Consider the following 72,089-nt stretch of genomic DNA (forward strand, 5'->3'; position numbering starts at 1 on the left):
GAGCACTGCACACCAGAACAACTAGACACATGAACAGTTTTTTCCCAAATGTCATCACTCTACTAAACAAATAATTCCCTCAACACTGTCAAACTATTTACTAAATCTGCACTACTATTAATCTTTTCATCATTCCCATCACCCATCTCCTCCACTTATGACTGTAACTTTGTTGCTTGAATCCTTACAATTTATAGTGATATTGTTTCCTGATTGCTTAATTGTACCCTATGACTATCATTAAGTGTTGTATCATTAAGTGTTAAATTTGTACCCTATGACTATCATTAATTGTTGTAAGTGTTGTACCTTGATGAAAGTATCTTCTCTTTTATGTACACTGAGAGCATATGCACCAAGACAAATTCCTTGTGTGTCCAATCACACTTGGCTAATAAAAAAAATTTCTATTCTATTAATTGCTGTACTTGTCTTCCATTCTGATATGGAGAAAATACACAAGAATGCAATTCTAATTCCTTTCTCAGAGCTTTACTATAATGGAGGCAGACTAGCCTCCATTATAGACTGAGGACTGAGGGAAGATTGTATTTCCAGCATGCTACTTTTCTATTAAAAAAAAGTGTCCCATGAAGAAATACAAACTAGATTCACATGGTCTCTCTATTTATATCTCAAGCCCATGCTCTCCACCCAAGCCATGTCATTCCTCCTGACCATCATTCAAACTTTTCCCCCCCTTCAACCTTAAGAGTTGCAAAAAATTTAGAAAACTGCTTTTACAAGCTTGTGAAAAAATAAGGGGCAAATTCTTAATTTTCCAGCATTAAATAGGGAATTCTGGATTCTCTTCAAAGACTTTTTTCATTTGCTTCCTGCTTTTTTTTTTCAGTATTAAGAAGAGATAAAAGAATATTTTTCATACCTAACAAGATTATCCTGTGTTTAGGGGGGTGGGGACTGTTAACATTTCTTAAATGAATAGCTGTATTGGCCTGGTACAGCAAAACCAAAAGAAATATATAGGAGAATTCATCCCTCAATGGAATCATTGAATCTTTAGAGTCTCTCAAGATAATCTAGCCATTTTAACATATGTAGCCTAGAAAAACATTGGATACTCTTAACAGTAACAGGTTTCATAAATTTGATATCCAATATCAAATTGTACATACTGTATGGAGAAGAAAATATACTGTATGTCTTCTATGCTCGGAATGAAGAAGAAACACGTTATGGTCCAAGATACAGGACGTGTTCATGAAAGAGTACAATATCCTTCAACCAAGACACAGCATATTTAAGGATTGAGAGAATAAGCTAAACTGAAGTCATATGATATTTCAATGCTGCTCCTTTAAATTGCTTCTATCTTATTCTGATATCTGGTCTATAGGCCTTATATATATTCTTTGTTTGCTATCAGGTGTGTTTTTGTCAAAAACTGGAAGTAAATACCGTTTTAGCAAATCATTATAAATTGTGGTCATGTGATTGTGGGATGCTACAAGTGGTCTTAAATGCAGGCTAGTTGTCAAGTGTCTGAAATGCGATTATTTGATGTCAGAACAGCCATCACAACTTGTAACATTGGAAGTTCAAATGGTCACTAAGTGATGTGTTGTAAGTTGAGAACTACCGTATTTTTCAGAGTATAAGATGCACATCCCCCAAGGCTGTGTGCTCTCCCCACTTCTCTTCTCTCTGTATACCAATGACTGCATCTCCAACAATCCATCTGTTAAGCTACTGAAGTTCGCAGATGACACAACAGTGATTGGTCTCATTCGAGACAATGATGAATCCGCATATAGACGAGAGGTCGAACGACTAGCCTTGTGGTGCAACCAAAACAATCTGGAACTGAACACACTCAAAACCATAGAAATGGTGGTAGACTTTAGGAGAAACCCTTCCATACTTCCATCTCTCACAATACTAGACAACACAGTATCAACAGTAGAAACCTTTAAACTTCTAGGTTCTATCATATTGCAAGATCTAAAATGAACAGCTAACATCAAAAACATCATTAAAAAAGGACAACAAAGAATGTTCTTTCTGCACCAACTCAGTAAGTTCAAACTGCCCAAGGAGCTGCTGATTCAGTTCTACAGAGGAATTATTGAGTCTGTCATTTGCAACTCTATAACTGTCTGGTTCGGTTCTGCAACCCAATAAGAAAGACTCAGACTTCAGAGGATAATTAGAACTGCAGAAAAAATAATTGCTACCAACCTGCCTTCCATTGAGGACCTGTATACTGCACGAATCAAGAAGAGGGCCCTAAAAATATTTACAGATCCCTCACATCCAGGACATAAACTGTTTCAACTCCTACCCTCAAAACGACGCTATAGAGCACTGCACACCAGAACAACTAGACACAAGAACAGTTTTTTCCCGAAGGCCATCACTCTGCTAAACAAATAATTCCCTCAACACTGTCAAACTATTTACTAAATCTGCACTACTATTAATCTTCTCATAGTTCCCATCACCAATCTCTTTCCACTTATGACTGTATGACTGTAACTTTGTTGCTGGCAATCCTTATGATTTATATTGATATATTGACCATCAATTGTGTTGTAAATGTTGTACCTTGATGAACGTATCTTTTCTTTTATGTACACTGAGAGCATATGCACCAAGACAAATTCCTTGTGTGTCCAATCACACTTGGCCAATAAAAATTCTATTCTATTCTATTCTATTCTATTCTATTCTATTCTATTTTATTCTATTCTATTCTATTCTATTTTCCCCCCAAAAAAGAGGGTGAAAATCTAGGTGTGACTTATACTCTGAATGTAGCTTCTCAAACAGAGGTTTCAGAGGATGAAAAAAGCATCAGAAATGAAGCTTCAGAAAAGAAGCCCCCAAACAGAGCTTCAGAGGCTTTTTTTTCCTGAAACTGTTTCGGAGACTTTCAGAGGCAGATTTTTTGTTTTTTTGAAACAGAGTTTCAGAAGTTTCAGAGGCAGAAAAAAAAGCAAAAAAAAAAAAGCAAGGCACAGAACTCACAACCAAGGGACCTGTTGCTAAAATTCACCTCTGGGATCAGCTGATTGGGGGTATTCCGGGAGGCCAATCCACCTGCTAATCAGCTTTTTTCTTATTTTCCTCCCCAAATACTAAGGTGCGTCTTATATTCCAAAAAAATACGGTACCTATATATTTGTGATAGACTGTAGGCAAAAAGAGGACAAATCATTCACTTCTACCATCCAGAAATAATGAGTGTCCTTTATTTATAATAGTTAACTTGGCAATAGTTAAGAGCTCTTTCACAGCCATACGAAAACAGATTAGTAAATAAATCCAGTTCTCTTATGCCTCAAATTCTGCTAAATAAAAAACAAAATGGGAGAGTAAGTGGCTATGTGAATTCAAACCAAATGAAAATGTTCAGAGAGTAATATCATTATTTCCATGGCAGATGATTATAGAGACAGTTATCCAACTGTATTCATTTATAAACTGTCAGATGTACCCTATAGTAAAATATAGAAGTATCACTTTTGCATTAATGAAGTGGCATGATAATAATCCAAAATTACTTTGAGTTTATCAACAGCCATTTAATTTGATAGTTTGAGGAATGTATTAAACAATGTAATTTAGAATAAACTTAATTTATCTAGTTTTCTACATTTCTTCTTTAAAGCCTTCCTAATCAAACTTTCTCAATCCACACTTGTGCAAATATTCATAGTTAATGTATTAAGGTGGCAAATTTGCAGTGCCCCAGTTTCTTAATATTTTAAAGACATCAATATCACAATATTAGCTAGACTGTTGACTACATTCGTGATTTTTGAGGAATGCAAAACTGCAAAGCAATGCGACTTAACAACGCCCGACAACTGACAAATAAATTCCTTCTGCTTTTCCAATGTAAGGATTATGGGAAAATTTCTTTACCTATCACTCATGCCAGGAAAGCTTTCTATAAACTTTAGCACCAAGCAATGGTAGTTGAAGTTCTTCACTAACCTACATTAGTATTTGGTAACTTTTTTCTTTTCAAATGAACAAATTATGTTAATGAAAGATATAGTCAGAATAATCACCAATATTACTATCAGTAAAATGAACTTAAGTTTAGGGTCATTAGTATTAAACTTCCAAAATATTTTTTATAGCTGAAAATATATATATTGTGCATGTGCATGCATGTGTGTGTGTGTGTGTGTGTGTGTGTGTGTGTGTGTATTCCAAAGACAAATTCCTTGTGTGTTCAATCACATTGGCCAATAAAGAATTCTATCTATCTATCTATCATATAGATATAGATTTATATAATCAAATTATCATTATGTACATCACTGTACAACTGCTATTTTTAAGTTACATTTAGTTTAATATATCATAATTAGTACATACCATCATGGCTTCAAAATCTAAGGGACTGGTTTGGATAAAACTCAGCAGCAGTTTCTCGTGTGGCTGTTGATAAAAATAGGATCGCCAACATGGTCGCCAACGTCCAATGATGGATATGGCCCAACAAGAAGATTCAGTTTAATATATCGTAATTAGTACATATCATAATAGTATAAGTCATGGTGGATTTAAGAAATTCTACATCTCAAAGGTAGGGATGGACGAATCTTCTCTGCTTTTTATAATTTATATATTTCTTCATCTCATTTCTGCATAAATGTATAATATTCTTTTAAAAAATTCTGCATAACATCTGAATGCAATTGGTCCGAATTTTTCCATGGAGCAGTCCCTAATATATGCAATTACATTAGAGTACATATTTGTATAAAAACTACACTGCAATGTTATGAAAAATGGAGATAATTTAATTTACGATAATCCAGTTAAATCCAGTTCACACATTAGTTCATAGTGTACGAATCAGAATACAAATTCATCACGTTAAAAGTTGCATTAAAAATATCTTTCCATTCTTTCCTATTGTTTGAGAGTTTGTAATGTGAAAAATGGTTGAAATAAAATAAGGAAATAAGGTGTTTATTTGTTTATAAAATGAACCACAGACAGAATAATACAATTCTGTTAATAGCAAAACTATCAGTGTTCTTGACAGTCAAACTACTGACAGGTCTATTTTATATGTTAACATTTATTCATTAAATGGAGAGCAAAAACATCTTCTTACAGTTCTGATTATCTGGTCCATACATTTACAAATGACATACGTGACATGCCAACCTCCTAAATGCTTTTGAAATGCTGCACAGCTTTGAAATCCTGGGCATTTTCTAAGGGCAGATGGTGAGAGCATAACTTGCAGAGCATTTCCAGTATAGACGCCATGGTGCTCATGATCTCTTCTGGATCGCAGCCAATGGAGCTAATTGTTTTAGAATTATGTAAAACTTCTAATCCATTCACCTGCTTCAGATTTATTCTGCAACAACACAGATAATCCTCAATGTTCTTTTTATGGCTTGAAGGGATCTCAGATTTAATAGCTAAATTACTCTATATTGAATAATCTGCAAAACAACAGGCCTCAAAGAAGCTGCACCTTTTATTTGAGAAAGGTTTTCAGATCTAATATAAAGGAGGTTTAGAATTAATTGAAGGCAGTATTGAAACATGAGTTAAAATTCAGGAATCCCCGAACAATCTGCGTGGAAGTCTTGAAAACTGTACATACGTATGTAAGTAGACATCTCAATTTAGCAACCAGACATACATTAAACAGCATTAATAGCCAGGCTCTTAATGGATCAATTCCCACTGTTTGTGTAATGTGGAAATAAAAAAGCCTTATTAAATGACAAGCTTTCCCTGGTTTGTGCTAATTAATTATACACTGCCTCTGACTGCTAATTTAGTGAGAAAATGCAGCCCCAAACCATGGTTTCTGCTTGAACTTCACCTCAGATCCACCTAATTCAACACAGAGTGCAGCTGCGACCCACGTCAGAACGATGACAGTATTAAATTAGAGCACAAGGCCATCAATTTAATAAGTACTGGAGGAGGTAATTTGAATAAGGACAGTATTAGTATTCTGCTGGTGCACAGCTAAAAGCAGCTGACCTTTCAGACTAGAAAGATCCTTGAACACATCAAGTGAATCACTAATAATCTGACCATGTTAAGAGTGCCCAGAGACAGAGAGACTTCCATAGACTTAGTTGTGCCATACAAACATTATATGTACTTTTCTACAATGGGTAATATTTTATTAATATAAACACACATATGTGTGCCTGCAAAGACACAATGTTACAGATTTATATACAGAACAAAGGCAATGCAAAGGTAATATAAGTTCAACTGGGAAACACTCCTCATTACTCTGATTTATGGGGTTAAAAATATAATTTATCAGTACTTACAAAGAAGCACAATGCAGTAGATTTTCATCACAAATTAAGTACTAGGAACCTACTGCATCATTCTGCAGCAAAAAGTGCACTTTTGGTGCATGAGAGAGTATGTATTACTACAATATTTCTGAAAACTGCATGAAAAGAAGATGAGCGAAACCAGATAATGCTTTCCAGCAAAATGGCAATTTTTCAAATGTTTACAGCTACAGTATAATACAATTATATAAGGGGCATGCATAAGAGCACAAGCATGCCTACCATTCGTGTCCTATTGTTTCCTTTCATTATATCCAATTAATGTAGTTATTACATACTCATACTGATATATATGCTTATATATTGTATAGTTATTTCATGCTTATGCTTATATATACTGTATGACAAAATAAATAAATAAAAATAAATAAAACAATTCCCTACAAAAAGCAAAATTTGGACGTGCAGATTGAGCGGTTCATGTGAGCATTATAGACAACAAGCATTAATTGCCAAAGCTACACATTTACTACATCTACATTTGCTGCTTGAATTTTTGTTGTTGTTCCTTTGGCCCTTCCCAGCGGCCAAATTACTCTTTGAACCTGAAGATTTGCAAGAATATAAGGAAGCAGGCAAAATAAAACCAGAAGTTGGTTGCTTTTTCTTTGTAGATGCATGTTTACAATTACTGTATCTTTCTGAATCCCACTATTTTGGGATACTTATTAAAAGCATTTGTATTCTTCTAGTCATAATAAGGATAAAATTGAGCAACAAGAACACCAATGACTCAATGAAATAGCCTGAATGAACTGACAAGGGAGCAAGACAACTAGAGATCTCAGCTTTTTAATTATTATTATTTCTGTATATTCCAATGGAAGAGTCATTGTATATGTATATAAAAACCTACTGCACTTGGAATGAATTACAGGAGGCACATATTTCATGCTAGGACACAGAATTTCTGGATCAAGCAAGAGAATTTAATTCCTTAGCATAAATATGTTATTACATAACTGCCACAATGTGGGTGGACCCTATAAATACAGAAGGGTCTTCATATACTCCAATTATAGTCTTCAGAAGGATTATTCTACTAAAATTGACTGCAAACCACATGAATCTCTGCATGACTTTTAAATCCTAATTTCACATAGATGTTGATATGTCTCAGTTGCCTATGGCTGGCCAAGAAAGAGCAACTATAGCCATGATAGCTAAAATGAAAACCTTGGCCCTATGTGCAGAGTTTATTAGGAAAGGCATCAAATAACAATACTATATCATAATGCCATGGTGTGACCCTAGTTGAAAGCTTACCAAATCTATGGTAGTTTATGAACGCTTTAAGTAATCTGTGTGGTTGGATGAAGAAGAATTGAAGAGAAATCAAATGCTACAACAATTAATCTGGATTAAAAACTAAGACTGTTAGAAGTAAAACGAGAGACTATACAATTGGTTTATTTGATCAAGGTTAAAATAAGAACATTGTGGGGTTCCATGTATTTTTATTAATTTTTTCTCTTCTATTCTCCAAGTTTAATCTATGTTAATTTTTATTATTGTAATCAAAATTATTAATAGCAAATATTTTAAAAATGGAATTAATCTTTGAAGAAAGATTTAAAAGTTTTGGACTTCTAAGTTTAGAAAATAGGGGATAAGAAGGACGACTATAACAGATGTATAATAGCATTATTAAATCATTAATCTCAGAATACTGATGGCTAAAATTATTCAATAAAGCAGGAAGTAAAAGAATATCTGAATAAAATTAAGATTTACAATGTTGTTATTTTGATTAGTTCATTAGATAAGAAATCGGGCAAATTCATGAAGGACAGGCTGATATTTTGGGATTCTGAGCACCCAAAAAATAACAGTAGCAAAAAAGAGTTATTTTCTTTAAAGCTTTCTGCCAATACAGCATTAAAAAGTATTTTTAAAAAAGAACAATAGCATCTTTATCAATAATAGTGTCCATTCAAGTTGAGAAGCTAATCAAATTCAAATAAATAAATAAATAAAACCAATTTATTTATTTATTTTTATTTTTTTATTTGAATTTATATCCCACCCTTCTCCAAAGACTCAGGGCAGCTTACATTGTGTTAAGCAATAGTCTCATCCATTTGTATATTATATACAAAGTCAACTTTTATTGCCCCCAACAATCTGGATCCTACCTTATAAAGGATGGAAGGCTGAGTCAACCTTGGGCCTGGTGGGACTTGAACTTGCAGTAATTGCAAGCAGCTGTGTTAATAACAGACTGCATTAGTCTGTTGAGCCACCAGAGGCCCTTTTTGTATACATACTGCTTTACGTAGCCATTTTTTCCTAAGAAAAAGTTGAAATAAGCAAAAGTTGGTGAGCTATATTATAGAACAGTCCATAAAGATTATCCAATTAATGTATACTACATAATAATGGAAAGTAAGTGGGACTTGATTCATTCCTGAATAGTTGGCTTTCTAGCAATGAGCATATCATAGGCATACTTACGGCTAAGAATATATCAAATTATCTTTGCTGCAATCATTTAAATTCTTTTTTGCACCTTCCAAGTGAACTTAATTTCAAGCGCCAGGATCTCCCTAGTGAATCTTTCCCATCAAATATTTCACATGTAAAATATTAAATATATCTGCTAAAAGAGGGATAATAGTAACAATCATTTTATGATTTCAGAACTTACGAATATTAATAATATAACCACCTACTTTAATAAGATTCGGCATAATACTGTACTTGCTGCTCTGCTTCAAAAGAGTTTTAAAGAACAGTTCTGTAAAATTGGCATACAGCATACAGGTTTAATCGGGCCTAGTGCCTTTTTGTAACATTAAAAGGTATTTTAAATAGCAGAACAGGACGTTGCAATAGTAGGAAAAATTGTATAAAAATTGTCTTTTATTGCGGGAGTTCCCTGGTCCCTCTAGCTAGCTTGATGATAAAAGCATGAACAATTTTGAATGCATTGAATATTTAAAGATTTTTCCTTTTCTGGTCTAGCTTTCTGAGATGTTTTAATGAGGGATTGAAGCTAAAACTTAACACATACAAAGCCTTTAAACTAACATTGTACATCCACAATAAAGCTCAGAGGGATAATTTTAAAAATGTCCCATTCGGGTTTGATCACCTGTACAGAGATAAACACCTTTAAATTCTACTATTGTCAATAAGAAAAAAAAACAGTTTAACAAAATGGAGGTTGAAAATAGATGCTATATAAATCAGTGTTGCTCTATCTTGGCAACCTGGAAGATGTGGACTTCAAATCCCAGAATTCAAGGTTGGCTGGGGAACTCTGGGATTTGAAGTCCACACATCTTCAAGTTGTCAAGGTTGAGAAACACTGCTTATATTCAAAAAAGTTTTTATTAGTCAAAAAAGGTTTATACAAATACATATCAGGTATGGTAAATTTTCATTTTTCTTATCTAAAATAAGAATTTTACTCAAATTTTTTAACACATACAACAGCCATAAGGCAAGCAGGTGACACGAAGTAGCTAAGTTTGCAAATTTTAAATACGTAATAAAGAAGAGTCAAGAATAAACAGAATATCGTACAAAAGAGAATAAGGAAAACCAACACAATCCCAAATATCTTTATCACTTCCTAGTTTTGGATCTCAGAACTCTGGGATCACTGCTTATAGAAAAGATAAAACAGTTCATGGTTTTTCCTGCTGAATATTTGTCTGCTCCAAATCAACTCCCACCCCACCCCCAGCTGCTTTATCCCATAGGGATTCCTTATACATGTTTGAACATGTGTTTGGCACCCTAAAGGGGAAGAACAGATGGAAAAGAATGATTTGGAATGGAAAACAGCTTGTGGGGGAAATGTTAAACATTCCCTTCCTCTCCTACCATTTCTCCTATCAAAACTGTCCCCCAATTCTGCTTGTTTTTCTTATTAAGAACAATCACAGGGTTTCAAATGTAAACAGAAGGAGGTAATACATAGACATGTCCAAAAGACGGTTGAATCCAAATCTCAAATTGACAAAAACATTCCAAAATTTTCAACCTACTAGAGTTATTTATTTTTTATTCCCTATCTCGACAGACCAAGCACACAGCTTCTATTAATTAAGGGGCAATTACATGTTATGTTGAGCTGTGAAAATCTGGAGAAGTACTAGATGGCAACAAATGAACACCTCTTTGTTGCCACCTGGTAGTTATCTGAATATTTGCAGCCCAGTTTGCTAATTTTGTACTAAACTCTCTTCTAAATTAAAATGCCATGATAAGCTCTTCAATCAAAACTTTAAGATTTAGATAACCACATGAATCAATATTGTGAATTAAATCTTGCAAAAAAAATCATAATTGTTTGTTCATTTGTTCAATATTCCAAGTTTCTAGTATTAAACCTTTCATTTGCAATTTAATGAAGAGGGAAAAATAACCTATTCCAAATCATATATGTAAAAAATAGTCATCAGCCCATATACAATAAAAGAGCCATATACTATTTGAAGTCAACAAGATCTCAACCATATTAACCCTTTCAGGAGACAAGACAATGTAAGAACTCATAAATGTGAAAGATCTTAACTGCTCTGACCTCAAACAAATCACATCAAACAATTTCTTCAAAGATCAGATAATACTCCTTCTGACCGACCTATGACAAAACTCCTGTTATTCCTTCCTTATAATTTTAGTGACAATAGTAACACAAGTGACAGTTATTTTCTGGGTGTGCACAAATGGTGACACAGGTACAGTCCATGTTATTTTTAATTACAACCTCAGCTTAAAATTGGGCTTTGGAGATGAGACTGTTAGCAAACTAGTGACACTGATAACACAAGTGTGGGTTTATTTCTTGTTCAGTTGAGACAATAACAGAAGTGTGGAAAGGAGTACAAGTAGAGCAGCATGTTAAACCTCAGAAGATAACTCAGTTCAAAATGAGCATATGATCCAGTTAGAGTTCAAATAGTTTATTTTCATTGCTTTCAGTACAAAAATTTAAAAGGAAAAGACACAACAAATTCAACACATTACATAGGAGTTCATAGGAATTTTGGTCAGATCATACTTGGCTACTATCAGTTAAATTAGATCATGATGACACACACTACTCCAATCATACATTTTTTAAACCCACACATATTGTATTTTTTTTCTAGTTTGTAACAGAATTACTTTACCATTTTTCTTTTGTGTCATATATCAGATACCAATATTGGTTTCCAAAGTAAAATAATTGAATATAATTCAAATATGTTACTGCAAGAAATAGAAAGCAATATTCAATGAAAACTGCAGTAGGAAATAGTTGGAAACAAAAACCAAACGTCAGATCCATGAAAATTAAGTTATACTAAACCTCTTGTCCCAGAGATGATCAATATTAAAATCTGTTGGAAAATTACTGTAGGTAATTTATGCTTAGTTTGCACCCAGCATACTCCCAGTCAATTCCTATATTCCAACCTGAGCAAGCATAGATGCACTCAGTTCAGCTAGTAAAAATGTAGCTTGATGTTTATTCATGAAACATCAGAAACAGTTAACTGATCAAAACAAGAGAAAAAGTCAGGCAAAAGCAGAAATAGAGACAGAAACAAGAGACAAATGATAAAAGGGCAGAAGCCGTGATAACAACAATCTACATTCTCTATATCTTTACCTAATAAAAAACACAGAACTGTCAGAGAGCCCTGGGAAACAAAACTGAGTTGAAAGTGGACTTGCATTAACTCTTTTACGTACACAATGGCAACAGAATAGAAAGAGGGCCACCAGGTGACCATCCTCTAATTTGCACCATGAAAGAAAGAAAAAAAGGTGGATAAAATAATGCATTCAACAAAATCTAAGGATGATAATCTAAGAGAATTAGATGCTAAATTTCTCTATCATAAGAGCCACAGCATGGCAATGAAATCTACCTTGGGAAGCCCTAACATCATAATTGGTGCTCCCTTATTTTAGGCAGTTCAACTACTGTTCAAATTCAAGCACCTCTCTTAGGGTTCCCCCGAAGCCAGCTGTGCATTACACCCAAGTCAGGGGTGAAATCGTCTGAAGTCTGCTACCAGTTCTGTGAGTCTGCTACTGAAGCGTGCCCATGCAGTGCTAAAAAGAAACATTTTGAATCCTTCCAAGTCTGCAAAGGTAAGTAGAATAGTGAGGGGGGAGGAATACGCTGTGCCACACAATTTAGATTAGCTAGAAAGCAGGGAATTCTAGCTAATATAAATCATGTGTCACAGCTGATCATCACCCAGCTGATCATCGGAAATACCAGTTTGCCTGAAGCAGTAGCATCTTTTACTACCATTCGCCTGAACCGGTAGCATTTCACCCCTGACCCAAGCCATTTGTGAAATAGGGATAGAAAGAGCTTTCAGTGGCAATGTCAATAAACAGAAACCCATTTCCCAGCCTAAGAAGAACTGGACATTCTCTTTCTTTCACCATGTGTTTTGGCTGTTCAACATTTTCCTATCCTTTTCAGTACATACTTACAGTTCAAAGGTGCTGCTTTGGTTTAAAAAAACAAAAAGTAAACACAGGAATTGAAATTATTCATTTTAAAGCTTCCAACTTTTTAAACAGCATTTATTTCACTTATGTCAGAAAAAAAAAGTCATTTTAGAGGCTCTGGATGGAAAATAAGTCCAGGCCCGAGGTGAACACAGTAAGACAAACTAGTGATTGTAACGCCATGTGAAGTTTAAAGTGAGAAACTTGAAATATCATTTTGGACCAATTGTTCAGGTTTAGACAACATGTGACTTTGGCTACGATTTTGAAGTTATTACATTTATATAACATGATATCCTTAATAGCCATATTATGCCTTTATATTCATTGTACATAATTGTGTGACTCACACTAAGTGTCAATGCAATGACTGGATTCCCTATGAATCTCAAATAATCTCAGATTATTAAACCTCAGTTTAGCCTCATCTTACATTTCATGCAAGTTTTTGAAAGAGAGACACTAAAAAAGAAAGGGTAGCTTATTATTTATATTATTAAATAATATTATTAAATTAAATTAAATAATAACATTATTTATCCTAATTAATAGTAATAAAAAATAAAGAAAGAACATACCACAGAACCTGTGAAGATGTTCATTTAATGGACTGTTCGACATGATGCTACTATGTATGGTTGGATTGATATATAATATAATTATCAGCCCTACAACTGAAGGACTCACAATGAGGCTGGGAGAGATTATGTAAGCTTGCCTGTAATTGCAAAAACATTCTACATTACCATATTTATATTTATTGTATATTTATTCAAAATGGAAACTGCCAGTTGAAGTTTTAAGAAACCACTAAATATTTCTAAATATAAAACAAAACACAGAAAATAGTTTTTCAGTTAAATACACCAAAACCCAAAAGCACTCACTAACTTATCATTAATGGAATATCAAAATCGATATACTTTTTTTAAAAAATCTGTCAAGGTACAAGATGTTCTAAAATACACTAAAATACATATGAATAGCATTAGATTTCTTTTGCAATAAGAAATTAGCAATAAACTGATCTAAAATATTAATGCATATATTTGTAAATAACTCTCCCCTTGTGAAAAAAAATCAACTGCTATATTCAAATTTGGACTGACAATAAAAGTTTATACATTACATGGAAATTCTTAGTGTGGCCTGTCTTCGGTGCAAGAAAATTAGTGAAGATATAGCTAAAAATAGTGACCATTTTGACAGATGAACACAATTGTATGGATCCTGTTTGATATCTCTCAGTAGCTTTTAATATTGTTGTTGGAAGAAATATCCTTCTGGGTTCAGTTCCAAGTGGGGAAAAAGACACTGGATTCATGGAAGTTGCTTAGAAAGAAGTTTATTGATGAACAGGATCACATGGCTTCCTGACCTCCTGAGTTCCTCAGCAGAAAAGGGCCAAGATGCGGAGAGTGCCTTCGTTTTATTGGGCCTCACCCTAGAGTTTCCTGTTCCTGTACAAGAAATTTATCCCATTGGCTGTCAGACTCCCAGGAGGCGGGGGTCCTTAGCTAACCTGGTAGGTTTGCTGGGTGATATAATCTTCCCAGGTACCATGCAGTGAGTTTCTGTTGCTAGATGGGTCCTATTATGTCTTGGAGGCCATGTCTTTTGTGTTGTGGATGAGCCGGCTCAGGCCTTAATGGCCCATTGACAAATGTGGTGGGGGCTGAGTTTCTGCCTCACTTTTAGGGGAAATATTCTGCCTTTTTAATATTTCCTAAAATCTCTCATTTTCCTAGGAGAGGGGTGGGTGCCAACTTCCTACATTGTCAACCATTGTCCTCAGTATCAGGTTTCAATTACAGCAACGTGCTCAATTTGGAGCATCAATCTAAGAAAAACTGAGTAGCTTTGGATTTGGGAGACTCATCTCGTATCATGTCAGAAATGCAGGAACTAGAAAGGGTTATGTGGAAAGTTGTTGACTGGGTTTTTTAGTATTGCAACTACAGATTATGTTATATGTTGTATGTTTTTATTTTGTATGTCCACCTCAGCTCCTCAACATTATCAGGTCCTTTCATGAGAAAATGAAGGGCACTGTAGTTTTTAATGGCTTAATATCAGATTCCTTTGACATTCAAAATGGAGTGAAGCAGGGCTGCGTCCTCGCGCCAACTTTATTTGGGATCTTTTTTGCTGTCATGCTGTAACATGCTTTTGGAACTGCAACAGAGGGTATTTATCTCTGTACCAAATCAGACGGAAAACTCTTTAGTCTCTTTAGATTGAGAGCAAAGTCTAAAGCCCAGCTGAAATGCTTACGGGATTTCCTCTTCGTTGATGATAATGCCATTACTGTTCACTCTGCCAAAGACCTTCAATAACTTGTGGACTGGTTTAGCAAGGCCTGCCAAGACTTTGGACTAACAATCAGCCTGAAAAAAACACAAGTCATGGATCAAGATGTGGATTCACCTCCCTGTATTACAATCTCTGCACAAGAACTGGAGGTCATCCATGACTTTGTGTACCTCGGCTCAACTATCTCTGACTCTTTCTCTTTAGATACTGAGCTGAATAAACATATTGCTAAAGCGGCCACTACATTTTCCAGACTTACAAAGAGAGTATGGCTTAATAAGAAGCTGACGGAACATACAAAGATCCAGCTCTATAGAGCCTGCATCCTGAGCACACACTTGGACTGCACTGAGTCCTGGACCCTTTATGTACAGCAGGAGAGAAAGTTGAACACCTTTCATATGCGCTGTCTCCAACGTATTTCTGGCATCACCTGGCATGACAAAGTTCCAAATAGTGCAGTCTTGGAATGTGCTGGAATTTCTAGCATGTATAAACTATTGAAACAGTGACGCCTATGCTGGCTTGGGCATGTCGTGAGAATGGATGATGGTCAGATTCTGAAAGATCTCTTGTATGGAGAATTAGTGCAGGGAAAGTGCCTCAGAGGGAGACCACAGCTGTTATATAAGGATATCTGCAAGAAGGATCTAAAGGCTTTGGAAATGGACATTAACCACTGGGAAACCTTGACCTCTGATTGTTCAGCTTGGAGGCTAGAGATACAGCATGGCCAATTCGAAGAGACACTTGTTCGGCAGGCTGAGGCAAAGAGGTAGTCCCGGAACCAGCAAAATCTGGGGGCTGGGCAGGGGGCAGAATGTATCTGTCCTCAGTGTGGAAGGGATTGCCACTCTCAAATTGGCCTTTTTAGTCACACTAGATGCTGTTTTAGGGCCTCTTTCCAGAGCACAATACCATAGTATTTTGAGACTGAAGGATGCCAATGCCATCCTTTATATTTTGCTTCCACTTGCTTTTAATTTATGTAAGGCACAAGTGTCAAACTGGTGGCTCGCAGGTTGGATGAGTCACATGCAGGCCAGGCCCACCCCAGCTCCGCAAATGGGAAAAACGTCACAAAATGTCACATGATGGCAATTTGATGTGAGTTTGACACCTGTCATGTAAGGTGTCCAGAGTTATGTATTTGAGATAGGCACCTAAATAAATTGAAATACTAAATAGCCATAAATAGCGCGAAATGTAATCATAGAACACCCAATAGTGCAGATGTTGCTATTTTAGGCAAATAGCTGGCCAGTCTCTTCTTAAAAGTCTCCAGTGATGTAGCACCCACAACTTCTGAAGGCAAGCCATTCCAGTGGTTAATTGTTCTCACTGTTAGGAAATTTCTCCACAATTCTAGGTTGCTTTTCTCCTTGATTAGTTTCTATCCATTGTTTCTTATCTTGCCTTCTGATGCTTTGGAAAATAGGGTAAACGTCTCTACTTGTGGCAGCCTCTCAAATATTGGACAATATATTTGTTTTTCTGGACTATGTATGGTATTTTTAGGAATCTTCTCCAACCCAAAGTTCAAAAACATTTAATACTCTTCCCTGTTTCTTCAAAGTCCAACTTGGGATTTCATAAGAGTGTCATGAAGAAAAAAAAATTCCTGTACAATTCTGCTTACCATAGGTATGGAAGCATCATGGCATCTGACTATTTTTTCCTTGAAGCTTCATTGCTGCTCTACCACAAATCTATCTATGATGTATTTCTTTACCACACTGGTTTAATGTTTATAGTCATTTCTCAAAAGCAGAATTTTTCTATCACTTTGTTATCTTCACTGTCAGTTCTAAGACCACTTGTCATACCTGTTGCCATTTGTTTGGTATTTTTCATATTTAACATTAGTCCTAGTTTTTCACTGTGTTCCTTATCTTTCCTTACTATAGTTTGCAGATGATTTGCATTTTTACTTCTGCGTCATCATTTATGGCAGAGTAGTAGTATTAGCATTCCTCAGAATATTGACACTTCTTCCTCCAATTTTGAAACCATGCTCATCTTCTTCCCATCCAACTTCCCTTCATATAAATTGAATAGATACAAGTAGTGCTCAAGGTATGACTGCAGTTGGCAACGGAACTGCCATTCCCAAGCAATGTGCTCACAAAGCACATGGTCACGTGACTGGATTTCTTAGCAATGGCAATCCAGGCCATCCTACTTGTTGTCGTAAGTGCAGATGTGTGAGCCATTAAGTGGGAAATGGAGGGAGTCTCATATATTGTAAAAAGTCATACAATATGTATTCCTATTTTAAAACAACTAAGTATTTGAAAGACATTCTACAGAACACAAGTCTTACATTGTCTTTCTGTGGCTTACATTATAAAGCACTGCAGCACCCTATATGCTGAAATAAATGACTAGGCAGAGATGGAAAAAAACCTGCTTTGTAATATATTTCTGAAGTTTATGACAAAAGCTGCTCCTTGTGGTTTATTAAACCCTAATCATTTTTCTTGAGGATTAGTAGCAATTATCATTAAGGTTCAAGCATTTAACTGTGACTGCTGCAATAAATCTTACTGAAATAACGGAAACATACTTTTTTTGCATGTGGCAACCTGTCTCTGAATCACAACCATCTGTACATAGTTATTGCCTGATGCACACAGATGGCAGTAAAATCACTATAAAGCTATACTATTCTTTAATCATAAGTTCTATCAGTCCCAAACAAAATGAAATTGCAATCAGGCTATTAGCATTTGAAAGACTATATGATCACTGTAATTAACAAATATGTTTTTTAAATCCTGGTACAATATTTCTGCAGTAGTTGTTCAGTGAACAAAAAATAAATAAAAAAACCTTAAACTTCAGAAATATTTAAAGTGGGCAACCCTTGTTTTAATCGCAAACAGCACATTAAAAATGAATGAATGAAAACAGATGTTAACAATAGGATAGCAGCCTTTGAAGTTTTTGCCATGCACAATTCCTCTGCAGATTTAAAATGACAGTAGATAGTAACAGGATAACTGATCCCTTCTTGCTCAAGGCACAGAATCATGACTACTTAAGATCAGCAACTGGAGGGAGAGGCTAAATCCTTGTCACTCCAAATCAGTTACAAAGAAGACTTTTGTACATTCCATTTAATTTTCAAGGGAAGAGGATGTCCACATGTCTTTAACAGGCCTATAGTCTATAGGTAATGACTTTCTAAAGTGGGAAAAACAGCTGATCATTTTCAACCTGAACAACAGTGTTGCAGTTTACGCTGTGGTTGACAATCTACTTCATTAATCACTATTTCAGTTTCCATCAACTTTCCTGCATGCATTTATTACAAGGGAAGTCTTCTGAGGATAAGTGCAGGACAAGGAGTAGGTGCATATTGGGAAAGCTATGACCCTTCAACTGTTGATGGACAACAACTACATCCTTGCAATTGGTCTGCTGGCTGGGGTTACTAAGAGATACACCAATACCTGGAAAGTCATATGTTATCACCTATTCTGGAAGCAGAAACTAACTGGAGAAGAGAAGTAGAACATTAAGTCGTTTGTAAAGTCTAAGCAGGAAAAGGCTAAATCCTGATTTGACAGGGCTCATAGGTAGCCAATTGGGAAAAAGAATATTGTAAAATTACTGGCAAAGTGCAACATTCTGTTTACTTGATCTTGTCTTGTTCTATATGAAGCACTTTGAAATCAAAGCTAGTTATCTTAAGACTGCCAACATTAATAGCAAGATAGGAACCAGTCTTGACTGTATAGTAATTAACTTATATTTATAGAATTGGAACCCAAGTTGCTTAGCTAATGGCAATGAATCTCAACTGGCATTTTTCATGCTGCATTAATAAGCTATAGTTTGGCCTGCAGTATGACTTGTATGCATGAACAGAAATTGAAGTTGTAGATACTGTAATTTGGTGTAGTGATCTTTCTGATTACTCTTTAAAAACAGAAATGTGTCCTAATATTTTAATGGATTCTTACTAGGTTTTGTAAATCTAAAAATAACTACAAACTGTATTTTCTACACAAGAAAGCTCCTTATGAAAATATTCATTGAGATGCATACTCTGTTTTATGCTTGCCTTTCTTTTATATTAAAATGTGACTTTGCGTCTCAACTGTTCCATAAGTTTTGAATACACACTCCCCCCATCCGGAAAAAAATATGAAACAGATGCAATGAATCTAACATGAATCTTGCAGAGCATAGCTGTGCTTTTTGATGGGCTTAAGCAGTTGCCCTCCCTGGGGCACATGTTAACTGTTTGAGATTTGCTGCTGCCAAATGCACAGCTTGCTATCTGCAGGAAAGGACAATTGGCAGGGAACAGCTGGTACCAGTCAATAGATGTGCCATTTCTATTTCTTCCATAAGAACTGTAGCACAATAAATTAGCATAGCTCTAGATGGCACACCAAATTCAATGTCTAATTAAAGACCACCAAGTGCTATTCATATGTATTTGTTTTTATTTTAACCTCTCCCCAACCATTCCACCAGATACCAAGCATGTATTATTTTACCTTAAAAATGATAGATAACAAATGGTTAACATACATAAAATCTCAGTGTCAAATTCCAAATTATTTAAGCAGTTTTTCAGGTTTTTTTTTAATTTCCATATTTAGCAAATTTCCACTGGAAAAAAATCACAAACATCCCTTTCTCTCATAGGGGACCTATTTTTTCTTAGGTTTTGACAGAAAGGGAGGACAACTCCTGGGTTGATTGCCATAGTTTGTTTTTTTAAAAAAAAAAGATGCCTCTGTCTCAATAAAATTACTTCAGCTTTAACTCATAGCAGATAAATATTCCAAACATAGAAAATCTGTAGCTCTTCTTCCAATTTACTTTCAAAATGTCCACATCCCTAAGTCTTTCTACAACTCTCATTCTTATATTCTTATAACTCATTCTTATAACAATCTCTACCTTTGCTACTATTATTTCTGAATAGAAATGGATTTTTAGACTGATGTCCAAGATGACATTAATAAAAATAAGTTTTTAAAATGTGCATATCTCTAGATAGCCAACATACCTGACTCTTCTGTAAAACTCTTCTCTGATTTACTCTTAGTCTTCTGATCCTTTGATTCAACATGCAAAAACTTTGGTAAGGCTATTAGTCAGAGATGCATAAAAATAAGGGCTACTGCTATTAGCAGAGGAATACATTCAAAATAAAGATTTTGTTATGAAGCTTAAAACTTCAGTCTGTCTAGGAAGAAGAGTCTCACATTAAGCTCTTTGCTATACAATGCTCAAATACAGAAATTATGCTTTAATGAAGAAATATTTCAGTGGTATAATGAAATCAATGAAACCATGGATAGTCTGGATCACTGTATGTTACATAAAAAAGGTCCCAATCAGAATCAAACTGTAATTTCCCCCCACCCCGCAAGCTGCAGCCTCAGGCAAGAGAACCGGAAGCATCACAGCAAGATTGGCTGGAAAATAGCAAGTTCTGACAAGCCTTGTGAAAATCCAGCCACACAAACTGCTGTTGGGGGGGGGTGTCTTCGGACCAGATCCATCTTGTAAGGACAGTGAAGAAGGAGAGGCAAGTTGACCAAGTTCCTTGGAGGTTGGAGGAAACTCTTCGATCCAGCGGCCGGGGCCATTACGACCATCATGAAGCTGGGGCAAATGGAATAAGATTTGTGCAGGTGTGGTGTCTTGGATAAAGTATTTGTACCAGGTGAGTGATTGGCCAACTCGCAGGTAAAAAAGAAGTATTTTAAAAATTTTTAAAGAAGTCCCAGTGAGGAAATAGCAGTTAATTGGCATTGGGGAATGTTAATGGAGGGAGAAGAACAAAACGGAAGTTAAAGCACTAAAGCCCAGAAAGGAGCTTGAATTTGGATTGGAAATTGGATTTGGAGATATTAAAATTATTATAAGAAAGAGAAACCTGAAAGAAAATAGTTTCTGAACAAGATTGGACATAATTTTAAAAGTTTTGAACTTTGAAGGAAGAATAAAGAAAAATTCAAAATAGAAAAGTCCTGTAAAGGAAATTTTTCAATTGGATTTTCAATTGGAATTTGGGATATATAAAATTAAGAAGAGAAAGAAGAAACTTGAAAAGCATTTGATAAGTGGATTTAATACACAAATTGGATATTTTGCGACTGTTGATTTTTTTTTTTTTTTTTTTGTTTACATTTATACCCCGCCCTTCTCCGAAGACTCAGGGCGGCTTACAGTGTATAAGGCAATAGTCTCATTCTATTTGTATATTTTTACAAAGTCAACTTATTGCCCCCCCCAACAATCTGGGTCCTCATTTTACCTACCTTATAAAGGATGGAAGGCTGAGTCAACCTTGGGCCGGGCTCGAACCTGCAGTAATTGCAGGCTACTGTGTTCTTAATAACAGGCTTTACCAGCGTGAGCTAAACCGGCCCACAAATTTGAAACTTGTGGATTAGAGAGAGGCATCTGCTGACGGAAAAAAAGCATTACAACAAACAATTTGAAATCTGGAAAAAGTTACAGTGACCTTGCACTACAAGAGCCGCTTGAAGGAGAATTTGTTTTCTTTTAAGCTGTTTGTTCTCGACAACCAAAGGAGGTGGAAATAACAAAACTGTAAATTGGAGTTAAAAACAAACCAGAATGTCAAAATGTGGCAGGAACTAATTGAGATGGTCAAAATGATGCTTGTATCATTTAATCTTGATAGAAAATGAGAAATTGTGTCAAAACATATTCAATTGGATAAAGAGGCTAAGAACGAGAAGCAAGAAAACTGCACTGAAGATAAAGACATTGATGATGAAAAATTAAATAATTACATTGGGGGTAACAATGAAAAACAGAGAAGGGATAGGAGGAAACAACCTACAAAAAAGAAGCAAACTAAGGGAAGAAAAGGAAAGGGGAAAAGTCTAGAGGAAAATTTTAATGATTACGCTGGGATTAACAGTAGCAAAAACAGAGAGGATAGGATGAAACAAGAGAGAAAAGAAAAGGGGAAAAGATTAGGCACAAAAAGGTTAAATGATTACACTGAGATCAACAGTGGGGAAATAAGAAAAGTGAGAGGAGAAAAGGGGAATAGATGAGATGGGAACTTAGGGCAAACTAGATGAGTAAAGGATTTAAAAGTCAAAGGAAGGATACAGAAGAAAAGACATAATAATTATAAAAAGAAAAAAAAATGAGAGAATGGGATAAAGGGAGGAAAATTTTAAGAGGTGGATTATTGGATGGACCAAGAGAAAATGGTTAAAAGGAGTAATTAATGGAAAGGAGGAAGGGTAATAGGATATATACCTATAGTAATAAGTGAAGTGTATTATTATTAATATTTGTGACTGTAATATGAATTAAATGAATTGTATTAATAGCAGTATTGTAAAAAAGTTAACTGTGATATAAATTGTGAAATACACTCTTTAGGAGCCTTTTCCAATATGATCATTTCCTTATAATGTGATTCTTCATCTCCTATAACTGTAGTTCATGTAACCAAAAGGGAAGACTTAGCAAAATAATACTTTGGATATATTGAATTCTAAAACATTGTTACTGTTCATGCAATCCTATTCTAATCAATGAAGAGGCAGACCATAGTGGCTCATAAGACCATTGCTTACTTTTTATAGCTTTCTTCTTGTTAGTAAAAGGAGCATAGATGGGATATGAATACCTGCTGTAGTATCTGGTTATATCTAGCTGACTGAAAAAAAGAAATAATTCAATAGAAAAGTCACCTTGTAGTATGCTTTAAAAAAATGGACTTAGGACAGGGGTGTCAAACTCACATCACATCATATTGTGACTTTTTCCCCCGCGGGCTGCAAGTTTGAGACCCCTGACTTAGGACCAGTCCAAGACCTAGTGATTGTTCAACTGCCCTGCATGAAGGATAAAGTAGCACCTCCTCAATTCTACCTCTGGAAACTAACTTAACTAACAGCTGGATTTTACTTTAATATTAAAAGAATGTCCACATTTTTCAGAATTGCTTGGCAATTAGGTTTTTGCAGACTCCATATTTTTATTTCAACAGAAACTGAATGACTAGCATGGAACATTTGGCAACCACTTTTGATACTGGTAAATTTTATCATTTTTTTCTGTTTTGTCAACACAAAGTTTAGCAGATATCCTTCTTTATCATGTATACGAAGTTCCACTCCTATCTATCTTGCCTTCCATAAACAGTAAGCATCCAGTGATACTGCATCAACTGCATTTTGGAGACCTAAATGAAAGATTAGTTTTTGTGACGCTCTGAGAAAAGACATCCCAAATTATTTTCAGCTTGGATGTAAATACTTATAGCATGTCACCTGGAAACAAATTGCCAATGCTTTCAAAACATCCTAACAGACTTGGATTATGGACTTCATTCAAATATGCTAAGTGATAAGAAATACAAGGAAATCAAACTTATACAAGACAGGAAAAATCAAATTTATAGATACAGGGGTTGGAGAGATCTTGCTTGGTAAGCAGTGTATGTGAGCAGTAAAGTAGTAAAGTAGTAGCGAACTCCCAACAAAACAAGAAGCAAATTTGGGCTCCTTTACATAGACCTGTACCCAGTTTATGGGGAGGTGTAGTTCCATTTGCAGTAGCTAGATTGAGCTTGAATATTATGTTCATTTTTGGATATGTGCTCATTAAAAAAGAACATGAGCAGGGTCAGAGAAGAGCTAACAAGATGTTGAATGGACTTGAAATTAGGTTTTATAAGGAACAATTAAAGGACCACACAGGACTGGGTGCAAATATAGCACATATCTAAAAGATTATGCAGTAGAAGGTGCTCCTGTTCTCTATTGAAACCAAGAGGAGAATAAAAATTGAAGCTAAGTTACTAAAAATTTGACATTTTTTCCTTGACTCTGCAATCTTATCAGCTACCAAATGCACCATTTATATCAGGGGTCTTCAACCTTATCAACTTTAAAACTTGTGGACTTGAAGTTCCAGCCGCCGCCACCACAAATTTGGGTGTTTCATAACCAGCCTAAATTTACGGCCATTTAAAACATTCTGTGAGTCACATATGATAATTTACATTTTTGCTGGAAACCAGCATTTAATCCCAGTTTGACTGCTGAAATATTTTATACAACTTTGTTTAAAAATGGCAGTTAAATAGCAACTCAAATAATGATCATCTGGTTTTCTTTTAGCAAAGTTTATAGCAAAGTTTTAGGGTAGGCAAATTGTTCATGGCTTTCCTAACTTAATAAGTATTTCAATTACTTAAAAGACAACACTGTATCTCATTTCCATAGAATGGAGGACAAAGAAATCATGAACAATCACTAGGTGCAGTGATTGACAGCAGTACAAATAATACCAAAGAGATCCTTTTACTTCTTTCTAACCTAGACTTTTCAAACCTTTATACATATTAGAGTCACCATTATGAACAAGCCAGTCAATAAATGGTATTATATATGATATACCTTATAAGGATCTAAATACCTAACAAGTTCTAAGGATTTCTGTAGGTCAATTCCTAACATAATTGCTAGAGCTAAATCTGCTGTTCTGCTTCAATGATTTCACATCTTTAAGAACAATATATGTACTACACCAAAAATTACCTGGCTTAAAGGATTACCTGTCTTTAAGAATATAATTCATATGTTTGTTTGTTCAGTAAATAAAGAGCATAAGAACTGTGATGAACTCAAATTTGACAGCTCATTACATATTGAAATCTACTTCATAATTCAAAAATATTTAGTAGCAATTATTTCAATAACTTATTCCTCAACTTTGAATAGCTTCAGGTATTGGAAATTGAGCACCAGCTAATAAAATATAATATTTGGTATTCGTTATATAAATCCCTTAAAAATATCTAATTGCTGTTGATATAAAAATAATAATATTTAGTATAAAAAAGCAAATATATGTTGAAATGCAGTAACAACATGAACAGAGTTTCTTGACCATAATCAAAATACAAGATATACTTCATGTATATTTCTCATTCTCTTATTGTAATTTTTCCTATTTTATGATACTATCTGAGTAATTGTTATTCCTTATATCATATCCTTCATTATTCCAAAATTCCAGCTAAGATTCAAATAAAGTGCAACGATACTGCACCATTTTTAGCTACCTGCCAGAAATCTTCAAACAATAAGACTCAACAGCTTTAAACACCTGCAATTTTACCAATTGAACTGAAGAATATAAAGCAGGGGTGTCCAAACTTGGCAACTTTAAGACTTGTGGACTTCAACTCCCAGAATTCCTCAGCCAGCTTTGCTGAGGGAGTTGAAGTCCTCAAGTCTTAAAGTTGTCAAGCATCAGTAATGCTAATGATGTTATGTCTAATCCATTAATATAAATGCTTATTTAGGTAAGTCTAATTACTTTGGACCAGAAAAGATATTTTTATCGCTTAGAAAACCCGCATCTCTGCATTTGGAGAGTGGAGGCCTAGAGCATTAAGCTCCCTGTAGTGAACAACAGCAGAAGGTCTACCTATCCACAGTTTTACCCAGCATATCAAAGGCTGAGAATAAAGTAAACCTGACACTGACCTCACAAAGACCCAGCAGCTGAAACAACCTTAACAAGGTATTAACACAGCAATATGGTCCATAAACTCCTACTAACTATAGGGAGAGAGGAAGAAAAATGATAGAAAGAAAAAAAAGGGAAAGAAAAAATTGTGAGAAAATGGAACCGATATTTTTACAAGACACCACTTATCAGACCCCAATTGGAAGTTTAAATTCCACTGTGTATTTTTCATTTACGTGGAAATAAACATCACAGAGTTAAATGGAGTTTACTCTCTTGTGTACATTAGACCGTTCCAAATCTTAATAATGAGCCCACATTTTCAGTGTAATATTAGAACTATGTCCTGAATTAAGTTTACTTCATTTTTCATGCTTAGGTTCCCTGAATTATTTCATAAATATAGCATAAATTTATAAGTAACATAAATTTTGACACTTGATCAAAGGATCCTCTCCTGAACAATTAATATGTTACAGGAAGACCTTGTAGCAGCTATAAACAGTTACTGTTTATCACATACTGTATGTGTGAATGGAATAGGTTCCCCTCTTAAAATGTGGTAAACTTATTGCAGTTTAGACTAACTAAATTCTGTTCGATGATGCATATATGATATGTATAAAAATATGGCAGGACATATTTTGCTAATAGTATTTTAAATGCCAACTTATTTTAGTTATTTATTGTATGATGATGTTACATTATCCTGGAGATTACAATGCTAATAGAGAGTACCGTATATACTCGAATATAAGCCGATCCGAGTATAAGCCGAGGTCCCCAATTTTACTCCAAAAACTGGGGTAAACTGGGGACTCGAGTATAAGCCGAGGGTGGGAAATGAGGCACCTACCGGTTGGGGAAACCCTCCCTCCCTCAGCTGAGAAGGCTGGCGGCTCCCCCGCCCCGCCCTCTCACTGCACCGGCAGGGCTTCCCCGCGCCGTCCGGTAAAATGTGAAAAAAAGAAAAAAAAAAACTCGAGTATAAGCCGTATATACTCGAGTATAAGCCGAGGGGACGTTTTTCAGCACAAAAAACGTGCTGAAAAACTCGGCTTATACTCGAGTATATACGGTAGTAGTTTGGCTGCCTAAAGCTGCTAGCCCTGTTTGGTTCATGCTCATGTGCTTTCCAAGGTGTGCCACAGGAGGCAAGCTAGCTCCCCACCAGAAAGAAAGATGGGTGGCATCCTGCACTGTCATCCAGGGTTCTCTCCCCACACCAAAGCTGCATCACAAATGGGCATCACAACCGGGAAGGTTTAGCATCAGCAGAATTTTGACTGTCCATATGAGGTGCTGGCCCACCAAAATGGTACCTATTTATCAACTCATATATAAAATGTTTTCAGACTGCTAGGTGGGCAGAAGCTTAGGTAGGTAACGGGAGCTCACCTTACCACACATTGCTAGGACTTGAACTGCTGGAGCAAAGATCATCTCCAATATCATTAAGTCACTGAACCACTACGCCAAAGAGAGCTATGTTATTAATGCACCTCAGTTATGTTGCACTTGGCTTTCTACTTTCGTTCTCACTCGCTTATGTTTTTACTATATATTATACATACTTTTAACGTACATTACTATATAATACTTCCTTTTTTGCTAAACTTAGGGCTCCAGCATGCCATCACTATTGCATAGGCATCAAATTGGCATTGTTCATTTATGAGGTGGGAATGACACAAGAAATTAACTGTATTCATTAAAACAATTCAGACTCAGCTTTGACCTTATACTAAAAAGAATGTAACATATGGCAAGGAAGAAAGCACTAGTCCTTATAGAATGAACAGGTTCTAATTTTGATGAATACAGTAGCCCTTGTTTAGCAACCAAGGGCAACTTGGTTGTTAAGCAATTGTTAAGTGAACCCCTTCCTTATCTGCGTGTGGTCTTACTTCAGCTTTCTTTTGCTTTGCAGACCTGCGAAGGTTGTAAATGTGGGGTCACAAATATATTTTTTTTATCACCACCTTAACTGCAGTTGTTAAATGAGAACTTCCTGTAAAACCTGTTCATATCAGGGGACTGTGAATTAGAACCAGTCCAGTCTGCTGTAAAAAATGAATGTCCAAGCTTCCAACCTAATCTTCACATACAGTATACCTTGGATGTGATGTCGTTTGAATGTTACAGGTTATGCTTTTTATTTATCAAATTTATTTGCCACCCATCCTGCAGCTCAGATGACTGTGAGTGGCTTATTTCATAGAACGGTTTTCTGCTCAGTTCACACATGTTGATATCTGCAGATTTTTTACAGTCTGCTTTTAAATTCCAGTGATCAGCTTTTGAGAGGAAAAACAGAAGATAAACAGAATCTACATAATTGTCCAACATAATTTTAGAAACAAATTCACTAGGGACAGTCCAATCTCCTCCTCCTGCACTTGGTACCAGAGCAATGAGTTAGAATTAACGTAGAATTATCTCATCTGCATTTGCATGTTATCACTGGGTTATTGATCAATTATTGCTTCACTGTATAAAAACAATTTAAATGCATCTTGGTATCTTATTTTAGAAGTCTGAATGACAGAGGTTGCTATGTCCCTTAAATACCATCACCACAGAATATTATACTGCTTCATGATTCAGGTATCTGAGTTGCATCATTTTCTGATTTGGAAAAAAGATGAAAAACACATACATTTCACTTTAAGTTTCTCGATCTAAATAATATTAAATTAAAATAGCATATTTTACTATGTTATCAAGAAGTGAAAACTAGGAAGGTATTCTAATTGCTCTCTTATCCTCTTAAAGTTTACAAAGCTCTTTTTGAAGCAGGGTTGTGTTGAGAGCCCAGGAATTAAATTTATATTGAATAGTTTTAAATCTAGAGAGCCAGAGTGCTGTAGCAGCTGGACTGCGACCAGGGAAACATCAGTCCAAATCTCTATTTGACTGTGGAGCTTGCTGTATAATATTAGCCTGTTAGCGTGTTTCAGCTCAACCTGCCACAGAGGATTGTTTTTGTGAAGATAAAAACATACATTACTTTGAGCTTTCAGAGGAAATACAAGGAATATAACTAACTATACTGTCATGTTCTCAAAAAAAAGCATATGCTAAAAAATGGCAGCAACTCATTGAATCTGATTAGAGATCTCAGTATGCATGTATACAAAATGTACATTAAGAATACACATATACTGTATGTTATGTTTAGCAAGAGAGCATAAATTTACCTGAATAGAATTTGAAACTGTTAGGAATGTTTTCACACATAAAAAATAATGCTTCAAGCCATTACTTCCTAATTGCATTTTCAGTATATTAGTTTATACTTTTGTATCTTTAATAGCATTTAAAATTTTTATTATTTCCCAGTAGTGAACTAGCTTCTTTAACAGAACTCACATAGGGACACATTGCACTGATGCAGCCTTCTTCAAGAATTGCAGACTTTGTCTTAAAAATACACTGGCATTTGTTAGAGTAGAAATATATTCAGTAGCACCCCAAAAAAGTCAAATTTATATATATATATTATTGTGCTGCAGGACAACAATCTTACAATGGTGTTAAATTGCAAAAGAAATATGAATTAAATACTATAAAAATCTTGAATATTCATTTAGTTATTACTCTACCTTATAGAAGATAACTCATATTAAATAGAATTAAAGGAAACAGTTTCCAATCACCTCATTTTTTAATATATTGTAAAAACAAAACATTTGGGAAGAAAAAAATATTCATCGTGAACAATATGCACCAAGATTTGTTGACAAAATGTGCTGCACTGAAACCAAAGAGGCTGACATATCACTAATAACTTATTAAAACTAGTATAATCAGATGAAGATGATGAAAACGGGAAATACTCCTGAAATAAGTATCATATATAGGAATGATAAAATTTAGATAGATGAAAGGAAAGTGGGAATGTAAAGACATAATGAATTGTAAACTACTCAAAGTCACTGACTAGGGTGAGCGGCTATAGAAATTTACTATAAATAAATAGATTTCTGTAAATAACAAAATCACAGAAAAAACTAGAAATTTTTTTGGGAAGATATAAACTGGTAAGAATAAATAAAATGATATAAAAATAATATAATCCTACATTATCAGTATAGTCCTACAATGTCTGTATAAAACCCTCATCAGGTTTAGGAGAATATATGTAATGAGGACAAAGAACACAATGAGAAAGTATCAGAATAAAGAATAATGATAGTGTAAAGGATAATAATGGTTAAATAGCAATATAAATAAATGGTCTGTTCTTAAAATAATTCTCCATTAAAACTTAAAATTAATTTTAAACCTGAATAATGTGATAAAATATAAGGTAAAATATTAAAAACACATCAGAACTATAATAACGCTGTTTCTGAATAAATTGTGCTGCTAACACTACTCCGAAGCAAATCAATGAAGGAATGTTATGACTACGGTGTCCTTAAACTAATATGGTGTTTTAAATTTAAATGTATCCTGAGAATACTTTTACTGACAGGTTTTCTAGTGAAAACATCTCAGATTTAAATGCAACACTTTCAAAGCTGATGAATTTTAGGCTACTTCTGTAATGTTGCCATTTCCGTTCTCCAGTCCCTCAATCTGTCTTCTCTCCTGCAGATTTGAAAAGGAGCAAAGAAACCTACCCAGCCATCCTGAACTGCTGCAGGTCCTGAAGCAACTAAGACTCCCTTGCTTCTACTTTAGACAAAGGCAGCTTATTTAGCTGTATGCAAATAAATCTGAGCAATGTCTACAAAGTAAGCTACACAAACATCAAGCTAGTTTTTTTGTCCTAAAACACTTGAAGAGCAACTAAGATCCTCAAGTTTAAAAAATGAAAGTTTTTGCAAACGGATAAACAAGCTATTCCACAGGGGCCCAGCATTTCATAGCAGAGATTTTGTTTTAACTGCAGTTTCAGATTCACAGAATCTGGATGAGCTAGAAATCAGCTGACTCACTTTTGATTACCGTGAGTATCAAGGACTCACAGAAATCTGGGACAGGTTTCAAACAGGCCAGAGACCTTGAATGGAACTGTCTTTAATCACAATCCAGATCTGTGATTAAGGAGTTACTGATATCATATGTATCACAAACATTTTTAATTTCCATCATAGCACGTGTACATGTGGCAAATAGACAGTGCTTCCATGCAAACACTAAGGCAAGTTCCTGCTCTATTTTTAAAATATGTGGTAGAGATTTGAGTTTATTATATTTTAAAAAGTGACACAGAAAAATAAATCTAGAATTTTGCTTTTCACTGAAAGTCTATTTTAGACATAATGAAAATGAGTAACACTACAACATCTGCATTTGCAAAAAAAATCCTGATTTTTTTTGGTCAGTATATATTTTATTATGGTTTGTAGAAATGTGTACTGAGCAAAAATTGAAACTAACATGCTTTTCAGAATGGGCTTATTTAAAATACTATGACTATTGCATGTATATTCTTTTAACTCAGCAAGTTAAAGATATCCAAGTGAAAAATGGAGAAATTTGCAGCAAAACTTTTAAGTGTTATTTCTATCCTGCACTGACACCTACTGTCAAAGCAGGGGATACTGCAAGATGAATATAAACCTTTAAATATTTTTTCTTCTGAGTAAAGGTTTTTGAAGTAAAGTTTTTTAAAAATTAAAGGCTTTTGAGAATTGGTTCCTATAATATTCCTATGGTGGTAAGTCAACAAGACAAAGATTTCAGGAACTGGGTTTAGGCCCTTTCCATACATTAAGACCTATAACAAGATATTAGGCTAAATTGTCATGTAAGTGTCAAAACACAATGTAAATAGTTTTATTGCCTATCATTCTGGCCATCAATAAACAACAATAAACATCATTGGAGTTCATGCATTCATTAATTAATTCTCATTAACAAATTGAGAATTTGCTTTTTTTCTTGTCCTTTGAACATGCAAGATATTTCTTCAAAGAAAAGAATCTTTTGAATGTTATAATTTTATAATTATAGTTTTAAATATGAGAGTAAAAATTAATATAAACTAAAATAGAGGAAGAGGAAGAAAGGAAAAGGAAGAAATAAAAGAGAAAGTCAAAGTGCAAAAAGAAAAAATAAGCAAAGAAATACAAAAGAAATAAGATATAAAAAATTGGCTTCCAATAACTTTAGAGCATTTATTATGTGCGATTGTAAATGTACAACTTTCTCTAAAGTTACATTGTGAATCTTTTCTTTCTATAATCTATCCTCTCTAATTGTCAAAACCATAAATCATAAGTTGTTTTTTTCTGTATTATGCAAAAAGCCAAAAATGATTTCAATAAACATTTTCTCTAAGCAAGTCAATTTGACCATCTCAGCAAGTTCTATCATTTTCACTAACCATCCCTCTGTTGTAGGTATTATCAATTTTTTTCATCTTTATGTGTACAATAATCTTGCTGTGGTTATCATATATAAAATCAACTTCCATGACTTTTTTCCAACTGTTTACCCATCAGTCCCAAGATGAAGAGTTCTGGTTGCATATTAATCTTTAACATTCTTGGAATCAGTGTATGAATTTGAATTTAAAATCTTCTAACATTTCTTCTTATTGTTTATGTCCTGCCTTTATTACTTTTACAAATACTCAAGGCAGCAAACATATCCAACACACCAGAGGTGAAATCCAGCAGGTTCGGACAGGTTCTGGAGAACCGGTAGCGGAAATTTTGAACAGTTCGGAGAACCAGTAGCGGAAATTTTGAGTACCACCTCTGACTGGCCCCAGAGGGGAGTGGGAATGGAGATTTTGCAATATCCTTCCCCTGGACTGGAGTTGGAATGGAGATTTTGCAGTATCCTTCCCCTGCCACGCCCACCAAGCCACACCCACCAAGCCACACCACGCCCACCAAGCCTGTAGCAGAACCTGTAGCAAAAAAATTTAGATTTCATCACTGCAACACACCTTCCTATTCTTATTGTCCCCACAACAACGCTGTGAGGTGGGAGCTGATCTGAGAGAGAGAGAATGGGCCAAAATTACCCACATGGCTTTCATGGCTAAAGTGAAACTAGAACTCATGGTCTCTTGTTTTCTGGTCTGGTGTCTTAACCACTAGATCAGGGGTCAGCAACCCGTGGCTCTGGAGCCGCATGTGGCTCTTTCATCCCTCTGCTGCGGCTTCCTGTCATTCAAAATATGCGTCACAACCGCCAATGTGCAACACCCGCTGGCATGTGATTTATTGAGCTTTTCAACTCCCCGGTAATCCAACCATGGCTAAATCCAAGAAAAGTTTCAGAAGAAAACAGAACATGTAATTTAACTACATATGCTAGTTCTGCGGCCTCTCAGGAAATAGTCAGAAAAGGCTTTGTGGCTCCCGGTGTTTTCTCTTCTGTGGGAAATGGGTCCAAATGGCTCTTTGAGTGTTTAAGGTTGCTGACCCCTGCACTAAATCAAACAAGCTCCCTTTTCTGCCTATCTACTAAGCATGATAAAATGACCTTTCTTCATGTTCACATTTGAAACACAGATTTGAAGTACCTTTAAACATTCTAGATTATTTTTCTGGTGTCATACACCAATCATACATCATTAATGTTCTCCTTAAGAGAACATTATAACAATGTAAATTTCAATCACATATTTTCCTATTGTAAAAATCTGTATATTTTTACCAAAATGTTTAACCCATTTTATCATACATTGTTTCATTTGTTCTTCTGTTTCAAATAATTTCAGCAATCACATTTGTCAATATTTTCTGAACGATCTGATTTAAATTGAATGTTCTGCAGCAACTATGAAACCCTTGAGGGGGAAAATTTAGCTGGTTGGATCAAGATATTGCCTTCTTGTTGCACATTTTCGCTCCAGAAAATTTCCCAAGTAATATTTTTCCTATTTCTCTCACAAACTGAGTGTGATCCCTTTTGCTGTTGCCCTCTCTAAGCCAAATCTTCTACAAGACCCATTAGACTCCTTGCTTGCTGTCTTTTAAGGACTATAATAAAGCAACAAGTACAACAAGAATAGTAATAATAGAAAGCTAGAGATAGGATAGGTATTTATTCCAACCTAAGTATTATATGAATGACCAAATTTATATCCCCGAAGCTTATTATACAAAAACTAATGCATACTGGAGATATTTGTTGAGGCCAGGAGTCCAAATTTTTAACATTTAATACTGACCCTATGTCCATGTACAGAAAATACTTTAAAATAATATTACTTGGGAACCCAACCCACCTCACAGGGTTGCTGTTGTGGGGAAAATAGGGGGAAGAAGGAGCATTAAGTATGTTCACTATCTTGAGTCATTTATAAAAATAATAAAGGTGGGATACATATATAAATATTCCACTTAGTATGATGAGTGAATAATCTTTCCTATCCTGTTATAAAATATAGAATTGTGTATTTGAATATTCTTAATATGGAAAGTCTCCCTGATATGGATATTCAATATAGATAGTCTAACTTAGAAATCAGTATCGTGCATAATATGTTGGATGGCAATATTGTGTTGCTTTAGCTAATATGAATGCAAGCATTTAATGATATTAATAAAAATCCTGACAGATGTAGCTTTAAAATTAAATGCCTGAGGAATTACTCTAAGCTCTAAATTGCTATTAGGAAACTTGCTTTCTAATCGGCAGTAACCATCATCTAAGTTCACAAACTTAGCTTGATCTTTTAATAAAGCAATGAAATCCAAGAACAGACGGCATAATGTATTCCACTGCATTCCATTACAACATTAAAATCTATATCTTAATAAAGATACATAGAATTGTTGTAAAATTATCAAAACAATTTTTAATGTCAGAAGTTTTTTTTAAAGCAGCAAAGATCAGGGACATTTATCAGAAAGGTTTATGATTTTGATCAATATTTAAGTGTACAAGGCAGAACCATTGAGAACAGTAAATACTTTAGAGCTGGCACTTTGTCAAAACTCTAAGTGGCTCTGCCTTAGAATTTTACATCATCATTGAATTTACAGTCATTTGATAAGTAGCACAAGGTAAGAATTACCTCTTTCTAAATCTAAACCAAGCCATAAATCTAACATAAGGGTTCTTCTCAGTGTCCGTTATCGTCTGATGACAATGCCTTTTACCTTCATTGTCTTGACAGAAATATGACATGTAAAATTGTAATGTCACATCACTCACCGTGATTTAACACTATGTAGCCCAAACCATTTTAATCAATCAAAATAGTCATTTTTACTGTAATGATTTTGTGGTGGATTTTCTGTGTTTAATGTGATACATAAGTCAGATTAGTGACTTGATTTACTGTCTAACACCCAGAGTTTAATGCCCATTCTTGCCTCCTAAAGAATTAGAAAATGAGTAACAATTGAAATATTAAAAAAAGAGAGTATAATTGTTGCAAAATATAAATCAAAGGGGAAATTTATAGATTACTAAGTAGATAAAATGCAAATTAAAAATGTTTAAGAAAATGTATAAAATTCAGCCAGGAGTTATTATGGTGGGAATGAAAACTATTTAAAATTAAAACTCAGAATGAAATGAGCATTGTTAGCAATTCTACTGAATTTTAGAGAATTTGCTATGAATAAATATGCAAAGGATCTGAGTGAATGAGCATACATTTAAAACTGTGATGCCTCATTCATACAATACAATATTAAACGATAAAATAATTGTCAGTAAAATGTAATTATTTGTTTATTTATTTCTGATCAGTATGTCCTGATTTAATGGCAGTACTTAGCATTCCATTTGTATATTTGCTGCTGTTACAGGTACTCCTCAATTTAAGACTATTCGCTTACCATGTTTTCCTGAAACTAAGACATCTCCCGATAATAAGCACTAAACCACCACCACCACCCCCCAAAAAAACCCCAAAAATATTTAGACGCATGCGCACCTGCTGCTCAAACAACACGATGTGAGGAGGCGAGGGTAGAGAGGGGGAGAAAGGGAGGAGGAACACATGCCCCTGCCATCCAAACAGAACAGCTTCATGGAGGCTGTTCCTGCAAACCCTAGCTCGTGCGCCCCTTCTCTTAGTGGCGAGCTGGACGCATTGCTGCCCCTCAGGAGAAGAAGAGAGAGAGGAGGCAAGAGAGCCCATTTCTGATATTCTTCTCCTCCCGAGCAGCGACAGTGCTTTCAGCTTCCCAAATCTGGCTTGCCGAATGTGGAACTGAGTTCTGGCTAAATGGTCAGTGCGCCATTACCAAATAAAAGCAGACAGGAGGATATTCACTCCTGTTGCTTCTCTCCCTGTCTGTCTCTCTGCCTGTCTTCTCCACCGTGTCTTACCTGACTTCCAGCTCCTGTCATGCTGGGCGAGGGGACGGCAAGGGGAGTCCCATCTTGCTCCATGCGTCTCGCTTCTCTGTCACCCCACCCCTCCCCATCTGCCACATCCTCTCACCAACCAAGATCAGCAAGCCAGATTTGGGAAGCTGAATATTCTGCTGCCGCCTGGGAGGACAAGAACATCATAAATGGGCTCTCTTGTAGCATCTCCTCTCTCTCTTCTTCTCCTGAGTGGCAGCAGTGTGTTCGGCTTGCCACTAAGAGAAGGGGCACACAAGCTAGGGTTTGCAGGAGTGGCCTCTGCGAGGCTGCTCTGCGTGGATGGTAGGGGCATGTGGGGCATGGTCCCCCCCTTTGCCCCCCCGCCTCGCCTCCTCACCTTGTGCTGTTTGCATGGGAAGTAACAAAAAAGCTGCCATGATTGATAGAAGCAGTCAGTTGATGCGCCAGGGCCAAGGCCATATTTCAGGGGGTGGGATCAAAAGAAAATAAGACTGTGTCTTATTTTTGGAGAAACACGGTAGCAATTTCAAAGTTATGACAGATGGGTCAGCTTCCCAAAAGCTACTTATTTTTATTTTTTTTATTTGCATTTATATCCCGCCCTTCTCCAAAGACTCAGGGCGGCTTACACTATGTCAGGCAATAGTCTTCATCCATTTTGTATACTATATACAAAGTCAACTTATTGCCCCCCAACAATCTGGGTCCTCATTTTACCTACCTTATAAAGGTTGGAAGGCTGAGTCAACCTTGGGCCTGGTGGGACTTGAACCTGCAATATTGCAAGCAGTTGCTGTTAATAACAGGCTGCATTAGCCTGTTGAGCCACCAGAGGCCCTTATTTATACTTATGATCTGGTTCTGAAGTTATGCAGTGCCCTCTTGGTTGTTCAGCCTTACAACTAATTCAGGGACGCTGTAGTGCTCCCCACCTATCTTTAATCTTGCTCTGGTTATCCACAGGTCTTGGACTTATTGCCATCCTACTGGGCTCCATACTTTCCTTCTCACCTTTTGAAGATCTCCAGAGCTTAGATTGTAGAAGGAGGGCAGGCCATTCCAGTGCTGGGCCACATGATGTGATCCCAGAAGTGGCTGCCATTTTCCAGGCAAACACACTAAATTGTAACAGCTTGGGAAAATGTGGCTGCTTCCATGATTGTGCTGTGTGGCCTAGCAACAGAGTGGTTTGCTTTGCTGCTGTAATGTGAGCTCTACAGCATTCTGCAACCCTGCAAATATTACTATTCTTAACCCAACACAAGATAAAGGAGACGATATATAATGGTATATTTGCCTTGAAACTCCTGTTCCCAATCTTTTCTTAATGCAAGCCACTATAACATCATTGAAAGCTTTTAAGTTGTCATTGTAGAAAGCAAGCTGATGGATCAAGCAAATGCTTTTTCAACCTTTCTGCAGATGAACCAATGGCTCATGAACATATAGCCTGCTCAAAGCTGAACATCTCTACCAGTAACCTGTAAATATCAAACGGTCAAGTCAAAAGCTATCAGAATGACAGATAGGTCCAGCAAAGAGCAAACAATTTACTGTACTATTTCTGGAGCAATGCTTTTACTTCATCTGATGCTATTTTGAGAATCCAACTTTTGAAGTTCCCTCCACCTCCACCCTTTTACAATCTAAGCCTGTGTGTCTAATTAGTAGTATGTGTTCTGTCCCACTCGCCTCAGTCCGAGCAATGACTTAATTAGCCGGCAACTATCAGCTCTGGCAGCAAATTAACGAACTTCTGCCAAGTGTCTCTGTTATCTCTCTTGATGCCGATGAGTCAACCAGGAACAAACAGTACTTCAGCTCTAGTTAAGCAGTTGATTTGCTTGCCACGAAGTGGTATAGCAGCCCTTGCTGCTTTTATATCCTGTGGGCTGTGGCTACATGACTCAGCACTTCCTAGGCCTGCCCCACTCCTGCTTCTGTTGTTCCCGCCTCTCCTGCCTATGAAACCTAGGGTCCAGCCAGGCCTGATTGCCATCAGCTGGGTCTGGAGGCATGGCCTGGGGAGGGAAAGAGTCAGGGGACGGAGGCCTCGTTATCTCCTCCACCTGGCCTGCCTCTGGCTCCTGGAGCTGAGCCAGGGAAGCCGGTGCTCCAGAGGTAAGTCCTGATGGCCCTTCCCCCTCACTTTCTGAGTCACTTTCTGGCAGGGGGCCCGGCTCGAGGAGCGCAGACACAACAATATGCATATATCTTCTCTCCATTCATACCCATGAATATGATTGCTAGGAGTCACCAATTACTTGATGGCACATAATCAATCAATCCCTTTCATGGTCTCTATAGTTCCAAATGTCAGAGCAAGAAATTTGTATGCTATCATCCGTTGTTCTACATCCACAGCACTCAAACTGTGTTCCCTAGAACCTGAAGGTTCTATGTGGATCATCCAAAGGTTCAATGTGAACAGTTTCTGTTTATAAAAGAAGCGTAGCTTCTTCTCCAGTAATATTGAACTGCAAACTAGGGCATACAAAACTTTTGCCAGACCAATTCTTGAATACAGCTCATCTGTCTGGAACCCACACTACATATTGGACATTAATACAACTGAATGAGTCCAGAGATATTTCACAAGAAGAGTCCTCCACTTCTCTGCTTGCAACAAAATATCTTATGTCATCAGTCTCGAAATTTTGGGCTTAGACAATTTAGAACTTCGCCATCTTCAGTCTGACCTAAGTATAGTACATAAAATCATCTGCCACAATGTCCTACCAGCCAATGAATACTTCAGCTTCAACCAAAACAATACAAGAGCACACTATAGATACAAACTCATGGTAAACCAATCCAAACTAGACTGCAGAAAATACGACTTCAGTAACAGAGTTGTCAATGCCTAGAATGCACTACCTGACTCTGTGGTTTCTTCCCCAAATCCTCAAAACTTTAACCTTATACTGTCTACTGTAGATCTCACCCCATTCCAGCATGCCTACCGTCCCTGTCCTAAGGTTTTCTTTTATTCTTATCCTTTACATGTATTTATAATTATGTTTACACTTGTATCTGTCATAAAATACATGCTTGACGAAATAAATAAATAAAAATAAAATAAATAAAAATACATATTGTATGAAATTTACAACATTAATTGTAACATTTTGTTCAAATAAAATGTATTGCATGAAATGTACAATTTAATGGGTTCTGTACTGATTTTTTACATTGAGAAGCGTGCCTTGGTATCTTAAATTTAAAGACCATCCACCAAATTGGTGATTTTGAAGCCATTTCCTCCTATAAATCAACTTTTTACAATCAAACTGATTAATAATACCATATCATCACGTACTTTGACTGCAAATATATCTGCCTCATTTTAATTGACTACTCATCTAAGTTTGTATCTGTCACAATGACCAATATATAAATCAGTTAAGCAGTGCAAGAGTATAGAAGAGAGAATGGTATTATTGTAGAAATTAGAATCAGAATTTAGAATTAGATTTTTTTTTATTGGCCAAGTGTGATTGGACACACAAAGAATTTGTCTTGGTACATATGCTCTCAGTGTACATAAAAGAAAAGATACCTTCATCAAGATACAACACTTATAACACTTAATGATAGTCATAGGGTACAAATTTAACACTTAAATAAACACTTAAATAAAAACATTCCCTTGCTACAAACCACGACTGCAAGGGATAGAGGAGCAGGTGGGGAAAATAAGATCTTCTGGGCAAAACAATATACTCATACAACTTTGTTGAATAGTACCTGTTGGCACTGTGAGTCCAATACTGGAGAAGGAAATCTTACACCTGGTACAAGGTGAGATCATGCTGACTGGCTCTACCGATTTAGACACAAGCACACAGAAAACCAGAATCTGAGAACATATTAAGATTATATGAGGAAGAGCTGCTTCTTTTCTGATTCACAGCCTAGGGATTGATATCCCCATTACAAACATGCCATCCAGGCTAAGGTTAAATAGCCTTAGCTCAAGGCTATTGAGATAGTAGCGTAAGCTACTATCTTATCCTAGATCCACAGATGCAATGATACAAAAGGTCTTTCAGGGTCTATGTTGCTAAAGCATCAGCATGGGCATCACTTAAGCAGCCCTGCTACTGCAGGTGTCAAGGTTCCAGAAAAACCTCTTCTGCATAAAAAAAAACTCAGAAGCCATTGTCTTTCAGAGCTCTTTACTAGCATGAGGAAACTGGCACACGATGAGTGAAATTCCAAAACTGAACTTCCGGATTCTTTTCCCAGTTATACAAACCCCAAGAGTCCCACCCCCCTGACCCCTTTGCTGGTCACATGGTCCCACGTTCTCCCAGTTCATTCGAATATCTTCTCACCACTCTTCCTGCAGATGTGAACACCATCCGACCTTGACCGCTTGAAGAATGTTACCATACCCCTCAACCCCCCTTCTTCCCTTCAGGGGAAAAATGTGGCAGCATCTGGAACCCTAAATTCTAGTATGGTTTCCAGGCCTGACAACAGGTAGTTCTTGAGTTACAACCACAACTGAGGCCAAAATTTATGTTGCTAAGTGAAACGTTGTTAAATGAGTTTGTCCCATTTTACGACTTTTCTTGCCACAGTTGTTAAGTGAATCATTGCATTTGTTAAATAAGTAACATGGTTGTTAATTGAATCTGGATTTCCCATTGGTTTTGCTTGTCAGAAGGTCATAAATATGAGTCAATTGCCAAGCATCTGAATGCATGTGATCATGGGGATGCTGGAACAGTCGTAAGTGTGAAAAAAGCTCACTGTTGTGACCCAGGTTCCCGGACTCGGACTCCTGGAGGAGGATGATTCAGAAAGTGAGGAGGAACTGGTAAGGCCTGCTTCCCCTGGGCCCTCTCCCTCCCTGGCACCCACCCAGGAGGAGGAGGAGGGGCTGGCAAGGCCTGATTCCCCCGGGCCTTCTTCTGATTTGGCAAAGCCCCAAGAACAATCTTGGCTTGATGCAAGACTGTGCAGACGTGACCGGCACGTGCAGCAGAGGCGGCGTTGGGACAAAGTCAAAGAATGATGAGTCACGGAGTGACACTCACAGGGGCTATAAAGCAGGAGGCGAAACTTCCTGGCTTTTTGTCTTGGACAAAGCAGTGAATTTGTGTGGGCAAACTGTTTCAATGGAGGGAAGAATATATTCGTAAGTAACTCTGGCCTTATCTATAATTTCCTAGTTATCTCCAGAGACTTGGCAGGCGCGTGGGTAGACGTGGCCAGAACATCTCTGTGCCAGTGGAATCCAGCCTAATCCAGCCATTTATGTAAATAAATTTGAAAAAGAGGCCTTTGACTGACTCTTTGTTGGGGGTATTGGGAGAGGGAAACAGAACACTCACAAGTCACTTTTGTCAGTGCCGTTGGAACTTTGAACAGTCACTAAATGAACTGTTGTAAGTTGAGGACTACCTGTATCAGCTATAGTAGGTAAAGCATCATAGTTTAAGAGTACGATGCCTGTTCTCAAAGGTGTTACAAAATTGCTGGCCCAAAATACTGGAGATTAAGTATATGGATGAACAGATTACGGCATGAATGTCAATGGCATGGTGGAGAATTTTCCTCCCCAACTAAGAAATCACTTCATGCATTATTTCAGAAGGCAGAAAGCACTTTCATTGTAAGAAACAAGAAGTTGGACTCGACACCATTATGCACTTCACCTCAGATAAATAATTTAGTCAGTTTGTTGTGCCTGCTTGCCTCTTTATCATCACACATTGGTGAAATAATGTGAGGATGTGAATCTGCTGTTGGTTATTAGTACCTCCCTACTTCAGGATCATAAACATAGATATGACTGTTTACATAGCTTTTGGTTGGATTTTTCTGGGCTTTGGGAGATTAATACCACAAGGTAGCCTAATACCAACTCTATCAGGACATGCAAGACTACCACTTTTCTTTTGTTTATATAGCAGCTGGAGAAAGAAGTGGGATTCTGACAAGAAAAACTGAGGTATCTCCTTAATTTTGAGGATACCTTGGTGTTTAAGTCATTCTAAGTATTTTGAACATCCTGAGTACTGAGATGTTTCATGGAAGGAGATCCCTACAAGCTTTTCCTTTGATATTATGGAGCAAATCGTTCAGTGCCACCTTGGCAAGAGTCCCAGGAACTGAAAGCAGACAGACTGAGATGCAAATTACAAGTCTGTGCACTTTAATTGGCTTGTCGTAAATCTCTTATGGAAGAGGAGGAAAAGATAAGCCCTTGCTAAGAGTCATAAATCATGAAGAAATTTGTTTAGAACCAAGACACAAGTTTTGCCTGGATCACAATGACTCTGAACCAGAAACAGTTTAAAGGCAGGAAAACTGGGTCTACTCAGAAGCAGTTGGCCTAGCTCTAAAGAAAGCAACCCAAGGCTGGTCCAAGGTCAAGCCAAAGCTCTGTCTGCAGGAGTGACAAGAACAAAGCCACAGGAACGCAAGAAAAAAAGCAATACAGTTTTTTCCAGCAAAGGAAGGATCTTTTCACACTGTCTTTACAAAGCCAGAGCATCTGTCCCGGCCCACTTAGAGCAGTTCATGCCCACTCTGCTATTTAGTTCTTTTTAAATGATAGTTCTGGACAATTAAAAAATTTTAAATACAACCAAAAAAAAAAAAGGTTTTTACACTTAAAGTATAAGTTTACTTTAAGTGTAAAAACCTTTTTTTTTGGGTTGGACAGACATGGACTAGCATATAACCTATTAAATCTATAATACATTTATATTACAAGGATACAGGATGAATGGGAGGTAGGAGCTTGTTTAAAATTCTCATTGTTCCCTAACATGGAATATGTTTTCTTCTGTTAGAATTATATTAAGAATATTTCTAATGGCTATATTAAATCAAAATCACAGTTATTAATTCATGGTCTACTGGCCATATGACTTCTAAGCTTGGAGTAGCTAGAAGATAGCAGTTTTTAAATATAGCAATTGGTTTTCTAAGAAGACAAAGAAACACAGAACAACAAAACACAGATCACAAAATTTTAAAAAACGAGGATAAAAAATTTCAGTTGCACTGAAATCCCTATTTCTTATGACTCCTGGAGAGTGAAATCAAAAAGGATGTGCTACTCCCGTTTCCTTGTATTCATGTTTCATAGGTGGGTTTCAGTGGGTTCTGATCAGTTCTGGAGAACTAGTAGTGGAAATTTTGAGTAGTTCGGAGAACCGGTAAATATACCACATCTGACTGGCCCTGCCCCCATCTATTCTCTGCCTCCCGAGTCCCAGCTGATTGGAAGGAAATGAGGATCTGCCAAGCCCACCAAGACACGCTCACCAAGACATGCCCACAGAACCGGTAGTAAAAAAAATTGAAACCTACCACTGTCATGTTTGCATGAATTATAAACCATAGTGGTTGAATTCACACAACATTATATCAAAACCAAGCAAGCTACATTAAGTCATTGTCCAGTGTGCAAACCAGTTCCTAGAAACATAGTAGCATATAAAACTGATGGTAGAAAAAGGCCTAATGGTCCATCAAGTCCGCCCTTTGGGTTTGTTTGTTCTTTGTTGTATGTGTATGTGTGTGTGTGTGTGTATATGTGTATCATATATATATCACACACACACACACACACACACACACACATATATATATATATCACACATATATATATATTAATATATATTAATCAATAGTTTGAAGTTGCAAATTAGCCTATGATGCTTGTCATAGAGGAAGAGCACAATACCACAGCAGTGGAAGTCACATTTTTAAAAAATCTTCAAAATCTTTGGAAACTATTATGGGACACATTAATGAATTCGTAACTGGAGGAAGTAAGTCAGATTCACCAGATAAGTCACAATTCATTTCTCATACAGTCTTTACTATAAATAGACTTAATAACCCTTTTAATTTATACTCAAATATCTCACTGATATCTCTGAATTTTCACCATATTTGTACACGGGGTTGTGCAGCTGGACTACTTGGGATATGAAGCTATGAATAGCTTTTAGAAAAATGGCTCAAACATGGCTCAAATTTTAATGGGAATAATAGATCTGCTTAAGGGGAACTGAAACAGCTGTGAGCTTGTGAAATGAAAATAAATAGTATACTAAAATATTGCACGAATCACATATATTCCAGCAATGACCTTAAAATAATTAAAAATTGATGCTTTGAGCATAATATGGCTCTGCAATCATATTTAAATTTAATAACTTTTTGGAAAGAGGAAACTTGAATCAAAAGGTCATAACACACTTTAATTGCATGACAGTCTATTTACTCTATTCCCAAAGTGAAAGAAGTCTAATTTCTAAAAGACCAAACCAATAATTACATATTATGAAACTGTTTTACAGTAGTCAATACCTAATTTCTAGATATCGATTAGTATTTAGACATTTAAAAACATGCCCTATAGCAACAATAATATATTTATCATACTACTTTTCTATCCTTACTGACTTGTAAACATTAACAATATTGATTAGAAGCATGTGACCAAAAGGTCAAACTATTGGAATGATTATAGTATAGGACTACAATCGTTTAGTTATTTCAGCAATGGAGTTATTTCTACAAATTTTTCCATTAGATTATTTGTCTTCTGGAATACTACAAGCCTGTTACAAAAACAAACAAACCCTTTACTTTAAAAATAATGATGAGCTTTAAAATGTAAAATTGGAATGTAAGAGTTACCAAGTTCAAGGAAATTTCCACAGTACTTGAGTTCAACATACTTGGGGCGAGGGGTGTGTTTAGTTCTACAAATTCTTTGTGTGAGCAGAGTCTTTTATAATAATTCAACTACCTTTAAATGTGATAAGACAAAATATTACAGCCGTTACAAAATGAAAGCTGGATTGTACAAATAGAAGTCTTGTTTATTGTGTGTTACATGAATAGAACTGGAGCTAATTCACAGGAGCAAATACAAACACCGTAAGGAAGAATGTTTTTTTTTGCCTGTTCTTGCTGCACAACTATTTACTCCAATCAGAAAAAAAGGCTGCTTCAGTAAAAGTTCTCTATTTCAGGCAGTGAAAACTCCTCCCAGGAACTTGGGGGGAAAAAACTGAACTTCTGGTATTAAGGACAGTGCATGAGGGGGGCACAGATTTTGTCAGCCATCATAATAGCCACAGCATTGCTGTAGCCAAGAAGAAGTGTGAATCTTCCTGGCTATTTTTTGAGACACCTGGCCTTTAAATTGACAAATAATAGAAAGAAAATTGGACTGGGAATGACCAACAAGCATATGCATACAAGATCCCAGAAGGCACAGTTCATGATCTGGATGGTTAGCTGATTCCATTACACAAACAGTCGTTTGCAAAGGATAATGGAGATACCAACAGATTTATTATCAGGGATTTGACTTTGAAATTCTATTTTAGCTCCACTCAAGGTCTCTTGTCATTTGGCTTGGACTTTGTAGCTACTAAGATTTTTTTTAAGTGCCCCAATTAGCACTTATTTAGATGCATTTTTTAAAGTTTGGGCTTTGGAACCACACATACACTTAATAAGTCATAATATACACCAGTTAGCTTTTACCCATTATTGAGATGTTTTTGGGGGCGTAGCCAGGGCTGTCAATGCCTGATGGGCACTTGCCCAAGAGCCCCATGAGCATAGGGGCACCATACCAATCTGTATGTTAACCCTTCCATGGACCTTGCATCATATAAATACAGCAAAAATATTTATTACATTTTACTGCATTTTTTAAATTAATACTAACATGTAAATATATGTTTAATTTTACTGAGCTTTTACATTTTTATTCTTGTGAGTAGTTGTCGTAGGGCAGCGGTGACATCCACTTACCTTCGCTACTGGTTCAGGAACGGGAGCACACGGGAGTGCGCGGGAGCATGCCTCTTCTGCACATATGCAGATGGTAAAAAAAAGGGATGTAATGATGTGTCAGCGGGTGGGTGGAGCCTCCTGCCACCAGTGCTACCGGTTCGGCGAGCTGGATAGAACTGGGGGAATTTCACCACTGTTGTAGGAGCCCTAGTACACTGCTTTGTCCAGGGGCCATAATGCTGTTAAAATGGCCCTGGGTGTAGCCTGCTCCCCATGACAAGTACTGCTTCAGGCTCTGTTACCTCTAGTTGGAAAGACCAGAGGACCATCACTAATTTAATGAGTCATTTGCATTCAGTGTACATACATGTGCATGGCTTATTCTTTGAGATTGGTAAGCCTGTTACCAATGCATGTGAGGTGGTAGGAATAAATAGCATTACTAAAGCACAGCACATTAAAAAAACTTTTAGTTCAAATATGGTAACCATAAACTAGTATAGTTTTCTATTCAATCTAGATTTTGTGCACAACTTTTCCATTAACTGAGTGAGCACTGTTCACAGAGATTTATTTATTTGTTCCTCTACAACTGATGATACACTGGATGGCAATGCTGCTATGCTATGTCCATAGAATATGGATCACCCTTTTTTTAGAGCTGCAAAATTGCCTGTCCAAACCAGCCAAACAGGTTCATTTGCTCCCATGGCACACATAAGCACACGCAAGAAGGGCTGCAACAGGAACAGACTTATGGTACTTTGGATTTACGTTGTTGTTTGTTATTGTTGCTGTTGTTTTTCCTTATCTTGCTGAGTCCCCTTTCATCTCTCATTTCCTCATTACTTTATTTCCATCACTTGTTTGTTGTTTCCCGTGGATCTTGTTTTTCAGGTCACTGGTTATCATGTCCCATTTATTCAACCATTCAGAACATGCAACATCCTTATATAAGTGCTATTAATTTTTTGTCAAAGTCCATGCTTCTTGTGGTTATAGTACATTTGGTACTTGTTCTAGAAAATTTTCCCTACCTGCTCCTTAAGGTCCTCTTTTTTAGCCCACTGAGTACTCCTTTTCTTTTCTCTTTTTATTAATTTTATGACTTGCTTCAAAAATGACTTGCTTGAGAAAGAGAGAGAAAGAGAGAGAGAACAATAACAAAAAAAAAACATATCTTCCTATATTTTTATTTATTTTTTATTTATTTATTTTTCAAATTTATATACCGCCCTATCTCCCTAAGGACTCAGGGCGGTTCACAGGCAGTTAAAATACATATAAATACAGATTAAAAAACAATTAAAAAACAATTAAAAAACAATTAAAAATTTTGGCTTGTTTGCATGAGATTAGCTCACAAGGTGCCATTCAAAATACAGAATACCCATGCTCCCCTAAATTTGCCCATTCCAGCCATAAGATAAAGGTTCCCCTCGCGCATATATACTAGTTGTTCCCAACTCTAGGGGGCAGTGCTCACCTCAGTTTCAAAGCCGAAGAGACAGCGCTGTCCGAAGACGTCTCCGTGGTCATGTGGCCGGCATGACTAAACACCAAAAGCACACAGAACGGTGTTACCTTCCCACCAAAGATGGTCTATTTTTCTACTTACATTTTTTACGTGCTTTCGAACTGGTAGGTTGGCAGAAACTGGGACAAGTATCAGGAGCTCACCCTGTTACACGGCACTAGGGATTCAAACCACTGAACTGCCGACCTTTCAATTGACAAGCTCAGCGTCTTAGCCACTGAGCACTGTGTCCATATTTTTCTACAATTCCTCATCTTTACTTCCTAGGAAACAGACTCTTGCAAAGGATAGGAAGGACAAGAATGAAGTAGGAAGAGGCCATATTTGTTCCCTTCAAGTAGGCCTGAGTAGAACATATGGGGTTTGCTAGATTTGTACTTTTCTATGCTTCTCAATAGCACATCCAAATAATCACATATCTTTCAATCTAAAATATTATCTTTTGATCATTGAAAAGTGAGCGGACACATAGCTGGTGTTAAGAAAGATAGAATAGGATAGCTGGCTTAAGGATACATAAACTGAAACGAATCATAAGTCAGCTAACTATTATAAAACAATTTTAAGAACTTTTGCTTGCTACCAAGAGATTAGCAGAATGTAGTAAAACCATGCTGACATTAACTTTAAAGGTTAATGAAACATTTTTATACCAGCAAAAAAGTTCAAACAATGTGCCTCCTTACTTTGCACAAATTTATACATAAATATCTGAAATAATATAAAACATGCTAATAAAGTAAACTCATAGGGAATATCAAAATACTCTTGTTATAGATGAGTGGTAAGATTTTTATAAAGTTTTATGTTTTGTAGAGCTAAGCGGAGATCACTAAAAGAATTATCAATTCACTGGGAGCATTTACTCTCCAAAATAATCTAGAATACTTTAAAATAATGGCATATTGAAAAGTAGAGAGAAGGGGTTTTGAAAGTGAGCAACTGACCACATCAATGGCAATCCAAGAAAGCTTTGGTCCCTCAACCATGGTCTGAGCTAACTACATGAAGGACTCCCATCAAGAGGTAGGCTACATCTCACGCAGCTGGAAAGGATACATTTGATAGTTGCATTGTCAATCTCCTCCAGAGGCAAAAGGGAAGTGTGATAAAAGCAAGGAGTGGATTATACATCCAAAGCAGTGGTGGATTTCAAATTTTTTTACTACCGGTTCTGTGGGTGTGGCTTGGTGGGCGTGGCATGGCTTGGTGGGCATGGCATGGTGGGTGTGGCATGGTGGGCGTGGCAAGGGAAGGATACTGTAAAATCTCCATTCCCACCCCACTCCAGGGAAAGGATACTGTTAAGTTTGGGAAATGAAGAGGCAGGAGACGATCTTAGTGACAACAGCTCTTTGGTTTATTGTGAGAACCCAGCAAAAACAATAGGCAAACATCTCTCTTTATATAGTGTTTTGGCTGAGGCACCAGCCAATCAGGAACATGCATTTTCCCGCCCAAATTTCCCTCCAAAAATTCAAATACATTACACTCCTCCCCTCCCAGAAAATACTTAGCCAACTATTTACATATTATTTGCACACGTAGTCACACAGGTAGACAGGGCGTCTCCTAACTCTTTCTGACCTGCGCAATTCATTCCCTGGAGGGGAGTCGAGCTGGTCGGAGGGACTATCTGTTTCTCCCAGCTCCTCCCTTTGGCCCTCTGGCCCTGGATTATTAGCAGAGTCGTCCCTGCTGTCTTCTGGAGGAATCGTGTGGTGTCACTGGACTTCTTCATTTTCAGATAAGTCCTCCAATCGCCTCGGGTTTGAGCTAGCTGTTGGTTCAAATATTTGGTAGTCAGGGCCTGGTTGTTTGGTTTCTAGATCTGTTTGTATTCTTTTTCGTAACTGATCTATGTGGCGTTTCCAAACTCTGCCATCCCCCATGTCCACTAAGTATGATTTGGGGCCTGTTATCCCTAGAATCGTTCCCCCCAACCACAAGGGACCCTCGCTGTAGTTGTGTGCCCACACAAGGTCACTGTCGTGTCCCACTCCTCCGCTGACGGCCGGGTCGGGGAAGTCCGTATCAGGCGTGCCTCTGCAGCTCTGCCAACGTCCTAGCAAAGTTCTCAAGGCAGGCAGGAGACCAGGAAGTGACTTCAGCAATCCAAGGTAGACTTTGCCTGACTCAGAGAATGCCAGAAAACAGATCCTTTATATAGGCCATGGGGTGTGGCTCCATGACTCAGCACTTATCCAGGCCTGCCCCTCCCTTCCTTTTGCTGACGTCGCCTATCAATTCTCCTGAAGCAAGGATCTCTCCAGGCTCCAGCTGTTGGCAATTCACATTCCTCAGGCTCACATGCTGTGGGGGAGGGGGAGGGGTCTAGTTGCTCCGTTTGCCTGGGCATGGAGCCAGGGCTGGGAGCTGGAGGCACATCAGGCCCTTCGTCTTGCTCGGCCTGTCTGGGCATGGTGCCAGGGCTGGGGCCTGGAGGCATGCCAGGACATTCCTCAGCGTTCGGCAGGAGATAAGAAGGACCCAGCTGCGGGGAAAGTGAGCGAGACACAACAGTCACCTTTCGCCAATATTCTGGTCTGTCCCTTGTTGCTGGAAACCCATCATGTTGGATTTAGTCTGTCTAAGGGGCACCGGAGCCTCCTCCCCATTAATAGTTCTGCTGGGCTGCGGCCGGTGGCTATGCAGGGTGTCCCATGTTGCGCTGCCAGGAAGGTGTCAATTTTGGTTTGCCAATCTCCTGGGCTAATTCTTGATAGTGCCTTCTTGGCACTGTGCACAAAACGTTCTGCAAGGCCATTGGTAGCCGGATGGAAAGGCGCCAAGAGGGCATGGCAGATGCCCGCCTCGGCCAAGTACCCCTCGAATTGAGTGGCCGTGAATTGCAGCCCATTGTCTGACACTAGAGTGTCTGGCAACCTGTGTGTCACAAATAGTCGCTGTAAAACTCTAATTACGGCTTCTGCTGTCATGGTTTTCATTAAGATTATCTCCAACCACTTTGAGTAGGCATCTACAACAATCAAGAATGTTTGCCCGTGAAAGGGCCCCGCAAAATCTATGTGGATTTTTGACCAAGGTCCCTGGGGCTTTTCCCACTCCCTTACTGGGGCTGTAGGGGGTAACGGTCTTGATTCCTGGCAAGCGTGGCATTTTCCTACCCAGTCGCTAATGTCTTTGCCCATCTGTGGCCACCACACATAGCTCCTTGCTAGACTTTTCATTCTAACAATTCCGGGATGTCCCACATGTAACAATTCTAAAACATGTTCTCGTAACTGTAACGGAATAACCACTCTATCCCCCCATAACAAGCAATCCCCTTGTACAGACAATTCCGAACACTTTTTCGCAAATTCCTTAAACTTTTCACCCGGTGCAACGGGCCATCCCCTCTGCACCCAGCCAATTACCGTACGGACAGCAATGTCTCTGTACGATGCCTTAGCCACTTCGGCGGAAGTGACAGGGCCAGATTCCAAAGAGTCAATTAATAAAATCGGCGTTCCCGGGGTTGGGTCTTGAATTGTGTCTGGCAAAGGACATCTGCTTAAAGCGTCCGCATGTCCCAAGTCTTTGCCAGGCCGGTGAGTCAGATGGTAAGAGTATGCTGCCAGGAATATAGTCCAACGGGTCAGTCTGGGAGACAATGCAATCGGAGTTGGATGGTCCCCCGCCAAGAGACCCAATAATGGTCTATGGTCCGTGATGATTTCAAACCGCCTCCTAAACAAATATTCGTGAAATTTTTTCATGCCCGAGACTATTGCTAATGCTTCTCGATCTAGTTGACTGTAGTTCCTTTCTGCTCCCGATAAAGTGCGGGAAAAGTAAGCACTCTTACTGCACTCTTCTGCAATGCTTTGTTAAGCATTGCTTTGTAATCAGCACAAATATGGGCAGATCCGTCTGGCTTGACTGGGGTCACTATTGGTGTCTCCCACTTTGCGTGGTCGACTGGGACTAGGATGCCCTGATTGACTAATTTGTCTAGCTCTTTATCAATTTTGGGCTTTAGGGCAAATGGAACCCTCCTCGCCTTCAGTCTAATCAGGGCTACTTGTGGGTCTAAATTAAATGAAATGAGAGTCCCCACATACTTGCCCAGGCTGTCCTGGAAGACGTCCTCAAATTCCTGCAACAGCTCCTCCTTTAGGTCGCCGCTGACGCTGTGAACTCCGGTGATGCCCATTCCAAGGGCCCGGAACCAATCGAGACCCAGCAAGCTGGGCAGGTTTCCATCAACTATGGTGATCGGTAGAGATTTGTTGAACCATCCATACCTAACTCAAACCATGATGGTGCCTCGGACAGGGATCCGGTTTCCCTGGTAGTCTTGTATTCTCAGCTTCTGAGGCTGCAGTTGGCGCTTTGCAATTCTTGGGAGATTCTTGGTAATCGTGTCCCAGGACATAATTGTAATTGATGATCCGGTGTCCATCTCCATTTTACACGATACTCCTTCTATGCAGGTCCTCGTGAATGTCTTTTCTCCAGTCATGTTGAGGCGTGGCCCACTCGTACAGTTGTGTGGTTTGACTTTGCGCCTTTTTTGAATGGCCCAATCGCTGGTCGTCTCGCAGAACTGGGGTTTTGCTGATAGGCCGGTTTGAATTCAGTCCTGAATTTTTGGCGGCATGGTTGAGTAGCTCGACAAACTTGAGCTAGGTGTCCTTTCTTTTCACACCTTCGACAAATGGCATCTTTAAAACGGCAGTTCTGTTGCTGTTGTTGGCCTCCGCAACTCACACATTCGTCACGGTCGCTTCTCTGGTTTCCCAGTTTGGAAAACCTCTTCCTCACTTTCGCCTTCCCATTCTGCCTGGATCTCCTCACTGTGAACTGGTGTCGCTTTCGCTGAGGAATTTGGCGCGTTTGGCTTTTGCAAGGTTTCAGCCGCTTTGGTGGACATCTCGTGTGCCCTAGCCTCATCCAGGATTATCGTTAGGGTCAGGTTGCTTTTTGAGAGTAGTCGCCTCTGTAGTCGGATGTCCCTGACCCCGCAAATGAGTTGTTCTAATAGGGTGTCCTCCAAATCCCTATATTCACAGTGAGTCGCAGCTTTTCTCAAGGCGGCCATATAAACGCTGATAAATTCGCCCTCACGTTGAATTCTCTGCCTCAGTTCAAACCTTTGCACGAACTTCGATGGCACAGGGGCGTAGTGCACTCGGAGCGTTGTCTGGAGCACAGGCCATGGCACCGACTGGACGGGCGTTGGTTCCGACAGCAATTCGGCGGTATCGAAGACCTCTGGTCCGCAGTGGCTCAGGAAGTATGAGCGCTTCCGATTGTCCGATACTCCTTGCAGTTCGTTCGCCTCGAGGAAGCAGTCGAAGCGAGCCATGTATGACCCCCATTTCTCTTTGGCTGGGTCAAATGGCGCTAGCGGTGTATAGCTAGACATTGCTATGTAGTCGCCCTCAACAACTGGCTGGGTTTGAGGCTAAATTTCTCCTTCAGCTCTTTTCCTAGTCTCACTGCCCTCAATATCCCACCTTTGTCACCAAATGTTAAGTTTGGGCAATGAAGAGGCAGGAGATGATCTTAGTGACAACAGCTCTTTGGTTTATTGTGAGAACCCAGCAAAAACAATAGGCAAACATCTCTTTTTATATAGTGTTTTGGCTGAGGCACCAGCCAATCAGGAACGTGCATTTTCCCGCCCAAATTTCCCTCCAAAAATTCAAATACATTACAGATACTCTAAAATCCCCATTTCTTCCCAATCAGCTGGGTCTCGGGAGGCAGAGAATAGATGGGGGCAGGGCCAGTCAGAATTCTCCGAACTACTCAAAATTTCCGCTACCGGTTCTCCAGAACTTGTTAGAACCTGCTGAAACCCACCTCTCATCCAAAGCTGAAGCCAAAACCACAGGAATTAATGGTGAAGTATAAGGATAAAAGAACTCAGAGACTGGTACACATCTATAAGAAATAAATCCAGAAGGACACAATTCACATCTCAGAAATTTTTACACTGGTGTAGAAATACAGGAAACCAACAGGAAAAACTTGATTTCTCAACATGGGAGAGCAAATATGATGTCACAGACATCACAGAAACAAATTGGAATATGTACCAGTCCTCAACTTACAACTATAATTGAGGCAAACATTTCTGCTGCTAAGCTGCCAATTGTTAAGTGAGTTTTGCCCCATTTTATGACATTTCTAGCCACAGTTGTTAAGTGAATCACTGCAGTTAAGTTAGTCACGCATTGTTAAGGGAATCTGGTTTCTCTATTGACTTTGCTTGTCAGAAGGTCACAAAAGGTGATCACATGATCTTGGCACACTGCAACCATCATAAATATGAACCAATTACCAAGTATCTGAATTTTGATCATGTGACTATGGGGATGCTGCAATGGTCATAAGTGTGAAAAATTATCATAAGTCACTTTTTTCACTGCCATTGTAACTTTGAACAGTCACTAAACAAATGGTTGTAAGTCAAGGATTACCTGTAAATGCTTTGAGAGTCTTTGGGAAGGAATAAAAGGAAAGACAACAATGAGTTTATTATAGTGTACCTGTATGGGCAGAAGATATGAATCAGGTCTTTCTGCATTCAGTGCCCAAAGTTTCAAACAGAAAACCAGTAGAAACATGGCTCAGAGGTCCAACAAACTCCTGTACTTTCTTGCTGACAACATCATTTGTCAGAGAGTAAAACAAGGAGTTTTACTATCCTGGACCTTTTTCCTAAAAAGAAAGAATTGGTTGAAGAAGTAAAAAATGACCAGACTCTTGGAAGAAAGTGCCTTTTTTGAGTTAATTATATCAAACAGAGGAAGGATACCAAAGAAGATGCTTATTGGATTTCAGAAGAACAGATTTTGGTTGGTTTAGACCAGGGGTGTCGGTGTCACATGACGTATCGGGACTTTTTTCCCCTTCGCTAAACTGGGCGTGGGCATGGCCAGTGCAAGATGCATCTGGCCTGTGGGCTGGGAGTATGGCAGCCCTGGAAAATTGCCTAAAACAAGATACTGAAGGTAAAATTTCAAATAATTATTGCTAGAAAAAGTTAAAAATAGCAAGAGCAAGAGCACTTAGACTTATATACCGCTTCATGGTGCTTTACAGCCCTTTCTAAACGATTTATACTGTCAGCATATTGCCCCCAACAATCTGGGTCCTCATATTACCAACCTCAGAAGGATGGAAGGCTGAGTCAACCTTGAGCCGATGATACTCGAACTGCTGAACAGCTGGCAGTCAGCAAAAGTAGCCTGCAGTACTGCATTCTAACTAACCACTGTGCCACCACAGCAATATGGATGTACACAAACTTTATGAAATGCTGAAAAGAAAAGGTAATACAATATATATAGGAAATAGAAGGAAGAATGAATAACCAAGGAAGAATACAACCATTCATCAGAAACAGTAGGCACTATATCAGAAAAGTTAAGGCTGAAAAATGAATTAGAGCTTCAGAAAAGTGTCCAAAACAACAAAAGAAAGGCAGTGGTTGTAGGTCTGTTGTTAGGAGAAAGGGATCAATTGGTAATGAAATATTGAGAAACTGTAGAGAATCTTAGTTGATATTTTATAACTAACTTTTCCCAGAAAGAAAACAAAACCTAGCTGGAAATTTTGGTGCCACTATTAAAAGCAGTGAGCTGCAAATCCTGACAGACAAGGTGAGTTTAAAAAAAAAAAAAGCACAACTACTAATAAATTCAGGACTAGATGAATTATATCCTAGGGTGCGATAGAAACTATTAGAAGTGATCACAAAACAACTAAGTACTGAGAACTGCTAGAAAATGGTCCCAGAAGACTGAAAAAGAGCAAAAGTTTGTATCTTCAAGGGAAGAACGATCTGGGAAATTACTGAACTGGCAATTTTATGTCTATACTTGGCAAGATACCTCAACAACATATTAAACAGCATGTTTTTATGCTCACATTGTAAAAGGAGAAGCTTGATAGTCAACAATGGCCAAAAACACCCAGAAAGAGTCTGGTAGCATCTCTCAACTAACACAACTAACACATATTGTCCTCAATGTTCTTCCTGTCCTTAATTATTGTCCATAATGTCCTTCCTGTCAAAGACTACTTCAGCTTCAATTGCAACAACACACGAGCATAGAATAGATTTAAGCTTAATGTTAACTGCTCCAATCTTGATTGCAGAAAATATAACTTCAGTAACAGAGTTGTTAATGCTTGGAATAAACTACCTGACTCTGTGGTCTCTTCCCAAAATCCCCAAAGCTTCAACCAAAAACTATCTACTATTGACCTCACCCCATTTCTCTGTAAGGGGCGTGCATAAGAGCACAAGCATGCCTTCCATTCCTGTCCTATTGTTTTCTTTTGTTATATCCAATTAATATAGTTATTACATACTCATACCTATATATATGATTATATATTGTATAGTTATTACATGCTTATGCTTATATATACTGAGTGACAAAATAAAATAAATAAATAAAATATTAAAAAGCATAAACTTTCATGAGCTGCAGTTCTCTCCAACAGATGCCTAGGGTGATTAGACTGTATGGTTTACATTCAGATGCAGCTGGAGGAAATGGTGGTAAAAACAAGGTTGGTTACTGTAGGTACTGAAAGTTATATGTGAGAAATATGGCGAAGACACTATCAATTCACAATCATAAGGTATTAAAAGTCTACTGTATTTGTTGAGAACCTCTAAGATTGTCTGAAATCATTTGCTATGTGCGAGTTCAGTTAACATCTCACTCTGTCTTTTCGATGTTCTATAGATCTATCTTTATAAAAGAGATATATAAAAAGAATTAAATTTAAGCAAATTGTTGATACTGTGACATTCAGACCACTGAATGAAATATGCAGGTTGTCAAGAAATTTTGCTCTTCGGGTTGCTGTTTGAAACTACCGTATGATTGTCTGTTAGAATATTTCCAGAATAAAAAAAAGTTGATTCAATTGCTAAATGTTGCTTTAAGGAGCTAAACAATTTTGAGTTTAGGCTAGCTCCAGAAATGAATGATGTTTTATCAGATCTAGCTTCATTGTCACTGCTTCTCCAGAGGAAGAGTCTAATGTCTCTTGAGGCACATCATCCAGCATGATAATAAACTAAGAAGTCAATACCTAGGACACCAAACTGCGCATGCAAGCATGCCCAAACTGAAAGGTGTGTGTGCATCGGTGAACAAGTGTATGTATGGACATGCTTGTGCGTGCACATGCGCAGATATGCGCACATGCATAGCAGAGACCCAAAGACCAGCTGGCCAGAGGGAGGTGGGACATCTCAACAGCAACAGTGCAGCAAGAGGTAAGACCTTTTTCTTTCATGAGCTTCTGTTTCATCATTTGTAGGGAAACAGCAGCTCACAAAAGAAACGCCTCGGAGATCTGACCTGGGGCAACGACACGTGTGCCAGCAGAGAGGGCTCTGTGTGCCACCTCTGGCACAGACCTAGGAGGTTCAGTTCAATGGAGTCAAAAAGCTAAAGCCTATTAACTTTAGTCTCTAATCAGATTTATAAATGTTTTAAGTGTCCATCTTCTAAGTTCCCAGAAGAGAAACTGTATTTGATATTAGATGAATAGCTAACTGTGACATCTCTTTTGGAATTAATAATATTGGATTAGATCAGATTTAAATATTGTTTTAATCCCTCCTTTATTATTTTTATAAACAACTCAAGGCAGCAAACTTAACAAATATTCCTACTTTCCTCATAACAGAGTGATGAGTTGGGCTGAAAGACAGTGACTAGCTCAAAGTCAGCAAAAAAGTCACACCTATGTTAGGACTAGAACTCACATTCTCCTGATTTATAGCTTGGTACCTTAACCGTGCAAAATATAACGTTTTTTGGGCTGAAGAATCAACAATAGTTGAGTGGTGCAGTAACTTCATGTTTGTTGCTGATGAAAAAATTAAATGCCAGGTTCTGTCAATCTTTCTCTGGATGGTGATTTTTACATCTCCAAATGAACTCCAAATGATCTTGCAAAATTGTTTAATATTGGAAGAATATTAACGGCATCTAGGAGAATCTATGAGTTGGGATTTAGTTTAATCTACTCGATAAAAACAAATTGAGAAAACAGTTATACTTTGAGCATTTGTGTACACGTGTGTAAGGAGTTGAAATAAGATGACAGATTTCGACAAAACTAAAATAGATGAATGCCAAAGTTTGCAGAGAAAAATTATAAAACCTGTGGATTTTCATAAATAAATTATAATTGCTTCTTTAATAAGCAAATATTTCCTAATGAAAATAATTCTGTTAAACTGGGAATAATTCAGTATATAGTAAACAGCAACTATAATGTGTAAGTTAATGTGATATATTATTAAACATTCTGGTTTCTATACTTTAGGTAAGAAATTTGTAAACATTTTAACATGTATGAATAATTTCCTTTTACATGCATATTGTGGTACACAAATTTATACTTCATTTGGGAAGCTGCACAAAACATTTTTTTAACCCACAGCCAGAGAGAAACTAGAGGAACATTGCTTGTGAAGTAGTATATTTCCCGCTTCATAGAATATGGCAGACAGGATGGAAGACCATCTGTCTGAAATGCTTTCACAGATTCCACACTAAATTCCAACTCTAATATTCTAAGAAATGTGTGCTACTTCAAGGATCACACTTGGCTTGTGCCAGAAGGCTTGGCTAATAAATCCAATTTTTAACCATGGTTTATTGATTGCTATATGGTAGCTACAAACTATGACTTGCTCCTTTTTTAACCTTTTTTGATTCAGAAGTCAAATTGTTTCACATAATTTACGATTAAAGGTAATATTATTCATTCTTGAAAGGTAGTATTTTTTATTCTTGAAACGAGACAAAAACATTATTTCAAAACATTAGATTTTACTTATAAGGATAGTGCTCTATTTATTTATTAGCAAGTCTCCTTGAACATAACCATTTTTAAAAGGCCGACCTAGCCTGATTGAGTTTGAATAAATCACAATGTGATCCTTAGAATTTGGCAACAACATCAATGGTTTTATGTCTAGCATCATACATTGGCTGCACTTTGAAGAAATGAAAAGATTTTTTTGGCTTTCTTTACCTCACCCCATTAATCATAGTGTGGCAATGCATGCATTATCATGTGCATCCATTCTAAAGCTCCCAAGATAGAGAGAAAGCCAGCAATGTTATAAAATTCATATATTCCTTGCTGTGCTACTGATTATCTTATAGTAAGCTAGTAAGATGATTAACTCTTTGAAAAACTGCATCTATAAATTGAAAACTGCATATTAATATTTTATGTTTCTATAACCCTTTAAAAAACAATTAATAAAAGAGTAACCTTCAGCTGTCACAACCACAATATCAGCACGTAAATCATTACAAGGAAGGAAACAATCCTTTGCAATCTAGATGGAAAATAGATCAGAAAATTGGTATAAGGCAAAGTGATGATAATCTGGTAAAACAAATAAAAGATCAAGGTCAACAGCATATAAAGAGATTATATAATGTATTGGTTGAAATTGATTCAGAAATGGAGTTGGTTAAAGATTGTATGGTAAAATGGGCACAAAATTTTCAACAACCTATAATGTTAGAAACATGGGAAAAAATTTGGGTGAGGAATGTTAAATCCACGCAAGCACAAAATTTAAGAGAAAATTTTTATAAAATGTTTTATAGATGGCATTTAGATCCTAAAAAACTGTCATGTATGTATCCAAATGTGAAAGCAAAATGTTGGAGATGTGATTGTGAGGATGCTACCTATTATCATATATGGTGGACTTGCAAAAAAGTTAAAGCCTTTTGGATTAAAATATGGTGGATTATGCAGAACATTTTGAAAAAGAAGATCAAGTTTGTTCCACAGTTCTTTTTATTAGGAATAATCTCAGATTGCACTGTTATAGAGACAAAACTGATTCTGAATTTAATAACTGCTGCAAGATTATTGATTGCACAATATTGGAAGAAAGAAGACTTACCTACAATTGGAGAATGGATTAGTAAAGTATCAAATTTAGCAGAAATGGCATAATTTCCTGCCTACTTGAAAGACTGTACACAAGAAAAATATATATTGGAATGGAGGAAGTGGATTGATTATATTCAAAATAAGTATCAGATTAAAAAATATCAATTAGTTTTTGAGTGAAGTTAGGAATTATTATGTATTAGTTTAAGAAAGAAGGGAATTGATAGTGTGATGGTGTGAAATGGAATATGTTTTATGTTATATTTTAGATTATGTTTGTTAGTTACAATACCCTGTATTCTGTTCTGGGAAGTCTCGGGGAAGGAGGCGGGAAGGGAAGACTATAAATTGATTGGTTGCCATTGTACAGGAATAATGGTAGAATTAAACAAGTTGGAATGGTGTAATGTCGGGACTGCTCGGCAAACACTCCCGAAGGAAAGGGTAAGGAAAGAGGAGTAAAGAAGGAAGAAAGTAGGTAGGTAGGTGGGTAGGGAGGAAAGAAGGAGGAGAAGAAAGGATAGGAGGAGAAGAAGGAGAAGATAGAGGGTTAGAAAGGATGGTAGTGAGAAGTGGGAAAGAGGAGGGGAAGTAGGAAAGCGAGGAGAAGGTGGTGGGGGAAGTTTAAGAAGGATGAGAAGGGAAGAAAGGATTAAAGGGGGGAGTGGCAGTCGAGCAGCCCTGACTGAGTATAATTTGAGTATAGGACTGATTGTTGGATAAGTGATTGTATTGTACACTGGTCAAATTGTGGGAATTATTATGGAAAAATAAAAAATTTCTGCAAAAGAAAAAAAAAAATCCTTTGCCAAAGTGGAGTCCACAAATACTTTTAAATTAGCTGCTAGATGAAGCAAATCTATGTAAAGAGCCATGTGATGAAATCATTTACATGTGTTGCAGGAACTGCATTCTGAAACAAAGAGATGTTGTTTAATATAAAAAGTAAGGGTTAGCATATTTAATAGGCAAACCAAAATCTTATTTCATGGATCAAACTCCACCCCCATATTTCTCAATCCAGTAACTGAATAGTCAAGACACTTTGTTAAATATTTTTTTAAAAAAGAAACATCTTAAATATCCTTTTATGTACTGTTAGATCAGATCAACTTAGTTCTCATCTGGAAACATAACTATTATTATACTTTTCTGGCACATTTCATATTCTAATCCTAAAATGTGAATATTGGTTTTCAGCCTGATCTTTGAAGCGAGTGGTATTGAAGTACATGCAAGTATGATTCAATGCATGATCCAATTCTATAATCCTATTCTTGGAGAGAAGCATTTTCAACTTCAGGGTGTAATATTTTTAAAAATTATATATAGTTCCTCTAGAAACTTAATTATCATTACTAATTACATACACCAAAGAAATTAAATACATTATCTCAGTTAACTATATTGAACATCTTATTGAACGTATTCCCTATAATTACTGAAAGATACAGCCATGTGCACCCAAATTTTATAGGTGTAGAAATCAGTCATTAATGTGTTTCTAGGCTATACAAAAATTATAGCACACATCCTTCATAGAGGATTTATGGCTTCAGCATGTTGGTTTTCATCCGGTCAATTGCTACTATTTAGACTGTCTTCCCTGATTTAAATGGCCTCTGAATCATTTCCCAGAGCTCTATACCTGCCAGACACTGCTATCTTGAAAGCAGCAGCTGTCCGGAGCACTTGTGGATAATCTCAGGTCCTCTCCTTGTGCAGAGTGGAATTATCAAAGAAACAGCCTAGTCACCAGTTCTTCAGTCACTCTGCTTTTCACAAAGCTGTCTGCAGTCTTCCTTTCCAAAAGTCAAATATAATCCTAATCTTGAAAAGTAGTTGAGATGTTAACATTTCCTAAAATAAATGTCTTAGATTTTGCTATTCCAGTTCTTATTGAGGAATAGAAAATCATAAGTATGATATTGACTAATATACTTAATATAATACATTATAATGTGGAGTAGAGTACCAATGGAAATACTGTAGCACTGTTCTGACATTTATGCAGCTATCATAGGCTTTTGTAAAATTTTACCTTGAACATATGCCAGTAGGTATTATATATCATCAGTAAATGGTCTTGCATTCTGATTCTTTTCATGAAAAAATCCTTCGTAGCATTTGTTGTAACTGTACTTAGTAAAGTTTGTGGATGACATTCCTTCAATTATCTGTGCAGAGTACAGCTGTGTGGCTCTAGAAAAACCCTGGCATCTTTCCAGCATCTTTACACTGTATAAAGCTTCACAGTAGGTGTTCTCTTTTCATCTGCTGCACTATAAGATTATCTTCTGCTAGTAATGACAGACCTTGAATCTCTGTTCCTTAGATAGGGATACTTTTTAAGTATTATTGTTGACTTTATTGAATTTGGTTTCTTTATTACATATACAATGGAAGTCCAAATTCCATGGACAGAACAAAAATTAAATCCAGTTGATTTAAATTGAGATTTTCAAAGCATGTTCAATATGTTATTTAATATGCAAAGGGTGTGCCTAGGGTTTTTTTACATCTGGATCCAGTGAACTAAAAAAATTGTTTGATTGCACATAATCCAATGATGAGTAACAATACCTTAAACAATTGTGTCAATATTTGTCTCACTGAAATGTAGAAGGGCAGGTAGTATTTTTGGATGTATGTTCAACAAGAATTTGTCCTGTTCTTTTAAAACTGTTTTCAAATTGCAAGATTAACGTCCAGGAAAGAAACAATGATAAGGCTACCAAGGTTTTGCCAAGTCACCAAACTGAGTTTTTATATGTGCAAGAGCTGCAGTAGTTTCTTAATCATGCAAATTTGAAAATACAGTCATAGCAAATGCTATGAGAAATCATACAAGCAAAAAAAAAATGGTTTGAGCATCTTCATAATATCAATAACTTTCAAATCAGAATAAGTCTTCTTTTCCCTTTTCAGATCCAAGCTAGAATGATGACAGCTGGTAAAATGCTAACACTCTCGCAAGCTGAATAGATCCTAGTTCTAAATAATCTTTAAGAAAATCAAAGGAGTTTAAAAATCTAAAGGGTCTTAGCACCAATACTTACTATAATTTCCAGAATTCAGGCACGGGCACACTGGCATCTATAAGACAGTAATACGCATTGCAACATTATGACAAAGAACTTGCTGTTTAAATATTTGTATGTGTGGCAGTAAATAGTACTCCCTCCCCATACACGTGAGTTGCATTGACTACCAAATCCTCTCTTCCCACATACATCAGAATTGCTTAACATGCCCTTGTAAAAAAGCATTCATAGCAAAGTGAACTGATCCTGAGTGATGAAAGGGACAAGAACAGTGGTGGGCTGCTGCTGGTTCGGACCAGTTCGAGTAAACTGGTAGTTCCAACGATCAGCTGGCCCCGCCCACCTACCTGCCCTGTCCTATCCTGTCCTATATTTCCTTCTTTCTGACTCAGCTGATTTGCGCGGCACAGCTGATTTCCACGCCTCCGCCATTCTACTTACCTGGGCTGAAGGTAATCAACTGAGCTTCAAATTGCTGTATTTTGAATGCTGCACGCAAGCATGTTAGGCGCATGTGCACATGAAGCCTGCATGCATGCACAAAGCACATGTTCACAGAACCAGTTGTTAAACCAGTTGCAGCCTACCACTGGGCAAGCATCAATCAGGAACTTGTAGCCCACTAAACCAAATAGTGTATATTTACCAACCATATTTCAAAGATAGAATGGCTAGCGGACTGACCCAATAGGAAGAGATAGATAATAATATGGACATGTGGATGCGTTTATCTAAACCACTCCAATATCACACTGTAACTTCTATTGTGTTTGCCTTCTTCCTTTGTCTTATCTTTGCAAAGTAGCACACCAATTCTGCCTTTGCTCATGACTACTCAGTTAAGTGTCAAACCTTTGCTAGGAGATACCAGAGAGAGTGTGTGTGTGTGTGTGTGTTTATTGATTCCATGCTAATAACATTATGTTTCATTTTCAAAGTAATTTGGTTGCTTTAGGTGAAAGCGAGAGGGTGGAGCTTGTGTCATGGCATCATGAGACATGTTTCAATATATTGGTATCAAGATTGCTGGGAAGCAGAGGGAGTTACAGCAATTAAATAAAGCAGAAACTGCAGACATCTGTAATCGATTCTAGCAGATCTTAATTTTCCCCCTTCTATTTTTTTAATCTATTTCATGTAACTACATAATTAACATTTTCAGAGTGTTTCTTCCTCCAGACACTTTTACTTTATTGGACAGGTAGACTGCACAAAGCAAGCTACCAGTAATGACACTATTATTCATCAACAGAATATAAATAAATAAATAAATAAATCAAGTAATCAAGATTGGATCGCAAAGATCAAGTACAATTCCTTCTCATCTAAAAGCAGCTTTATTGAACAGTTGTACCATATAGCTTTTTCCAGAAACATGTAGATTTTGATATCCTTATCTCACGTTTTCAACAGAAACATATCCAAAGGGATTCTCATGACTACATAAAGTATGTGCAAATGTTGTGAATCAGAAAATTAAAATAACAAAGAAAAAATAAAATAAAATTGTTTAATAAAAATTATATATATACACACACATATATCTTCACTGAAACTGTTACAAATAATTCATCATGCTAGTATTTTTTAAGAAATATATTAACACCATTTGAGTCTAAATAGTCTATGCTATAAACCTCTCTTTGGACAGTTAATTAAAATCCATCTTTTTAAAAACTCAGAGGAATTTCAGCATTTTCGAGTCTCATGGGAAATATTAAGGGGAGGGGGGAATCACAGAATGCCACAATACTTAACATTCAGAAAATGAGTCATTTTAAAATAGTTTGCATGGAATAAATATTCCAAGATACTTGAAATCCTTGGGGGGTGGGGAGGATGTAACAGGGTTTAACCATAGTGTGAAATTGCTATTGGAGTGGTGAATACCAATTATTTGTGATTTACAGTAATTTACTTGCAAACCCAAGGGCTTAACCTAAAGCAGTTGATATATGTATTAAATGAAGCATCAAGGGGTAGGGAAGGGAAATAAACTGGGATGTAGAAACATTATAAAGTCAAATATTTTCTCCATTTATCCAGATACTATATGGAATCCAGCATACACTGTTACTAAAAGACAAGCATAAAAAATAAATTGGCTTAGAGAATGCATTTCCTTTGATCCAAGAGACCTTATGCTGGCCACTGTACTAGAAAATATAAATTATTTCAAAGAACTGAGGAGGGATGGGTGCTGAATAAAAGCCAATGTAGAAAAGGAAGAGAAATGCCAAGCAGCTGATCTCGAGGCTAAATTAGACACGGCACAGATATTTATGAATAATACCTTATATGCATTTTAAACACATTTATAACTTTTCTTGGTCAGGAACTCTTCCTCCTTTAATTTTGTGGGCCTGTAAACTATGACCCATAGAGAGTAAAACCAGTCAAATGGTTCTCCATGTCACTTGCATTATTGCAATCCACAGATTGGAAGGCAAGACGTGTGGGAAATCAGCTTCTCTAACTGGAAATCAAAAATTATAGATAAATCAGAATTCTTAAATTCTGAGTATTTGTGGGGGGAAGAGATACCTAAATCTTAACTAGGAAATAAATGTATACAGTTCTGAACATTCATTCATTTATCTATTCAACCATCAAATTTCAAACTGCTATAGAAGATGACTGGAAAAAAGAATGGTGTGGATTTTTTTTATTTTTTTATTTTTATTTGCATTTATATCCCGCCCTTCTCCGAAGACTCAAGGCGGCTTACACTATGTCAAGCAATAGTCTTCATCCATTTGTATATTACATACAAAGTCAACTTATTGCCCCCAACAATCTGGGTCCTCATTTTACCTACCTTAGGTAAAGGCTGAGTCAACCTTGGGCCTGGTGGGGCTTGAATCTGCAGTAATTGCAAGCAGCTGCTGTTAATAACAGACTGTCTTAGCAGTCTGAGCCACTCAAGGACCCTCTGCAAAGGGTCCCCTTTGCACGTATAATTTCAATTTTCCCCTTTGCACGTATAAGAAATACCTGTGTAGGAATGGTTATTTAGCCATTGTCTGTACCTTAGCAAGCTTTGTATTGCCAATCTCTTCACATTTGCACTTAGAAAGTTACTTAGCAAGCTTTGTGGATTTATCACTGTATTGTAATTTACTCTTATCTGTATTTCTATACAAAGTTTACATTACAATTATATTTCTACAATTAAGATTCTTATTTTTAGGGGGAGGGGGGCAAAATTTCACTTTGGTTTGAGTTGATTGACTCTGAATCCTAAACACCATACTGACTTCTGATCACCAGAATGCCAATACACAGTCGAAATGCCCAGCTCCAGAATGATTCATGTCATTTTTGTGGATATGTAGTGATGGTATAAAATATAACAAATAAACATCACAAATCAGAATGGCATATGGCACTCACAATTCATTGAAAACATTTAAGATTGCAGATGGTTTCTCTTTGAAAATATTCAGCTTTGGAGGACACTTGAACATTGTTAAATATATTTAGTAAGAACTGAGGCAAATAAAGTTTTCCAGGTTTTTTAAAATCTGTTAGTTGTCATGAATGTTCCAGGTTTCTTAAAAGAAAAATAAATTTCTATCCATTATGGTTGCACCGAGAAGCTTGAAAATACAATAGAAAGAACTCTTGATGCACCAAACAGCCTTCTGAGGGGACTGAGGAAAAAATGCTGCTTGAGAATCTGACCTTAAAAGAATACAAATACAGTTTTGTAAATAGAAATTGTATAATAAATGCACTGAAATTTTAATAAATGCTAGGCTTCAAATTTATATTCAAAGTGATGTGTGGAAGTATATAGCAGCACCAATATGTATATGAATATCAGGAATATAAATGCCTAAGCAAAATAAGAGTAATTACATGCACATCATTGATATGTCTTTGTTTTCCCTGTTCATAATTTCTTTATGATAATTGGAAGCTTTTATGGGAAGGCAAGGAAAATTGTGCTAATTACAGAAAAAGAAATGCAGAGTAGAAATTCAAACAAAGTTACAAAAAGGCTATTTATGCATAGTCACAGGTGGAACTGTGGTATATTTTGCCAATGATCTACTCTTCTTGGTTCTACTGAAATTCATTGTGAGTCCATTTAAGAATGATTCCTTGACTAACATTGATTAATTTAAAACGTATCAAAATAAGAGCTGTTTCCATGAAGTTGTACCACAATGCAGTTTGGATACAAGGTCTGTAAAATAACTACTTGCAAGTGGGAACTCATGAGATATATAACAGCTCCATTTGAATACATAACTGCCTTTGGCCTTTCAATAGTGAGAGAAAGAAGACTTACAGTATGCAGACTTATATATGAATATCAGTCGTGGGTTGCTACCGGTTCGCCCCGGATTGGGTGAACCAGTAGCAGCAGGAGACTCCGCCCACCCACCCAGATGCTTCTGTGCATGCACAGAAGTGTGATGCATGCACACAAGCACCCACGTGCCCACGAGCGAACTGGTAGCGACGGGTTTTGAAACCCACCCCTGATGAATATGTTTATCTTATATAGATTAAGAGTCTACAAAACTGGTATTGGAAGGACAAGAGTATTTAGGTTACAATTGCTTTTTTCACAAGACCTAATATTTGATAAATATTTTTATGAATTGTGTAGAAAAAGGATTTTCAGAAAATGAGTCTTGTTAGGCAGAACTAACCTTTTAAAATTCCTGACTACTTAATATTATTAAAAATACAAAGTTCTGTATTTGTATGTGCTACTCAATAGCCCAAGATCTATTGATCAACAAGTTAAATATCTAAATGGTCACATAGGGTTTGGTCAGAAAACTGAACAATTATTAAAACTGAACACAAATTAAAAAAGACGTATCTAGGATTTCAGCTTACTCAGTTTTGTATGCATTCAAAACTAAATCCACAGTAATTAATGGAGTTGACTATCATATAGGTGAGAAGAGAACTTCAGAGTCCCCTAATAAAAAAGATACAAGAGGACCAGGTTCAAATTTCTGTACCAGGTGCAAAGAAATAATTACTGATGGAAAGCTCCATTGAGAGACAAAAGGACATGCTTCCATATAGTGTATTCAACCTTGGCAATTTTAAGACAAGTAGACTTCAACTCCCAGAATTTCCCAGACAGTTTCCATTGGTAATGGTAAGCAGAATTTTTCAATAGGCCCATACTATTTAGCTGTTCTTGACTAGCTCCATCTGAATTTTTTTTGCTATACGCAAACTAAAAAGACCTGGGAGATTAGCTGTCATCTGGGAATTTACACACATATTTTGATCTGAACAACATACCTTGTGGTTGGGATTTCAAAAGATCAATACCTCAGTATTAATCAGTATTTGGATCCATTTTGATTGGCCCTTTTCAGGACCTATCTGTTGTGAGTGTTTTAGATTAGAGGCCTGAAAAGTAGATTGTATCCAGGTTAATGGATTTCCCTGAGTGCTAACTTCAAATAATTTTCTGACGTTCTTGCTGTCTGTGTGATTTATGACTCCTACTCAAAATGTATTAGTTTTAAGGGCATAGGTAGCTGTTACATATTGTCCATACTGCATTATTGCAGTTTTGTCCTCTTTAATGTTTGTCTAATGTAGCTAATTCTATCTTGGTGACATGGGTGTGCCATGTTTGATTGGCACAAAATTCTTTGTAGTGTTTTTATGGATTTGTGAGCCACTGTAATTGCCAGTCACTGATGTAGCCTACTAATGTGATCTGATGAATTTATATATACATGGGAGCATTATCTTAGATGTTCTTGAAGTGTCTCCCAGTTTCATTTTTTTAAATAAAATTAGGGAGGTAGCTATTCATTATTCTGAAAGTAAAGTATTAGTGAGCTACAGCAGCATCTTTCTGCTCTGCTGTTGAGGATTCTCTACACCATGGCAGAGAAAGCCCATATCCTGGGACCCACCAAGTGTAAGTTCCTAGCAAATGGGACCCAAAGTATGCCCCTCTGCCAGATCTAATGGTATAGGCCAGGGGTCGGCAATTTTAAACACTCAAAGAGCCATTTGGACCCATTTCCCACTAAAAAGAAAACATCGGGAGCCACAAAACCCTTCCCATCAGGAGCCACAAAACCCTTCCCATGCCCGACTATTTCCTGAGCAGCCACAAAACTAAAATATGTGGTTGAATTAAATGTTTTGTTTTCTTCGGAAATGTTTCTTTTCTTCAATTTATCCATGGTTGGCCTACCGGGAGTCGAAAAGCTCAATAAATCGCGTGTCGGTGGGTGTCACACATTGATGATTGTGACAGCTATTTTGAGCAACAGGAAGCTGCAGCAGAGGGATGAAACAGCCACATGCGGCTCCAGAGCAGCAGGTTGCTGACCTCTGGTATAGGCAGATGTAATCAGAGAGAGGCAGTCCCTCAGATAAATAAGGATAATTATTTTCCATTTCATTGAGAAATATAGTCAGCCACCAAAAGCAGCTCGTTTGTTGGTTTTAAGCAAGTCTTTGATTCTATTTCCAGAGCAATTCTCTAGAAGAAATTGAAAGCTTCTATTACTACTACCAGTAGATACTATACTACTCTGGGAAGTGTCATATGCAGACTGTTCAGATTGCTTCAAATGCCCAGAGCAGTTCAACAGCAAATCATTCTTTCTTCTTCTCTAAAGGTATCCAATAATACCAACTGCCCTCAAGCTTTTTGAAGCCAAGGCTTTATTGCAGCTGTGCTATGGCGCCCAATTAAACCCAGGAGTTAATTATCAGTACAGTCAAATTTCATAAGAACACTATTCTAAGCAGCAAAACATGTGCCTAATGTTGCCCTGCAGTCAGAGGCAGAAGTTATTAAAGTTGACAGAAAGGCATGGTTGTCTGTGTTTAAATACTGATTAAAGATACTCATTTCATAATGTTCATAAATAAATAAATAAATTTGCAGTATCTAGGTCTGACACAGCTAATATCAATTGATAAATATGATTCCTCCTGGATACTCTAAATTGAAGGAAAAATGTGTAAAGTGGGTTTTTCAAAGGAAATTCTCATGCCCTTGGGACAAGATTAAGCAATGGCTGTGCTTATCCAAAGATCCTTGATATAGAATTACAAACAGAATGTAGTAAACTCTCACCCAGGGTATAACTGGGTCATAGCAATTTATGCTTCAAAGAAGATGGTACTTAGATCAATTTACAAACACTAAATTTCATCAACATTATTACAATTCAACATTATATCATCAGCAGAGCTGGATGCGGAAAGTCTATGCTCTTGTAAAAATGGTAAATATTGAAACCTCAACCCTTATTTGTTGCATTGTAACTTTTATCAGAACTTACATGAAGAGCTAATAACACTTCTTTTAACTCACTTTCCAGGGCTGAATCAGGAATTTTATTGGCAGGTAAGGATTCCAAGAAAACTTTGTCATTCAAAGTTTGTTTCTGCAACTTATATATGCAGCTGCTAGAAAAAATAATGCAAGTGTGATTATTTTTTTTTATCTGTATGCCTTTGATTTTGTATGATATGTTTAATAAGTTTTATTTAGTAAATTTTATTTAGTCTGGGACACTGATTAATGTCAATTCTTCAAGGCAGACTAGACTAGAACGTCATGCATGCTAATACTACTTGTATTAGAAAATTATAGTAACAGAATCTTTCAAGTCCAACTATCTTTCCTCCTTCCTTCACTTTATCTTGTCTAAGGAGGCAAGCATCCTGTCAGTGTAGGAAACTTAGTATAAATCCAGATTAGAGGATAAATCTAAAGTTCAGCACAGAACAGAGCAAACCTGTCATAGCCAGCTACAACAAACAAGTGCAAGATGTTGTTAGTTGCGAAGTTGGGTCCGACCCGTCACAACCTCATGGACAACGTTCCTCCAGGCCTTCCTGTCCTCTACCATCCTCTGGAGTCTTACGCCTACTGCTTCAGTGACTCCATCCAGCCACCTCATTCTCTGTCGTCCACTTCTTCTTTTGCCCTCAATCTTTCCCAGCATTAGGCTCTTCTCCAGTGAGTCCTTCCTTCTCATTAGGTGGCCAAAGTATTTCAGTTTCATCTTCAGGATCTGGTCTTCTAAAGAGCAGTCAGGATTGATCTCCTCTAGGACTGACCGGTTTGATCTCCTTGCAGTCCAAGGGACTTGCAGGAGTCTTCTCCAGCACCAGAGTTCAAAGGCCTCAATTCTTTGGCGCTCAGCGTTTCTTATGGTCCAACTTTCACAGCCATACATTGCAACTGGGAAAACTATAGCCTGACTATACATACTTTTGTTGGCAGGGTGATGTCTCTGCTTTTTAGTACGCTGTCTAGATTTGCCATGGCTTTCCTCCCCAGGAGCAAGTGTCTTTTAATTCTTTGGCTGCAGTCCCCATCTGCGGTGATCTTGGAGCCCAAGAAAATAAAATCTGTTACTACCTCCATTTCTTCCCCATCTATTTGCCAGGAATTGAGAGGGCCGGATGCCATGATCTCAGTTTTCTAAGATTTAGAACATAAAGAAGACTGTAACAGAATAAATAAATAAAATGGCCAGTAACAAAGCTGAAACAAAGATTTCATTTGTAAATGTGACAAACCAGAACTGCCAGTCTTGGAAATTGATGAACATGCTGCTAATAAGAGAAGGTGAGCGGAAATGTATAAATGAAGCTGGATCAGAACATCCTTCAGATAAGTGGATAAAGATCAGAAAACTCACAGCACAATCTCTCTTAGCATGGAAGATTATCAAAGCATACATATATGCACACACACGCGTGCACACACACACACACGTGGGAAGCAGTGGTGGGATTCAGCCGGTTCACACCGGTTTGTGTGCAGTTTGGCGAACTGGCTGAATCACCATGCGACTCACCCCTCCCAGCCATTCCTCGCCTTGCCTGGCCTATCCTGAGGCCATTTTGGCATCTCAGTGTTCCTCTAACCGTCCCTCCCCTGCCTCGCTCCAAGCAAGCGACATCAGTGCAGGCAAAACCCCCAGGCAGCTCTGACAAAGCACCTGGAGGAGGGGCTGGAGCTACTAAACAAGCAGCCAAGCTAAGTGCCTGAAGACCCCATCTTTCACCAGGAATTCAGGCGCCTTAGGAGGTGGCAAGCAAGGCCTCAGCTGGGTTCTTCCTCAGACAATGAGCTTCACAGGGGGCTAATCTAGCGCCCAGAGATGGCTCTGCTTAAGGAGGCTGGAGGCATCATGTGAAGAAAGGCTCAGGCCCGGTCCCCGTGCAGTGCCATGATCCACAAGCTGCTGCTAGTGCTGCGCAGCTACCCGGGCAGCCTCTTCATGGGCAACAGCTTGCAGGTGGGCAAGATGGTGGGGCTAAGGGTGGCGCCCCTCCCTCCACAAACCCAAACCAGCACCCTTCCTCCCCCTCCTCTCCCCCCCTGCAGATGTACCCAGAACTTTCACCATTCCTGCACCCTCCCTCCTGGCCCGCATCTGTCACCTGGGTATGCTCTATGACTGCCTGCACAAGTTCATCGAGCAATTCACTGAGCATGCCCAGTTGCTGCCGCCTGCTGCCGCCTGCTGCCCCACCTTCCCAGCCTGAGTAGTGGACTGTAGCACTGGGTGAGCCCAGAAACACACATAGGGAGAGTGATGAATGACCGATTGAGCATGTGGCTGACACTTGGCTTCCAGCACCAGAGAGGGCAGGGCAGGGAAGCGGTCGGGCTGCCGCTGTCTTTCATTGGGGCATGTGGAGCAAGACGGAGCTCCTCTTGCTGTCTCTTCTCCCCATCTCACTGGGCATGACAGGGCTTCCTGACCCTCACTTAGCCACCGGCCCCCTTTATCAATGCAATCTGGGGGTGGCAGTTGGGGAGGGGAGGAGGAGGAAGGATATTCCTGATTCCTGGGCTGACTGACTTCTTCCCGGCAGCTCTTGCTCTGGCTTTCAGTGTCAGCCTTCAAAGGTGAAGTTTTTGTGGGCAGAAGAGTTTGCCCACCCACCAGGAAGGAAGGA

Source organism: Ahaetulla prasina, chromosome 2 (genome assembly GCF_028640845.1).
Source record: "Ahaetulla prasina isolate Xishuangbanna chromosome 2, ASM2864084v1, whole genome shotgun sequence".
NCBI lineage: Eukaryota > Metazoa > Chordata > Lepidosauria > Squamata > Colubridae > Ahaetulla > Ahaetulla prasina.